The following is a 72,089-nucleotide window of genomic DNA, read 5'->3' as shown; positions in this document are numbered from 1 at the left end:
ACAGGTATTAATTGATTTACCTATCTTCTTTCAGCCATATTCTTAATGAATTATTTTTAGATGTTTTATTCTGGTTCATGGAGGTGGCTTTGAAGCATGGTGCTGGTACAAAACTATGAAATTTTTAAAAGAAGTTGGATATTTTCTTCAACCAAACATTTGCTAAGGAATACATCATAGTACTTGTACAAACTGCTAAAGAATCTGTTATGTTTTCGGTTTTCCTGAATTCAAAACTCAAAGACACTTAATACTATTTTTGTGTTTGCTTTCAAGTTCAAAACTAAATGTTCTTTAATCAATTTTGCAGCCATTATTATGTTGTCAAAGGAAATTCTTTATTGAACTATTATCTAATACCTTTACTCTCATTAAAGAAATTTAGTATTTTTTGTGTGTTTGCTTGCTTGATTTTAGCCAATAGAAGAAGAAGACGATGGAAGAATAAGCAACAGAATGCAGTCCCCCACCCAAGCTTCATGTAACTCTTATACAGTAAAAAGAGTATCTTGGAATTAGTTTGGAATTAGTTTCTGTTGATTGGTTTTTATCACAGTTTGTTGCCACAGATTAATCGGTTGCTACTGCTTTGGGCAGAGAATTTGTATGCATATCCTTGGGTGGCGTCAAGGATGAGGCTGATATAATAGGGAACAGGAGGACATATGTTGGAAGCATGCCAGGCCATCTTATTGATGGAATAAAGGTGAAAAATGGTTATTGCCTGGTTTTGATTTCTTCATTGATTGTTTCTTAGTCTTTTTTGGAATATGCAATTTATTATAGTATCACATGTATGTGCTGGTTGGGGAGTAAGGACAAATGTACTTACTTTCCATCGCACAAGATGTTCCTCGACCACATTATGCCAAATATAAAGCATGCTAATGAAATTATTAATTAGAATATTTTTTGAATCAGATCCAATAGGATATGTCAATGGGAAAAGAGAAATTTATTTCAATACTGTAACTAAAATTAGTTCTCAGCTGTGTTATATAAAAATGTCATCACCATTACTTGTCAAAATCCATATGTATATCTATTTTCATTTTATTTTTATAGCCTTCTCATTAGGGGAAAAGTTAATATAACTCTTTTATCATAGAGGAGGTGTCTCCAATCCAGTCATGCTGCTAGACCAGATTGACAAAATAGGTTCTGATGTTCGGGCTTGATCCTGAACAGACCAAGACCTTCAATGACCAGTATCCTTTCATTTACTTATTTGAATTACTTTTCATAATTATCCTGATAATTATGCAACACTAGCCTTCCATTTCTAGTGTTTTGAGTGTTCTTTTTAAATTTTGATGTGATTTCAAGTTGGCCTTTAGATATGTATTGCATTTTAAATTACTTTTATATTGCTTGTCACATTTCTCTTTTTCGGTACATTCTGAGGAGGATGAATATTGAACTCCAATCCCAAATCCAGAAAAAAGAAAAAAAATGTCAAATATTGTCAATGTGATTTTGAGTTCAGTTTATGTCAAAAGTTCAGTTAATGCATACATATATAGGAAAAGATTGTTTAATTGGTGCCAATAATTTATCATATCAATATATCATGCATGCTTCTTTGTCTTGATTCTTTAATTTAAAATATAGCTACCTAAATACACCATTTGACCTTTCAAAGGTCACATTTGTGGAAACTGCAAATAAGATTCGACCATTCCCCCTGCACTCTTGGACAGAATGGAAGTCATTGAATTGCCTGGGTACACACCTGAAGAAAAGCTGAAAATAGTCATGCTGCACTTAATTCCAAGAGTTCTTGATCAGAATGGTTTAAGTTCTGATTTGCTTCAAATTCCTGAGGTACTACAGTCATTACTTGTTATCAATCATCATAGTATCAGAATTGTAAAATGTTTGCACATTGCTTCCACAAGTATCAAGTGGTCAATTACTCAATTTTTAGTTTTTATTATGTTGAGCTTGTTGTTTACTTGTACGGATGTCGCGGAAAGCCAAACACTTTCACATACAGAGAATATGTAAATTAATCATAGCAGTTACATGTATGAGGTTATAATGAGTAATATGGGGATTTTAGAGGTGGTTGGAACAATTTCTTACCAGAGAATTGAAATGATTTTTTTTTTTGTTTTTACTTAGATAACTTTCCGACCACCAAGTTATCCCCATACAGGTTCGGTATGTTCCGACCACCCGGCGGTCGGAAACTACGAAAATGTTTTTTTCTCCCTGACCAAACTTTTTCCAACCGCTTACAATTGTGGCCGCTATTTCCGACCACTTCATGTGGTGGTCGGAATTACCGACGGGGGTTTTTCCGAACCCCCAAAGTGGTTGGAAAAGTGATCGGAACAAGGGTTTTTGACCAAATTTTGACTATTTCCGACCACTTTTTGGTGGTCGGAAAAATGGCGATTTCCAACAATGTATATATCCACGGTGAATGAATGAAGTAAAAATCCACAATGAATGAACTAAATATCCACAATGAATGAACTAAATATCCATAAATTCATAACTATATATCCATAAATTCTTAACTATATATCCACAGTGAATGAATGAAGTAAATATCTACAATGAATGAACTAAATATCCATAAATTCATAACAATATATCCACAAATTTATAACTATATATCCAGAAATTCATAACTATATATCCACAATAATGCTATTGCCGAGAATCGAACCCCGATTTTTTTTTTTTAAGTGGGACGCGCATTTTTAGTCAAAACAACGTCCTTTTGCATCGTATGCACCATGCGCATGGTACATTCGGTTGCACAGCATAACTACAGCATAACTATTGAACTTAAGAAGAACCATTATCTGGGCCCAATTAGCATTACATCAAAATCCCTTATTCATGCAAAGGCCCAATTATTATGGGCCGCTAGTTTCATATATTTGGATTGAGCCCAAATCATGGAACGTTATGTTGTGAGTACGTGCCCACCTTGCAAGGTGGGTACGATTATATATCCATAATTTCTATATTGTAGATACATACTTTTTATACTGTAGATTCATAAAATTTATACTTTAGATTCATAATTTCTAAACCGAAGATTCATAATTAAAATACAGTAGCATAATTTCTATATTGCAAATTCATAATATCTGTACTGTAGATTCATAATTTCTGTACTGTAAATTCATAATTTCTAAACTGTATAGTTATCAAATAATGAACATATAGTTCTCTGATTTGTGAAAACAAAGTTCAACAATTGGAATCTAAAGTATAAATTTTATGAATCTACAGTATATAAATTATGAATCTACAGTATAGAAATTATGAATCTATAATATAGAAATTATGGATATAGAACCGTGTCCACCTTGCAAGGTGGGCACGTGCTCACAGCATAATTTGTGGCTCACCCTCAAGTGGCAAATTATGCTGTGGAAACGTGTCCACCATGCATGGTGGACATGTTTCTAAAATGGTGTAATTTAAAAAATATATATATTTTTTGAAGAGCCGTGAACGACGTTATTCGTGATTTGGCAGACTGTTTCATTCGCGATTTGGCAGTTTTCCTTCACAAGTTTCTTCTCAGTTGCAATCATATATCTTCGCAAGTTTAATCTCTCCTTTCCTTTCATTTTTTGTTGTGTGTCGTTGTTCTGATTTGCATTATTGAATTCGTCGATGGAGGAGGCAACAGATCGGGGAGATTTATCGGTGATGATTTGTCTACAATTTTAGGTTTTTTTTTTGCATTCGATTTTTACGATTTTTGCGATTTTTGCATTTGATTTATTTGATTTTTCTGGTATTTGAGATTTATGAGCTTAAAATTTGAATTTGAATTTGAATTTATATTTGTATTTATTATTGCGAGAATTTGGTGTTAGCATTACGATTTATTCATGTGTGTGTTTAGAATTTGTGATTTTGGTTTGTTTTTACTGGTGATTATTTCAGAATTTGGAGTTTTTACTTTGTTCACAATCTTGGCAGTTTGCATGTTCATAATGTCGCAACTGTAAATTCATAATTTTTGAGTTCTACATTCAGAATTTGTGAACTGTATATTCACAATGTTATTGGTACTCTGTATCTGCTTGTAAAATCAATATCCACATATTGCAAGTTATATGTTCATAATTTGTGAACTCTATATTTAGAAAAATTCAATGCTCTGCTCCTCTGTTTCTATATTTCAATGAATGAAGATTTGGTGGGTGATTCAATAAGTGCTGATCAAGCGATTTAAACATTGATGGCTCTTCTTCGATTCTAGGTTTTTTTTTTTTTTTTTTTCTAGTTTTTACTGTGAATTAACAAATCATGTTCATTATGGTTTTGGTTTTATTTTTTGTGTTCTCAATGATGGGGTTACTGGTAGAATTATGTATTTATTTGTGTGATGTGTTTTGAAACCATTGAATGTGTGATTCATAATATTTCAACTTTATATTCATAATATTTGAACTACATATTCATAATAGTTGAACTGTACATTCATATTGTGCAACCCTGTTATGTTTTATATTTTTAGATGGAAATTTTATTCTTTTGTAGAGCATGGCTTGATTTATTCGGCATTCCCCATTCCCCCTCTACTTAGGAACTATATTTCCATCAAACATTAATAGTTGTTATACTTGAGGTTATATTCTCTAATTGCAATTCATGAAGATTTGGTCGGTGTTGTAGTAAGTAATGGTGATGAAGCTTATGAGCTGTATAAAAATATGCGTATAGAGTTGGTTTTAGTGTGAGGAAGGGTCAACAACGTTACAAGGCGTCTACTAAGACAATTCAACTGAAGAAGTTTTTCTGTTATAAGGCTGGTTATAAGGTTAAGGCAAACAATGGTGTCAATGCGTATTCAAAAATTGATATAAAGACGGGTTGTGGTGCATTTGCTCAGTTTGATGAAGGTGGGGATGTGTTGTGGATAGTTACAAAACATGTGAAAGTGCACAATCATGAGTTATGTGCTTTAGACAAGAGTCATCTACTTCGTTCACATAGAAGAGTGGGAAATAATCAGCTTTTATATTTAAAAGATAAAAGATTTGAAGAAGAATGGGGTTGCATTGGTGGATGGTATAAGGTTTTTGAAACATCAATCAGGGTGGTCTCCATTTGTTGGTTTAACCAATCGAGATGCTTTGAATTCGTTAGCTTGTGATACATTGAAGTGTTTGGATGAAAATGATTCCAATTCTTTAATTAAAATATTTAGGAAGAGGTAGTCTAATGAGTCAGATTTTTTTTTTTTATTATTGTGAAGTTGATTCGGATGTAAGATTGTGTAGTTTTTTTTTTTTAGGGATAGTCAAATGAGACATGATTATGAGTTGTTTGGGGATTTTTTAGTGCATGATACAACAAATCGCACTAACAAATATGATATGATTTGTGGTCCTTTTGTATGGATGAACCATCATCGCATGAATGTAATGTTTGGATGTAGTTTTTTGATGAACGAGAGGATAGAATCCTTTGTGTGGTTGTTTAGAGAAATTTTAAGATCCATGAATGGAAAGTGTCCACTGTCTATCATGACGGATCAATGTGCGGCTATGACTGTTGCTATTTCTATAGTCTTCCCAACATCACGTCACCGTCTTTGCTTATGGCATGTTGGCGAGAATTCGAAAAATCATATCAAGACGTTAAGGAATAAACTTAGTGAATGTGTCTTGTAACTTTCAAGATGGTGACTGAGTATAAGTGCCATAAGAATACTTGGCTAGAAAAGCTTTATGATTATAGGGTGAATTGGTGTCCAGTATTTAACAAAGATTATTTTTCTGAGGGCATTTTATCTTTCCAAAGGAGTGAAACTGCAAATTATTCAATTTCTATAAGGCTATCTAAGACTGCCGGTCTTTGTGATTTCAATTCATATTTTGTTAGTGTTATTTCTAAATGGAGAAGTAAAGAAAACGGTGAATATTTTCGGTGTGCTCAAGGAGTATCTGCTATGATGATGGAGCATGTGAAACTTCTTTCACATGCTAGAGAGGTATACACTATTGAGATCTACTTTTTGTTTGAGGAACAATTTATGAAAGGCAGTTCTTGTCATCAAGAAATCATTTTGAATGATGGTTGTCATTACAAGTATCACGTGTGGCGACTAGATATAAACATTATAAGGCATGAAGTAAGTTTTAAGCCAATCAATTTCGACATTTCTTGCAATTTGTTGACTCAAAGTATTTTGTCAAAGTTATGTGCAAAAAGAATTCCAGTTATATAAAGGAATACCAGTCCTAAGAAAAATAGTTATTGAAGAATACTAGTTCTAAGGGGATTTGTTGTTGAAGATTTTCTAGTTCTATTTTGATTAGGAATAGCTTTGTTTTTTCACAAATTTGTTAGGAGTAGCTACTATAAATAGGGGTTGTCCTTTATTGCAGAGCTTGGGCATTCGACATTAATCTTGTGAGGTCTGAGAGTCTTTGAGAATAGGATACTAAATTCTCCTAGAAAGTAGTACATGTGTTTAAGTTTCAATAGTTTGGTAGGAAATTAAAGATCATTCTATTGTGTAATCTCAGGTTCCAAACAGTGTACTTTAAATATTGAGCTTTTGGTGGATTTAGGCAAATTTTCAAATTGAGAAGTACCTCGTAGATAAGGGTTGTTTTCCCGAACTGCGTTACAGATTGTTTGTGTTACAACTTCAGTTTCGACATCACTGTGTGCTGCGCTTTACAAATTTCACAGTTGCAAATTGTTTTCTGAATTGGGAATACTTTGCTGCCATTGTTATGTATACTTCATGTACATTGTGTTTCTAGTATTCCTGATAAATACATTCTGAAAAGATGGACTAAAAAGGTTGTTGATGGTAGAAATGTAGACATTGCTTCTTTGATTTATAACGTCGTGTTCCCCTTCAATTTGGGTTGTTGAGAGATTAGTAGGAAATTCCAAAGATTGATTGTTTCTAGTCAAGACAACAGTGTTGCTAGACAGTTTTGTGACGAAGCTGTCGAGAATGCAAAGAAAAATATTGAAGCTAAGATTGAGGATGTGAATATTGAAGAGTGTGGTGTTTCATCATCAAGTGGTATTGTACAAAATCCTTCAAGCAGGAGGTTGAAAGGTGAGAGTAATAAAAGGAGGAGTATTTGAGAAGAAATACATTATAGCAAGGGGGAGAAAAAGTGTTGCAAATAAGGTTACTTCAATTACAAAAGGCGTTGTTCAATCTTTGGTTTTGGAAAATATATCGGAGATTGCTCGGAATGGATATCTTATACATCCAAGTTCTGGGGATTCACAGTTTGTTCATTTTAATAAGAGTTTAGATGACAATGTAGTTATAGATTGAGATTGTGTTAATAGAACTGGTTAGCTTTAAGCAGTGATGTGATGAACACAATGCAAACTATTCTTTCACCTTTTAGATTTGAATTCTATGTTCATGATTTCAAAAAAAAAAAAAAAAAAAAAAAAAAAGAATTCTATCTTCATAATTTTTGATATATACATTCACAAGTTTTGCACTCTATGTTCATAATATTTGTACTTTAGTTGGTCATACTTGTAGAGCTATATGTTCATAATTTCAAAGTTCTATGTTCAAAATTGTAGACCTCTATATTCATAATTACATAACTGTAAATTCATAATTTCATAATTGTTAATTCATAGTCAGAGCTATATGTTCATAATTTCATAACTGTAAATTCATAATTTTATAACTGTAAATTTATAATTTCACAACTGTAAATACATAATTATAGAGGTCTATGTTCAGAATTTTAGAGTTCTTTGTTCAAAAATTCATAACTGTAAATTCATAATTTTATAACTACATATTCATAATTTCATAACTGTAAATTAATAATTCCAGAGCTCCGTTCACAATTTTATTATTATATATTAATAAATCCATAACTGTACATTTATAATTTCACAATTGTATCTTTGTTCAAAGCTACAGAATTACATATTAACAATTTCACAGCACTTTTATCCATAATTATAGAGTTATATGTTCATAATTTCTGAACTCTATATTCATAATATCTGAACCCTGTATTCATAATAATAGATATATATTTACAAGCACAGAAATATATGTTCACATTACGTAATGCCAGATTCACAAATTTAGTTATCTACATTCATAATTTCATAATTAAACATTCACAATTTCAAGGTTTCATGTTCACAATGTTTTCAGACCTCAACAACACTCTACATTCATTTCTTCTTGGACAACTCATTTGCTACCTTCATAACTTGGTGTTTTACGGTCTTGACACTTCATGTGATAATGTTAGCTGCATATTTAGCTCTCAGCTCACAAATGAAGTCAGGCTTCAAAAAAAAAAAGAAAAAAAAAGAACATTAAATAATCAGTTTAATGAAATGTCAAAAAAAAAAAAAAAAATGTAATTTGAAACTAATATATTTTCTACTCTTACATTTACACGGATGTTTCACCTGAATCCAAGGGTCCATTTTTTTAGAATTCCTTTATAGGTCTCTAGATGTCGCATGACATATATTCCACAGTCAGTGGCATTATCTAGCTCTTTCCAGTGCATGTCTAGCAACTCCACAGCAATGTTTTCTAATTTCCAAAACATGGGTGAATTTTCTGTTGTAAGGTATTCATTGAATGCAGTCATCTTGACAAAAAATATGTCAGTGTTCATAATGTTTTATAGTAAATATATAACAAATGATAAGAAGCTCAAGTTTTTTATTAAGTTATCAGTAAATGTGAGCAATCTTGATATTTGTCTATTTCTGAAACATTAGAGGGCAGGGATTTGTTGTCTATCATTTGAACTCTATTTGTAATGGTATGATGCAGACAATGAAATAATGTCCGTGTCGAAGCACGGGGAAAAATATCTAATTTCAAAAAAAAAATAGAAGAAAGAAATAAAGTGGTTTTAGTCTTTTTGGATGTGATAAATAAAAATTGAATGTGGGTAATAGAAATTACTAAATTTGCATCATAGGTGTCAAGATTGCCAAATTTTGTTATTTCATAACGCAACCTCTCATTGAAATTTTGCTTCTTTTTGTCAAGTGGAAGATCCTTCGTCCACTAATCAGCTGGGTAGAGTTGCAACTAAGGGAAAAAACATGTATTAATAGTGAGGTTTTGGATAATGTAGATTCACAAAATTCAGAAATGAGTATTCAAAAGTCGAGAACTCTATATTCAAAATTCTTAAACTATACATCCAGAATTATAGAGTTCTACATTCTTAATTTCATAACTATATAATCATAGAAGTCTTAATATAAATTCAAATTTAAAAAATAGTCGGATGCAAGTCATAAGACACTTACATGTACTGATGTGCTGAAGAAGATGCACTTTGGTTGTCCCACTGCTCGTCGTGTGTTGATCAGTGTAAGCCGCAACAACCGTACATCAAGGAAATTGCTGTCATTTTCACTCTTGCTCATTGTGTGTAAGTGACCTCTTGTAAACAAGAAGTCATCAAAGCTGCACAGTATCTCTCTACAACACACACACACACACACACACACACAAAATACATGTTAAATATTCAAGTAATTAAAAAGTGTACTAAATATTTAGATTCAAATACTCTGTTGCATAATCAGTAGAAACATCCATGAATGCATAGTTGGATATGACTTTTTATTTAATAGTTGTATTGTGGACAAATTGTGCATTCTGAGTCCAGTAAGGTGACCTTAGATGCAGCGGCATGTTCTTGAATTTCCTCGCTGGCCTCCTTCGGACAGTGACGTCTTCAACGTCAGATTCACTGTCTTACAATGCAATGTGTTTACACAAAATACAGGTAGTTAGTTAATAATAACATAATAGAATACTTACAATTTATTAATTATATATTCATAATTTCATAACTATATAATCATAATTTCATAACTGTAAATTCATAATTTTAGAGCTCTATGTTTAGAATTTTAGAGCTCTATGTTTAGAATTTTAGAGCTCCATGTTCATAATTTCATAACTGTAAATTCATAATTTCATAAATATATATTCATAATTTCATAATTGTAAATTCATAATGTTAGAGCTCTATGTTCATAATTTCATAACTGTAAATTCATAATTTCACAACTGAGTTAATTTTACTTTTGGTTCTATGACTATTGGGGTGTTATCAATTAGAGTCCACAACTTTCAAAACTAACAATTTAGTAACCTAACTATTCAATTTTTATCAATTTTAGTCAGTCCGGTCAAATTGGCAGTCAATTGTCGCCGCAATCTTTTCATTCTGTGTTAAAAATGAAAGCTAATTTGTGAATCATTGTTTGAATTAATATAGAGCCAGGTGGGATGTGGATAAAAATTGGCGACAATTGACAGAAAATTGACCGATAATTTAGCCGTACTGACTAAACTTGATAAAAATTGAATAGTTAAGGTACTAAATTGTTAGTTTTGAAAATTGTGGACTGAAATTGACAACACCCCAATAATTATAGGACCAAAAGTGAAATTAACTCTTTCACAACTACATATTCATAATTTTACAACTGCAAATTCATAATCACAGAGCTCTTTGTTCACAATCTTAGCAGTGTATATTAATAGTGCACGGAACACCATATTCACAATCTCTAGCCTATATATTCATAAATTTTGAACTATATGTTCATAATTTTAGGTGTCCATATGTGTTTTGTTCATAATTTTAGAATATCAAGTTCACAGTTATAGATATCTATGTTCATAAGGTTCTATCTTCACATTCTCAGTTAAAAAATTCACAAGGTATATGCTACAAAACTCAAAACATTGAGATGTTTGCAATACATAATATTTTTCTTGGCATTCAAAAGATATTGTTTTCAGTTTCAGAGTATCTTAGAACTGAGTCCAAACATCATGAACTTAAACATACATAATTGCATTAGTATACCTATCAACATCATCAAGTGTAGTAGCAGGGGCAACAACATCAGTAGGTTTGGTGAATGGCACCCTAATCAAAGGAGTTCTTTCTGGGTCTCCAGAGGTTGAAACAGCAGCAGCAACCCCTCCAATGTTCTCAACCAGGGCATCCAATTGTTGTTCCTCTAATGTGCTCTGCCCGGCTGGTTGCTGACTCAATGGTGTCGGGGTTAGAGACATCCCGAGATCAAAGGAGGGAGGTTCTATCTCCATTTGCTTGTTTGTCTTCTGAAAGGCCTCCACCAAAGCATCAACTACTGCTGTGAAAGTCTCTTGGCCAAAGAAAATATCATCAAGTTGAGAGGAGGTTGGGGTTGAAGATGTTTCCATTGTGCTAGCCCCACTAAACATGTTAGAAATCCAGAAAAGGCCGTCTTCATGACCTCAACAGGTGCCCCTTGCTTCCTGACTTCAACCATTGCCTCTCCAAATTCTAGGACATCGGCAGTAAGCTTTTGTAGCAATTGTGTCACTCTATCAACACTTGATGGTGGCACAGAAATTGTTGGAACTCTTTGCTCAGCAGTAGGGGTAGTGGGCTAACTTGAAGTAGCAACAGCATCGTGAGTAGTGTGAACAGCAATAGGGACAGCATCAGGCTTCTCCATCCGTGGGATAACTTTTCCCTTTCCAAACCCACCAGCCTTCTTTTATGCAGAAACTCTCTTCCTTAAAAGCTTAGATGTCCATGCAATAAGGCTGGGGTATGTTCTATTGACCTTCATCCCCTTGAATTGTACCTGATCGAAGTAGAATAGCTACAATTTTTTAAAAAACAAGGGGAAAAAATTTTCAGAACTGGATATTCAAAATCTTGGAACTATAATCATAATTTCATAACTGTAAATTGATAGTTTCATAACTATATATATTCATGATATCATAATTGTAAATTCATAATGTTAGAGCTCTATGTTCATAATCTTAGAGCACTATATTCATAATTTGATAAATGTAAATTCATAATTTCATAACTACATATTCATAATCTCATAACTGTAAATTATAATTTTAGAGCTCCATGTTCACAATTTTATAACTATATATTCATAAATCCATATATGTACATTCATAATTTAATAACTGTATATTCATAATCTCAGAGCTTTATTGCCACAACTACAGAACTATATATTAACAACTTCACACAACACTTTTGTCCATAAGTTAATAACTCTATATTCACAATTTCATAATTATATATGCATAATATCATAACCTTGTATTCAAAGTCAGATCATCACTAAACACAATGAATTCAGTAAAGACATTTTATGTATAACAAGAATTTACCAGTATGAATGTCATTGGTCCAGTAAACATACGCACAGGCTTCTTGATCTGTGCCTCAATGGATTTAATAAGAGACTTGTATTTGTAGCTACATCAATTGTACTCCTTGATCTCCCCAATGTTAATCAAGGAGTTGATGGCTCTGTGGTTGCAATTCTGTGTCTGGAATCCTCGCATCATGCAAGAAACAGTCAATACCATAAAGTCTCTTTTGAATTCATCACCATAATCTCCATGTTCACAATCACATCTCCCATTTTAGTTGTGATTGGTGAACTAATCGTAATCCCCCCACCTTCTCCTCTAAGCACTTAAAACAGCTCTGTACTCAGGTGTTCCATTATTTCCAATTTTGGGGCCTCTTCAACCTCCTTTTGGCCTAGTGGGATGCCTAACGTGCACTCTATATCTTCTTCAACATGGAGCTTATCATCCTCCAATATGAATTCACACTTGAAAACCTCAAAGTTCACAATCAAATACTTCACCAACTGTGACTCATTTGTGCACAGCTGAAGATTCATGAGGGATCCAAACCCAATATCAGTGACAACTTGTTTTTGCTGTGGCGTTAGTCCATGTACAAGTTGAAACATGATTTTTTGTCTCATTCGTGTGCTAAAGTAAGGAGTATTACCATGCTCCACATCACCACCTTCTTCTTCTTTCTCCTCTTATTGTATTTGATCTGGTACCTGGGTTGTATGCCTTCTTTTCCTATCATTTTTCTTTTTGGATCTTTGATCTCTGATTACATCCTCACTAATTTGTTACTCAGGTTGTGGTTGTGATGGTTCAGCAACTTGTGTGTTCAAGATAGCTCACGTTGTTTTTCTTCGTTTCCTTTTTTGTTCAACTTGCACCGCAGTGCTTTGCTGCTAAGGACGTGGTTGTGATGGCTCAGCAGCTTGTGAATTCAAGACAGCTCGTATTGTTCTTCCCCGCGTCCTTCTTGGTTGAACTTCCATTTGCATTTCCCTTATTGTAGGATCATATTCCATTGCTGACATTGAAAACGTTAGAAAGGAATGACTTTATCTATAACAAAATATAATAAAGAACAAAATTAAAATGAGTTTGATGGAAATATAATCTTTAAGTAGAGGTAGGGGTGAGCAAAAAAATCGAACCGACCGAAAAAATCGATGACCGATAATCGAACCGACCGAAAATTTCGGTTATCAGTTTTGGGCCAAAAATAAAATAACCGACCGAAAAACTGAGGAAGAAGCCCATTAGTAAGCTTGTTTTATATTAGCCCAATACTTATTTAAAGTATAAAATATTAAAATAATAGCTAGTGTACGTGTTAGTAGTGTGTAGTGTGTAGTGTGTACAACTGTAAAGCAGTAAAGGAGATAACCCTAAATCCCTTATTCATTTTCAGACTTCACCCTAACACTCTTCAGTCTTCACTTCTCACCTTTACTTGCGACGCAGCTACCTGCGACTGCGAAGCTGTGAGGCTGCGACGCTGCCGTTCATTTCTCGCCTTCACCTGCTGCCGGACTACATCGGGCTTGTACGCGACCTGCTGTCCTGCTATACCTACGAACTACAATCTCTAATTCTCTGGTTGGCGATGAGACCCATTAAAAAGAAGCTCCGCCTTCAGTCTGGTCGCTCTGCGGCGAGTCGGTCGAGTCCTGCTCCTTCAAATAATAATGTAAGTTTTCTCAATCTCTATAGGTCATAGCCCATAGCTACTTAGTGTCTCAGGTAGTGTTCTGGTTGACTGATTCTACTGTTCTAGGGTTATGAAATCATTTTATCAGAATGTATTTAACTATTTGGGTATGAAATCATATGTATGCAGTAATTGAATGAAATCATTAATATATATGTTAATATAATAATATGTATGCAATAATTTTATATTTGTGTTTATTTTATGCAGTATGCATGTATCTAGTAAATTTTTATATTTGTGTTTATTTTATGCAGTATGCATGTATCTAGTAGTAATTTACAGATTCATTTAAATAAATTTACATCTAGTAATCTAGTATGAAGTATGAACCAAGTGGAATATCAAATATGTGTTCAAAATTTACAGATTTGAACAACAGATTTTATTTTTATTTTTCTTTTACTAGGTATCAGCATAATCAACAGATTCGGACTCAATTGTGAAAAGAAAAGGGACAAGGGCAAAAGCACAAGCTGCTAGTACAACTGGTGGAACAACTACAAGTACTGGGGTTGAAAAGAGTAAACCGAAAGCTAAACGGCCAAGGTCAGAGGTATGGGATCACTTCCATAAGTTCATTAATGAGAGTAGTGATAAGAAAGCTAGGTGCAATTATTGTGAAAGATAGCTTTTTGCAGACACTAAAATGAATGGGACTAGTTCATTGAAAGCTCATGTAAAAACTTGTTATAAATTCCCACGTAGTAGTTCTGATCCCGCACAAATTGAATTAATTTTCCAAGTAAATGAAGGGGAGAGTTCAATAAGTTTTGGGAAATATAGTGCAGAAACTCTTGGGAGTGCTATAGCTGAAATGATTATTGAAGATGAATTTCCCTTTAAGTTTGTGGAAGCAAAGGGATTTAGAAAATGTATGCTTATTGCTTGTCCTAGATTTAAAATGCCCTCTCGTTGGATTATTGCTGGGGATTGCTATGATATTTACTTGGATGAGAAGAAAAATTTGAATACTTTGTTGCATTCTCATTCTTTTAGAGTGTCACTCACCACGGATACTTGGACATCATTGCAAAGGGTAAATTGCATGTATCTTACATGTCATTTCATTGATAATAATTGGAAATTGCATAAAAGGATAATTAACTTTTGTCCAATTAAAAGTTATAAGGGTGAGGATGTGGGTAAAGCAATTGAAAAGTGTTTGCTTGGTTGGAGCATTGATAATGTTTTCACCATTACGGTTGATAATGCTAGTTCTAATGATGTTGTCGTAGGATACTTAAGAATAAAGTTGAATAATTTGGGTACTAGTATCCTACAAGGAAAATATCTTCATATGAGATGCATTGCACATATCATTAACATTATTGTTAGTGATGGGATGAAGGATATGAATGATTCAATTGCTAAAGTTAGGGGAGCTGTAAGGTATGTGAGGCAATCACCATCTAGATTGCATAAATTTAAAGAATGTGTTGAGATGGAAAAGATCCAATCTAAAGCTTTGTTGAGATTATATGCGAGCACTAGATGGAATTCCACTTACCTTATGTTAGATTCAGTTCAAAAGTTTGAGAGGGCATTTGAAAGATTTGAAGAAGTTGACCCTAATTATAGACATGACCTCTTATTTGGTGATGGTGTTCCAAATAGTGAAGATTGAAAAAGTGTTAGAAGATTAAGCATGTTCTTGCAACATTTCTATGATCTTACTGTCAAGATTTCTTGTTCTTTGTATATCGCTGCCAATGTTTATCTTGATGAAGTTTGTGATGTTTACTCTACTTTACGTGATTGATGAAAAATTCAGATTCTGAGTTTAGTGCAATGGCTAAAAGAATGGTTGAAAAGTATGACAAGTATTGGGGGAATGTGGAGAAAATGAATATGTTGCTTTACATTGCATGTGTATTTGATCCTAGATACAAATATACTTTTATTGATTTTTGTTTTAAAAAGATGTATCATGTTGATCAATTGAAAGATCAAGCTTCTGTGTTGTCTGCCAAAGTTAGAAATGCAATGGTTGAGTTATTTGAAGAATACTGAAAAATGCATCAACCTCAATGTTCTCAATCTATACAAAGAGAGAGTATAGGGCATAGTCATTCTTCATCTTTAAGTGATGATATCTCTCAAAGGAAGGGGAAAGAAAAGAAGAATAAGAATGATTTTAAGAAGTATAAGGTTGATCCTCCATTGATCGGCCGTCGCCTCCTCTCGTTCTGTGGAGGCGGCGCCGGCCTCCTCTCGTTTCTTCCCCTACTCCGACCGTCTCGCTTGTCCTTCGACCTCTCCTCCGCTGCTGGCACCTCTTCCCGACTCTCTTCCACCGCCACCATCTCATCCGGCCCCTCACCTACGGTTCTTCCTCCTTCACCACCGTCCCTCGCCATCTCAAACTCCAGATCCAAACTTCTTTACCAATTTTCAGCGGTTCTATATATATATATATATATATTAGTTAGTGGTTTGGTGTTTAGGATTTGTTTTGGTTTTTTTAAATTGATTTTCATCTGTTGTTTTGTTAAAGTTATTCCCTCTCGTTTCGTTTGCGAGTTATTTCCTCTCGTGTCTTTAGCGATTTTTCCTCTCGTTTATTTGGCGAGTTCTTTTTTCATAAGGTGAAACAATAAATCTGATAATGGAGTATGTTTGCTTCATCCCGAGCACCAAAGAAGATATGAACCTTGATATGCAGTTCAGGTTAATGGAGATATTGTCTATGGATAGAAGAGCCGCAATAGAGTCAGACTTGGGTAGCAAGATCATTAACAATATCAAAGAAGTATAAAGTTGCAATGGGTTGTGGAGAGCAAAAGTCTGAATTGGATAGGTACCTTATTGAAGAACTTGATAATGATGAAGATAATGATGGTTTTGATATTCTTGCTTGGTGGAAGAAGAATGGCCATCGGTTTCCCATCTTGTCTGCTATGGCTCGTGATATATTAGTTATGCCCATATCAATCATTGCTTCTGAATAAGCTTTTAGTACAGGTGGACGTATTCTTGATGCTTATAGGAGTTCTTTAACTCCTAAAATAGTGCAAGCACTCATTTGTACTCAATATTAGATAAGACAAGGAACACGTGAGGCCCGTGAGGATGATATGGAGAATGAAATTGTTGAAATGGATAAGTTTGACCTCAGTATGTTTTACTTTATATTTGTATTTATTTTATAGTTCATATTTCATAAATCATAATATTCTATGTTTTATGATTTAACCTTATTGTAATTTGTGATGTGTTTTTAGATTTGACAAAGCCTAGTTTGGATGCTGTGATCGACTCATAAGAATTAAGAAGTCCAAATCAATTGAAGAAATAGGTAAAATATAATTTTATTAGTGTTTTAAATTTTGCTTTGTTTACATATTGACACTTTGACAGTGAGCAATTGAGCAGTGAGCACTATAGAATTTTGCTTTGTTTAGATTTTGCTACATTTTATTAGTTATTAATGTTTGAAATTATGCACTTTGGCAGTGAGCAGTGAGCACTATGGTCTATGGAAGTCTGAAACTTGGCACATTGAAAAGGGATTTGGTAGTTGGCAGTGAGGCAGTGAGCTATTTGGAGGAATTCGAGCATTACTTAATGTACTTTTATTTTGGCATTGAGATCATTTGGAGACTTGGGTTGTAATTTTAATTGCTTATTGAGTATTATCTTCTAATTTGTACTTTTAAGTTTTAATATTGTGCTTGGACTTTGGAGTGTGGACTGTGGACAACTGGACATTGCAACTTTAGACATTTGATTTTGAAATTTTCATGTGATGGATTGTTTTAACTAGTAATTTATTTTTAGTTAAATTTTTGAGTTTAGACTAAATTTTTAAAGAAATTTCAGCCCATTAGGTAATTAATCTGTGTTAAAAATAACCGATCATAACCGACCGAAATTTTCTATTTTTGGTCGATTCGGTTATGAGATGTCTATCCATTATTTCGGTCGGTTATGCGAAGAGTGCAGAATTTTCGGTTATTAACCGATAACCGACCGATGCTCACCCCTAAGTAGAGGGGGTATAGGGAATGCCGAATAAATCTAGCCATGCTCTATCAAAAGAATAACATGTCTATCAAAATACAGAGTGATGTATTCATAATTATGAACATATAGTTATAACATTTTGAACACTATGTTCACAATTATAAATCTACATATTCACAATGTGCAAATTACAGAGTTCTATATTCATAATGTTTGAACTATATGTTCATAATGGTATAACTCTATATGATTATATCCATAATCTTATAACTCCGTATTCACATTGTTCAAATTACAGAGTTCGATATTCATAATGTTTGTACTATATGTTCATAATGGTATAAATCTATATCCATAATCTTACAACTTTGTATTCACATTGTTCAAGTTACAGAGTTCCATATTCATAATGTTTGAACTAGACCTTCATAATGTTATAACTCTACATTCATAATGTTATAACTCTACATTCATAATCTTATAACCCTATTGTTGGTTTTATGACTTTTGGGTGCCGGTCGGCGGGTCAACACTACCGTAAAATACTATAAACGAGAGTTTATGATGAAAAAAAGGGAGTAAAGAAATGGAGAGAATAATGCGATATTATTCCTCTAAGGCTTCGGCCGCTTAAGTGCCAAAAGAACCCAAAAGTAATCGATTTTCCAGCCCCTTACATGGTGATCCCAGGGGGATACTTATACAAGAATACAAAATCCGTATAAGGAAAGTAGGGTTGGCGTAGAGCCAAAATCTACAAAGAAAGTAGGGCTGACGCGTAGGGGCGAATCAGCTATAGAAACTGGCCGCTATTGCGCCATAATTGCCTAAATTAATAAAGGAAGCTACTTGCATTAAATGCGGAAAGTAAATCTCCGTGGGACATGTCTGTAACCGCCTCTGGGGAGTACTCGGTCAGGAAGTATCCTGGTTGCTGAGGAGATGTCTCCGAGGAGTCGCCATTCCTAGGCGAAGATGTCTCAACCGCATAGCCTGGTGGCCCGACTGACTTCCTGAATGGTTCCCGGCCTGGGACGCACTGTCTATGGAGCCTGGTCACCCGCCCGAATTCTTTAAGGCGTTCGGTCGGGGACACACCGGCTGTCGCATCTGCCCGCCTTGCTCAAGCCGATTGACCTTCATCTGGGCTGGCAGTCGTACTTCCTGGTGATCGATTGTTGAGAGCCAGCTGGCTACGATCTCCCAGTACTCTTCCTGGAATCGTGGGTGTTGTCCTTTTGCTAAGTGTTGTATCACGTTCACACCTAACCGTCTAGCTTTATCTTCCCAGCCGGGTGTCCGTTTTAGGGGTATCTATCACCTATATTCACAAAATTCACAGTACAAAGTTCCATATTCATAATGTTTGAACTATACGTTCACAATGTTATAACTCTACATTCATAATATTATAACGTTATACTCACAAAATTCAAATTGCAGAGTTCCATATTCATAATGTTCGAACTATATGTTCATAATGTTATAACCCTACATTTATAATCTTATAACTATATATTCACAAAATTTATGAACATTCACACAATTTTTGAATCTATATTTACAATTTTTGAACTCTATCACAACATTTTGAACTCTATGTTCGTAATCTCTGAAGTCTATATTTACAACATTCGAGTATGTACAGAATATTACGATTTCAAAAACATATTTCAAAATCATAAATGTATACAGAACGTACATGTTCATGTTCTATAAACCCTAGCTTAAGAATGTCAGATACATAATAATTGTATGGTGATGAAGTAGAGTAGCTTAGATGATAGCGATAAAGGGAGTGTGATAATGGGCGATGTAGAAAATGGCGAGAATGGTGCTGAAACTTTTGACTATGAGAATGAGTGATGGAAACTGTGTTGATGAGAACTGAGAGAATTGTGAAAATGGGTGACGAGAACAGAGAGAATGAGCGATGAAGAAGCTTGTGTATGAAGCTTGATCGTCTGTAAACCCGCGAAAATGAAAATGGCGACTTGTAGTCGCGTTGTGAATTAAAAAAAATGATTGGTGGAGGATAACGATGCCACTTATGGCACCGTTACTCCACTAAATTAAAATGGCGTCGTTTGAAATCGTGTCCACCATCCATGGTGAACACGGTTCCATAGAATAATGATTGGCAAATTACATCGTGCACAACGCATTATGCGCCTTAAGAGTTTATGTATATTATGTTATGAGTTTATGTATATTATGTTAAGAATTTATGCGTATTATGTTAGGAAATGATGTGTATTCTACTATACAATTATGTACATACGAAACAGGAGATTTTTAAGACGCACAATGCATTATGCGCCTTGGTGCATAATATAACAATTGCTCTCAAGTAGCACTTGCTCAAATTTTATGCAAGACTCCCAACGAAACTCATAACCCGACCCAAATATTAACGGGTTAGCTGAAATAAAAATAAGAAAATGCAACTCAATTAGAAAGACAATCTAGTCCGAAAGATTGAAAAAATTAGGGTCTGTTTACTAACAGAAAATTATTTTCTGTTTTCTATTTTCTAATTTTTCAGTTTTCATTCTCTGTTTTTTCATTCTCTGTTTTCTGTTTAGAAAGCTTATTTACTAACAGAAAACTGTTTTATGTTTTCTGTACTGTTTTCTAATTTTTCTGTTTTCACCAAAAATTTAGTTTAGATATATTAATATTTTTTGAGCTAATATTTAAAATATTTTTTTTGGATATATTAATTTGAATGACATGCAATGTTGAAAAAATCGCTAGGCGCCTAGGGACCGCCTAGGGCGCCTAGGCGGGCGCATAGGGCGCCTAGGAGGCCGACCGCCTAGGAGCGATTTTTGCAACATTGATGACATGTATATGAATATATAACTTTTACTTTGAATTCTAATATATGTGTGATTTCAATATCCGATATCTGGACCGAACTTGTATTATGATGTAACATAATTAAAAATATTCGAACTAATAATCTATTGAGTTCAATCAAAATCTAAAACATTATATAGAGTTTAATTCTTAATTTCGATAACGTAAATAATGTATAACTTTAAAGTGTAAGCAAATAAATTATGCTTAAATAAGTAAAGTAAGTAGAAAAGATAGAAGATAGTGATAAGTAAAATAAGATGATAATGAATGTAATCATAGTAATGTGGTTATAGTGACATATAACTAAATAGATGATAGATGCTTTTGTTTTTCATTTTGAAAACAGTTTTTAAGTGTGTTCCAGTTTTCTAGAAATTTTCAGAAATTATTTTCAGTTTTCAAAATGGAAAACTGTGTTATTAAACATGTTTTCTGTTTTCTATTTTCCAGTTTCTAGAAATTTTCAATTATTAAACGGCCCCCCTTAGTGTGGCAATTTATATCCTGCACCACGGCGCGTGTTGCATTGTGCGCCCAGATGCAAAACGACGTCGTTTCAATTTTTATTTTTATTTTTTTTTTGAAATTTCGCTACCCAGTGTTTGGCAGTTAATTTTCCTTAAAAAAATCTCATGTTCAAAAATGTACATAATGTTATACTAGAATACACATAATTGTATACATGAATGTACATAATTATATAACAAAATACACATACTCTTTTTTAAAAGATAATACACATACTCTTTTTTAAAAGATAATACACATAATCTAACATAATACATAATAAACATAAACTTTTAACATAATACACATCAACTCTTAACATAATACACAAAAATTTTCTGATTCGAATGTACATAATTGTATAAAAAAAAATATACATAATTGTATAAACAAATATACATAATCATGTTAAATTCTTACCGCGCCTCCCAAAACGACGTCATTTTGGGAGGCGCGGGGCGCACAGTGCACTGTGCACCGTGGTGCACGGTATAAGGATTGGTTTTTGTGTCAAAAATTTAAACTTGATAAGAAAACCAATTTAATTAGTTCGATCTAATAAGTTTGATGGTCCAAATTGATCTGTCCAAAATCTAATTGAACTACTCTAATTGACATCCTTAGACAGAACACAATTTAAAAATGAATCAAAGAATTACTAGAATTTCAGTCCACCTCAAGTCTCGACTAGTATTTAAAAATGCGGGCCTAATTAGAAGTATAAATGAGTCAAACTATTCGTAAGCTACTTCGACTAGATTCAATTACTATTCAAATTCAATTTGATTAATTTAATTTTCAAGCTAAGCTCGAGTTCGAATAATTCAAATAACGGATCGAGTTAAGTTTGAGCTTTTTAGTACTTGGCTCGAACACCTTGCAAACATATTTGGACATTTTTTTTTAATATTTCAGTTATATGATATAAATATAATATAACAAGTCTATCTATCGTTCGTATCTAGGTGTTACTTTAGACTCATGTTCACAGTTGTTTCGTTCTTTTCATTATTGCTCCATTAATTTTGTACGCAGAGATGCCAATTTGGTAGCTCATGCCTTAGCAAAACATGTTAGTGCGACTGACACTCATTCGGTCTGGAGGGATTATCTTCCTCCCTTTGTCTCGTTTACAGTTTAATGCAATCTGGTTTCCTTGGCTTTAAAAAAAAAAAAAAATATATATATATATATATATATATATATATATATATATATATATATATAACAAGTTCATTCTTTCCCTCTTCATATTTCATAAATATAAGTTCTCAAAAAAAAATTTCATAAATATAACAAGTTTAACTAATACATTCATGTGTTATATGTAATAACTTATAACTGCGTTATAAGCTTATAATATGAATTTTGTTATGATATTTGATTGTAAAATATTTATTATTATAAAAAAAATCTTTATTAAACGTATTTGAGCTATTTTCAAATAGCTCAAACTCAAGAAATTAAAGTTTGGATAAACTCGAGTTTTAATTTTTTTGAATTAAACCAAACTTTGAGCTCTGATTATTCTGTATCGATTCGATTATACCCCTAGGCCTTATAGCATGGGCCAGTCCTGTAGTGATATATCTGGGCCTTGACAAGCAGTTCAGCCCACTCCATATATCTACAACAATTATACTGTGGACCATGGTCCAAAACGACATACACTATAGTGTATCTAAACTAACACTGTCTCACGTATTATTTTTATTATATTATCAAATGAAACTGCAGTGTATACAAAATGAAACTAAATAATAATTTCACATATTTAAGTGTATATTATCCACTGAAATTATAGTTATATCAAAATGATACTGTAATTGTGTTAGAAATGAAACTGCAGTGATTTACCATATATCTAGCGGCAATCCATTCCATACAGCTGGGCGCGGAGAAAAGACCGAACAAGAAAGTGTAAAAGCATTCTCGGATTCCTCTGATTTCATAACGTAATTTCAGCGATTACGAAAGTGGGAGGGGACAAATACTCATTGTTAAGTCTTACTTTTTAGGTTAATATGGTTGAATTGAATTGATTGTACTATGTGTAAGCTGTACACAATAATTCCAGGGTTCAAAATATTGACCAATATTGTAATGCTGGTGGGTGGCAGGGTACGGTGCCACAAACATTACGTAGAAACCCTCAAATGATGATTGATGAGAAGGTCTGTACTTAGAAAATATTTTAATGCTTTGACTCCCCTATTCTTATCATTACCCTCACTGTTTCACTGTCTTATCAACACATGTAATGCTGTGGTGGGGGTAAAAAGGGGCGATTTCCTCATCATTTAATCCCCAGTACTCCATAACTATAACACAAGGAATTCAATGTGGTGTTTGATGGGATAGAATTGTAATTTTATTTCTACTAAATTTTATCCATGTTAAAAAAAAAAAATTGTAATTTCACAAAATTCTAACCATAAAATTTTAATTCCTAAGGTCCAAGACCGTCTCTGGGCATGTCTGCCCAGGGACCTTGCACAGGGCCCCCAAAATTTGGAGGTCCCAATTACAAAACATATATACGTATACTATACAGCAGGCAGTGCTGCCTGCTGTATAGTATGTATATATATATAATTTTTTTTTTTTTTTTTTTACAATTGGCCCCCAAATTTGGGGGCACAATTGTAAAAAAAAATAAAATTACTTATATACATATATTATATGAGTTATATATATAATTTTTTTTCCAATTGGGAGCACAATTGTAAAAAAAAAAAAATATTAAAATTATATACTTATATACATGATTGAAAAGGTAGTCGGGAGAGCCTAGCATCTAGGGCAGCTCAGCGTTCATGTATTTTTTATTTTATTTTTAAAAATTTGTTTAAAATTTTTAAATTTTTTAAAACTTGATTATTATAAACTATTTAATACTTTAATAATTAATACTAAAATATTAAATATTAACTTTAAAAAGATGAGTTTGAACAATTTAGGGTTATTCCGCTCAAAATGATGTCGTTTTGAGTGAAATAATTTATTTAAAAAGAATGAAACAATAGCTAATTGACCGATTAGGCGGTTTTGTCGGCGCCTAGGAGGCCGAGGTGGCACTTAGGCGGCCGTTAGGCCGCCTACCCTGCCAGCCGCCTAGACCACCGATTATGGTGATATTGTAAATAGTTGTGGCAAAGCAAGAGATTCGATCCTTTAGAGTAGTGCAACGTATTTATACAATTGAACAACTATTTATTATTTATATATATGAAATAGTTGAAAAGGGGCCCAAATTACGATGTCGCACAGGACCCTCATTTTTATTGGAACGGCCCTGCTAAGGTCCCTCTAAGATCAACTCCAACGTAACGCTAAATCTGCATTTTTCAACGCCAAACCACCATCCCTGCAAAATTAGCTGCTCCAATGTATGCTTGCAAAACGGCATAACCCCAATTGTTTTGGCGTTAATGAACAGTGCCGCGCCATATATGGCGTGGCACGGTTCATCCACGGCAAATGTAGAATAGGAAAGTAATAGACCATTTTGCCTTTGCTTCTTTTTATAATTTCAAATGTATCATTTATTTGTTTATATGTAATTTTTTATTTTGTTAAATACTTATATTTAAAGTTTGTATTATTAAATATAAATTATATCATTTTAAATATCACATTGAGGCTATCAGAACAAGACTAATATTGAATATATATTAATTAAAATTTCAAATACATCAAACATATAGTAATTCCAATAATTAAATGTACTAGATGTTTTATGCTATATTATTATTTTGAAATGAATTAAATTTTTAAAAATATTGTTAAATTCGATTTTTTGAAATAATTATGGTATAAAAATTAATGTTAATAAAAAATTATTATTTACATCACAAGTTATATTTTATATTAAATTAATTAAGTTCGAACTAAATTATATGAAACTAATTAAATTCAAACTAATAATTGAGAAATCAAATTATTTTAGTGTAGAAATTTGGTGTTTTGGTGTTTTCGTGTAAATGGGTTGGAGATGAATAAAATTTGGTGTGAGAATATGCTGGGAATATTCCTTTTGATATGACATTTGGTGAAAAAAATTGGTGTTTTGGTGTGAATTGGGTTGGAGATGCTCTAAGAATACTAATTTTGAAGTTTGTGGAATTGTAATTCAACAATGAATTACTATTTTGCCCTTATTATTATTATTATTATTATTATTATTATTATTATTATTATTATTATTATTATTATTATTATTATTACTAGTATTTGCGCCCGTGCGATGCACGGAATGGATTTGTTATAATATATTAAGAATATTTGGATCGATATATAATTATTTAAATTAGAACATCAAATATTATATAGTGCAATTGAAGGTATGGTTTGGATCGTTTATGTGTTTTTATGTTATCAATGCTTGAATTTGAGCAAATAATTGCTCAAATTAATAGCTAATGTGTAGATGTACGTATGCAGTGTTGTAACTTTGGAGATTTTATTTATCATTGTTCAGTATTTTTATAAATTAGGCAAATGTGCCCGTTCTCTAGCAACTCAGTTATAGGAATGAATTGATATCATAATTCATTTGTATGGAAAATATATTTTTTGTCTAGATATATAGCAATTTTTCCATTAAAAAACATAATATCACCGGTTATATTTACACATTATTGAAACCTATTTGTAGACGACATTTGTATATATAAAATGAAAACTGGACATTTCACATATTTGAGTGTATATTGTACAATGAAGCTGTAATTATATTGAAATGATCATGTAGTTGTGTTTTAATGAAACTATAGCGTCTATAAAATAAAATTAAATAACATTTTCACATAGTTGAGTGTTTAAATATTGAATGAAACTGTAGTTATATCAAAACGAAACTGTAGTTTTGTTGAACTGAAACTGCAGTGTATACAAAAATGAAACTGAAGAACAGAGTCATTTTTTGCGAAGATTCTGTTTCTTTTCATTAAATAAAACGACGTCGTTTTGATGCGCGGTGCATAATCGATTATGCACCCGGTGCATGATATAATTTGCATCTGAGAAATCAATGAGCTCGGATTCATATGTATCCCATATAATACCTATATTATAGTTAATTGGTTTCCTATTCGAAATAGTTAATCGGTGATCATTTTTAATTTTTAATTTTTAATCTATTATTATTATTATTTATTTCCCCTTTCAAAAAAATTATTATTTATTTCCTTTTTTAATTGGCCTAATTTTCGTATCAAATGTTTATCTCAATCAATTATTTTTTTGTTACTACATATCAATTAGTTAATTATTAATAACAGATTATTTTTTTAATATTTTCAGTCATCAATTATTAATAACGGATATCTTTTTCAATTTATCTATACTATTGTTTGAGTGGTCTGGGACTCTGGGTATTTCTTTTTCCATGGGAGGAACAACTTTCCACCACCTTCTCCTGAATATTCCGATCCCTCATGCTTCCCTCTCTATATGTTTACATATAGAGAGAATCCGTCACTCTCCAAATTTTTTCGATTTGATGAGCAAAGAACTCTACTGTTTCCCGGTCGATCTTTCTAGATCCGTATCTTTTCCACAAATAAACAAAAAAAAAAATTGTTTTTTCTTATGAACAACTTTTCTTGTTTAAAAATCAGAAAATGCACAAAAAAACACACAAAACCCAAAACGGAAAATAAAAGACTAAAATAATAAAAACCCCACCCATGCAAATTGCGTATCAACCTTTGTCTCTCCCCATACAACTCTGTCATCTGCTGCAACGCTAAAAGCAAGATGAATTAAATGCATAAAAACTATGGCGCAGAAAGAACGACGTCGCACAAGATATACACGAAATGATAGTAGAAGAAATCTAAGGGAAAAAACACACAAAACCCACAAAGAACAAAAAAACTAAGATAATGAAAAACTCACCCGTGAAAATCACATATCAACCTTTGTTTCTCTCCTTACAACTCGTCATCTGCTGCAATGTTAAAAGCAAGATGAAATAAAGCCAGAAAAACTATGGCCCAGAAGGAACGACGTCTCATAAGACATACACAAAATGATAATAGAATTAGAAATCTACGGCGTCCGCTAGTGGTTGATGTACAACAGACGTAAGCGCTTGAGCTTTGCGCATAGGATAGAGTGGAGGTAGGAGAAGAGAATTATGGAATATATAATATGTAATAATAATTGATTGCTAATTTTACGAAAATATATATGGTTAATTAATAAAATAAATTATTTTTACTAAAATAACTTCTAATAAATACTACACCTATTACTCTGCTTAATATATCATCCTAACAACTTTTCTACCTATATATTTTATATATACACGGTAATACCCATATATATGCTAACTACCTGTTATTGGAGTAATTGGATTAAATATATAATGACCATAATTTTGTGTATTACCATAATAATATTATTCTAATTAATTATTCTATATTATGGTAGCTTATGCAATATTCCGGTTTTTGCCATATTATTCAATGATTAATGATTAATTCTATTACCATAATTAATATAATGAGTTTGAGCGGGAAAATGTTAGAAGGAAGATTTTATTTATATATATATATATATAGATAGATGGTAGCTTATGCAATATTCCGGTTTTTGTCATATTATTCAATGATTAATGATTAATTCTATTACCATAATTAATATAATGAGTTTGAGCGGGAAAATGTTAGAAGGAGGATTTTATTTATATATATATATATATATATAGATATAGATATAGATAAAATAACTTCTAATAAATACTACACCTATTACTCTGCTTAATATACCATCCTAACAACTTTTCTACCTATATATTTTATATATACACGGTAATACCCATATATATGCTTAATATACCATCCTAACAACTTTTCTACCTATATATTTTATATATACACGGTAATACCCATATATATGCTAACTACCTGTTATTGGAGTAATTGGATTAAATATATAATGACCATAATTTTGTGTATTACCATAATAATATTATTGTAATTAATTATTCTATATTATGGTAGCTTATGCAATATTCCGGTTTTTGCCATATTATTCAATGATTAATGATTAATTCTATTACCATAATTAATATAATGAGTTTGAGCGGGAAAATGTTAGAAGGAGGATTTTATTTTTATATATATATAGATATAGATATAGATTATTATTATTATTATTATTATATAAGGACATTTTAGTCTTTATTTACTTTTTTCGCTTTCAATTTCTTTCATTCTATTCCTGCCTACCAAATAATGTAATTTGAATTCTCACATTATTCTTTTCTCACGAATTACAATTCATTTATTCTCTAATTCCCTCTTTCCAACCAATCTGTAACATGTTATGGTTTAGATTTCTCAGAGTAGAGTAGTCCGGTGAAAGTCCAGATTTCTAGCTAGTAGTACTACCAGATTGGTTGAGTTAGTAAGAATTTTTGTTTTTGTAAGTTTGGTTTTACGGTATAAGTGGAAGTTCTTTTTGCAATTGATGACATATATTGACTCATAGATTATTGATAGGTTATATACCCCGGGTCCGTGTCCTCGCTTACAGTCGGGTAGGGATCTAGCAGTTCGGGTCTTGACCTATGGGTCGGGGTCAAAGGTGACAGGTCAAATCCACAACCTCGATAGCCCTATAAAAGGACTTCTAGCCCACTAGTTTAGGGAATCCCTCTGATAGTTATGCTGTGGGCTCGTGCCCAGCGTGCTTCATGGGCACGGATAACGGTGCCGTCAGGCACCGTTATCTTCCCTCTTTTTTTTTTTTTTTTTTTTAATTTAATTTCAGACCGCTTCGTTATAGGAGCATATATTCACAACTTTGTGTTCATAATTTCATAACTGTACATTCATAATTCCATAACTGTACATTCATAATTCTATAACTGTACATTCATAATTCCGTAACTGTACATTCATAATTCAATAACTGTAAATTCATAATTTTCGAAGCTCTATGTTCATAATTGTAAGTTCATAATGTCAGAGTTCTATGTTCATAATTTCATAACTGTACATTCATAATTCCATAACTGTACATTCATAATTCCATAACTGTACATTCATAATTCCATACTGTATATTCATAATTCCATACCGAACATTCATAATTTTCGAAGCTCTATGTTCATAATTATAAGTTCATAATTCCATAACTATACATTCATAATTCTATAACTGTACATTCATAATGTCATAACTGTATATTCATAATTTCATAACGAATATGCCGTTAACGCCGTTAACGGCATTTCGAACAAATTTTTTTTTTATAGTTAAAACAGCGTCGTTTTCACGAAAAACGACGCCGTTTTAACGCCGTGCGCACCTTGCAAGGTGCGCACGTGCGCATAGCATAATTTGCCTTGGACTCCATTGATTCTCTCGGCACTCTTTCTCTCTAAGATATATCTTCCCATTTCTCTCTAATGGAGAGGAAGAACACAACATGAATAAAATACCCCTTTTTCCATATCTTCTTGTCTACTACTATATTGTTCATACATTCATACATCACATATATACATCTAGTACATGCAACCGACATCCGGAAATTAATACTATCAATTATCATGGACTAGGTTTAATGAAACGTGAATGAAGGTTTGTAACATGGATAGTGTAACAAAGATGAGATTAAGAGAAATTTCAATTTTTGTCCTTGACTATTGGGGTCCTGTTAATTGTAACTCACGATTTTTAAAAGTGTTAATTTAGTACTTTGACTATGCAATTTTTATCAATTTTGGTCATTTTAACAAAATTGTCAGTCAAATTTTGCCGAAAAAACTTAATTAACCAATTAGCGTTTAATCTAAGGGGTAAATTCGTCTTTTTAATTATGGTCTGAATTAAGCAAAGATAATTTTTTTCCGGTGAAATATTGGCCAGTAATTTGATCGAAGTGACCAAAATTGATTAAAAAAAATTGCATAGTTAAGGTACTAAATTAACACTTTTGAAAGTCGTGAATTGCAATTAACATAATCCCAATAATCACAGGACCAAAATTGAAATTTTTTCATGAGATTAATTTTAAAGTTGATAGGTAGCCTTAGAGCCCATTACCTTTTTGGTTTGTAAATTATTTCCCTTCTCCCACCCAAATCTTTCCTATCTTGGAGGTTTTTACCCCTCGTCCTTGATTAGTTGAACATGTGGGTTATACTACATTGTAATAGAGTCAATTGTATTTTTTTTAAAAAAAAAAAATAGTAAAGTAGTTATAGATCATCTATACGAAGAGCTAAACTTATCTTCCTTCCTTTGACAAATCAGTCTCTTTCTCATCGTGATAAATTATCTTTAAAAAGAGTTAGATCAGTCTCAACTATTTCATCTATCAATCATGTTTTCGCTCGTTCAATATTCTCATAGTTGACCAATTGAATTCATTGGCAATACTATCCTCATCCATCTTTGATGGTAGATGCAAAACTTTCAAGTTTAGGTAGGTGTTGATTATTGAAAATGAACTATTAATGGTGGAATGTTTTTGCTATATATATCAAAGAAAAAATTGGTCTAACATTATTTAAAATATTAATAGTTGACCTAATATTAATCGAGTTTGTCTACTTAGTGGCAATGTCTCGTAAGCGAATTTGTTTCAACCAAAATAAAATTTAAAATTGTATTAAATAAAACCCTAAATTCTTGTTATATGTCTGCCTTTTTTCCCATTACCATCATCTTGCATGCTTCATGAATCATGATATATTACAATATGATTCTCAGTCCCTACATTCCCCACATTTGTGTCTTATCCTTTCTGTAAATAAATTCATATAATTGAAGTGATAGAGAAGCATATCATATTATTTTATATTTTTACTCAAAAGTACCCAAAAAATTTTCTTTACAAATTACCTTTACAGCTTTGCCCTTTAGTGGGTGGTGTCCTACACCCATCAATCTATTGTTTTATTTCCCATAAAATTTTCAAAACTTAGGAGACATCAAAAAAGGCAAAAATGTTTTTAACTCTCATCCTTTTTTTTCCTTTCCAACATCAACTCAATCCTGCTTTTCCCCCATTTAAAAAATAATAATAATAATAATAATAATAATAATACGTAGCCCCTACCCGATAGTATACACTGAAAAAATTCATATATTTAATACCTCACAAATTACAAAAGTCTGCAAATTAAGGAGAGATAACAGGAAACGAAATGATGTTGACCAGAATCAAACTCGTAACTTTCTAATATAAGAATACTGCTCAACCCACTAGACGATTACCGTTTTCGGGCAATTTTTTTTTTCCTTTTCCCAATAATTCAATCCTGCTTTTCCCCTTTTTCATTTCTATAACATGCAATAACACTGTGTAATTAGGCACAAGAAAGTGACAGTCCTATGCTACTACCAAGGAACAAATATCTATAAATGAGATTATTATGTGGGTGTTAGGATAAGAACAAAAACAGTGGTGAACAAAAAAGTTGAGATAATGCAAATAGATTGTAAAGGCTAAGGAGTTGTTGGGCTGTCAATTGAAAAGGGAATATTATTAGGGGACCACCCAAACAAATGGAAAGTCCTTTTGCACAAAAGATTTTGTGACCCTATGCATGGTTTTGTATTTGTATTTGTATGTTTCTTTTTCATCCATATCTTGGTATATACTTGGTGGGAAAATTCTTTCAATGTATTAACATGTTTTTACTTTTAAATTTATTAAACATCATATGCTTTTGAATCACGTGTCACAAGTTTGAATCTTTTTGAAGTTAATTGTACCATTTTAATGAATATTCTTCATTGAGAAATTCTCTTGTGTTTACAAAGAGTTTGGATGATAAATTGATAGAAGGGTATATTGTAAATTCCATGAGCTGCAAATATGATTGAATGGAGCCTCTATATGATGAATGAATGAAAGGTATATATGTCACCATAAAAAAAGATGGATGTGCAAGATCAATATCAATGTTCAATGAATCTTTAATGTTGTTGTCGTTTATTGTTTGATGATGTTGAAGCTTATGTGACTACAAAATTCGCAAGCAGAAGGACTAGGTGTCAATCAGATTGTCCTCCATTATTGTGTTCACTTCTATATCATTCTCTCTCTCTCTCTAAACTCAGCATTTTGATTTCTCTAAATTATATTCAAATCTTATGAACCCGACCAAAGTCGTTTATGAGAAGGTACATCAAGTTAATTTACCCAACTCAAATTCTCAAAGTTGATTGTAAAAATCGACGTATCCTACTATTGAAAGTAAATTTTAAGTGAGACTTCTCATCCACTAAACCAATGTCTCGATAGTTTTTCTATCATTCTCAAACTCCTCAAGTAAAGACATTATCTGTAGAAAGATCCCCAACCTTTACAATCCTTTTTTTTAATAACTCAAGATTATTAGTTTCGTTAAAGAGTTAATTTTATTTTTTGTCCTAGATTTATAAGTGGTAGTCCATATTTTTTTTAATCAAAAAATCTTTATTTGATCCTAGTATTATTGTGTCATGATCATTTTTTGTCATTCGTCAACAAAATTGTTGAAATATCGTTAAATACAAGGACATTTTGATCTTTTTTTATACAAATTAAAGTAGATTGACTCGCTAATTTTTTATGTTTATTTTTATGAAAAAATAAATAATTGAAGATCGAAATACTTTTATATTTAATGACATTTAAATTATTTTATTGATAGAAAATAAAAAATGGTCATGCCATAATAATACTAGGACCAAAAATGAATGTTTTGAATAAAAGGACTAAAAGTGAACTGTCACCTATAAATTTAAGACAAAAAATGAAATTAACTCTTTCGTTAAATTATATCCTAAATTAAGTGAGACTTCTCATCTCATCATTATTTATTAGAAGATATAGCCATGTTTGGTAAAATAGTTAGCTTATCAGCTAATTTTAACTTATTTAACCACTATTAGCTCTTTCATTTGATTAAACCATCAACATGAGTGTTTGATTAATTAACTTTTTATAACAATCTTTTGCTCTAAAAAGCTAAAATTTAAAGGAGTAGCTTTTCCAATTAGCTTTTTGAGAAATTCATTTGTATGTAATTAGCTAACAACTAATTTACCAAACACTTTTAACAAACAACTAATGCTATCAATTAGTTATATCACTAATCTAAATCAACTAACAGTCATTTACCAAACAGGCAAACACTCCATACTAATTCGTTGGTAATCAAATCACAGGCATATTTATATTTGATATATTATATGTTCAACACTGAAAAAGCGTTTCATCGAGACTCTTTTAAGAGTAGTCCCATACTAATTTGTTTAGCATTTAGCTTATTATTATGTTGTATCTTCCTTCCATTATAGGTTTTAAAACAAGGAGAGGATGGTGATTGAGGGGCCAGGGATGGAAATAAGATGGGGTGAACAATCATATCAATCAGCATGGAATGTAGCTACGAAAATGCAAAATCCAACGGCAGATGGCTTGTCCTGATTTAAGCACCGTACCATATCATATTATCATCACCGACGATCGCATTATTTGTTTTCTCAGATATCCGCCATTCAGTTCAGCATCACCAAACACGAACGTTTAGTTGGGAGGAAAAAATTAGAGGAGAAAAGAATTGTAATTTAATGATAAAGAATAAAGTGAAAATAAAATATGAATTCATATTACATTGTTTGGCAGATAGAAGCTCAGAAAATTAACCCCAATTCTAAGGGCCCGACTAAACATGAACCATAGAGGTTGTGCTCACTGCGCCCAAGGAGCCCCTCTCATTTTGTGAGGTTGTTCTCACATTGCCGCTGGTGAGACTCAATCCCTGGTTATTCTTCCAAAGTTTCACCTCTATAACCAGTTGAGCTACCCATGCAGACAAAAAAACATTTTAATTCATGTCTACCAAACACATTGCTAGCGCAACACCTGAACATCGTACAGCGTTATGCAGACATCTCCGTAATTTCCTCCGTCTTACGAAATACGGGAAATGGGAACGCCATTAATGTTTGTTGGCCCCACGGAGGAGAAGAGACAAGTATCTGATTCGATTTATATCTTTCTGCTGCAAAATTAAATGCAACTAAGATGATGATGATGAGGAAGAGGATCCCTGACTGTTTTTCTTCAACTCCTTGGCGCCAACTGAATTCAATTTTATTCACCGCCCTCGGAAACTGGAACACCACTCTGCTCCAACTTCAAGGCGGCAACCGCTCTACTTCATTTATACCCAATTACACTACTATAAATCATACACCAAACACCCATATTTGCTACAACCCCTCAGTCACCTTATTGAGGTGATAAATTGTTAACCATAAGATTACAATTTCAACTCTTACTAAAAGTGATTTTACCATCTTAATTTGAATCGATCAGTTATAAACAACTTAAACTGCTTTATCTATCTCCTTTAGAGTCTTTTTCCCATTATGATCAAAAGGTGAGGTGACAGTAAAATACATTTCTGATTTCTGAACAGGAAAAGAGGAGATTCTTACTACTACCAATTTTACAACTCCAATCCAACTGTACATATTACACAAAAAGCAAAGCTTGGAACAGTGAGCACCTTGAAGTTAGATAGTTAAGCAAACCCTTCCCCCAATAACAACTACTAATAAAAATAAAATAAAATAAAAAAGGAAAACAAAAATAGAAGCAGCAAACTGATAGGGTAACTAGAGATAAGTGAACATAGGGTTCCATACTCGGATTTTAGATGCTGAGAAGATCAGGTGGTGGTGACTGAGGTGGTGCCTGCATTTGGTCTTTCAGGTCCCTTGGAGTTGTGCTGGGGGACTCCAGTACAGAGGCTGATGGTGGAGGGGACTCTGTGACTGTTGAGTCATCCTGTTTGTTGTTTGGTGGTTTGGGCAGCTCTGTTAGCATTTGCACCACCTCGCGCATCTTTGGGCGCTCCACCGCCTGTTCTTCCACACACAACATTGCTACATAGAACACGTGCATTGCCTCGTGAAGGGGGACAGTCGAGAGCCTCGGATCGAGAATCTTGAGCACTGCTTCCTTTTTCCCATCTGTGATTTTTCTAACCCATTGGACTATGTCGACACCATCACCAAACTCCCCAACTGGCTTCTTTCCGCTTATCAGTTCTAGCAGCACCACCCCAAAGCTGTAAACATCGCTCTTCTCATCTACCTTCAGTGTATAGGCATACTCTACAAAAGAGCAAAAATATTATGCTTGAATCATTGGTGGGATCACAAAACACAGTAGATTAATAATTACCCTTCATTAACTAACTTCCTGAAACAAGTAATTGTCAAGTACAAACTAATTCTTTATTTTGATTTGTTTGCAGGGGAGAGTTCATCTTGAATTGCTGTCAAGGCAACTAGAGCGCTTTAATACTCATTAATACCAACCCACCAAACAATATCAAGGTAGTTAGTAGCCTTATTTATTCCACATTTCTATCCTAAACAGACAAAGGGCGGTGTAGAGCTGTAGATGACTTTGTTGTGGCGTTCACCTATCATTTAAATGCCAGAAAAAATGAAAGTGACTTCACATTCCAATTGCCCGATTTACTATCTAGGAAAGACAAGCCCCGGCATTTAATATGTATAGAAAAGTTTGGCCCACCAATATAAGATATCACAAATAAATGAAGTTTCATTGAAACCTATGACTAGAAGTTTCAGAGAGTAGCAAACAATTTTAGCACCAAGGAGCAAAATGAATTAAAGCACATCTAATCTAATATATAAAATAAAGCATCATTTCTGTAGATTACCTGGTGCAATGTATCCATAAGAACCTGCAATAGCAGACATGCATTCTGATGTTCCAGAATCCTGCAAGAACTTGGCAAGTCCGAAATCAGCAACATGAGCTTCATAGTTCGAGTCCAGAAGAATGTTGTTTGATTTCACATCACGGTGGAGGATCAAAGGTGAACAATCGTGATGCAGATAGCAAAGGCCCTTTGCAGCCTCCACAGCTATCTTATACCTTGTATCCCAATGTAAATGACCGCCTTTCTTTCCGTGAAGCATTTCACCCAAGCTCCCATTGGGCATATACTCATAAACCAAAAGATTTGTTTCATGGTTTGAGCAAAAGCCTAATAATCTGACAATATGCCTGTGCCGGATCCTCCCAAGAGTCTGTATTTCTGCGTTAAACCCATGATCATGTGAAGATCCACGGCTCATGGCTGGCAACCTTTTCACAGCAACTTGTTCCCCATTAGGCATCGCTCCCTTGTAAACTATTCCTGCACCTCCTTTTCCAATAATGTTGTCCTCCTTCAAGCAATCAAGAACATCATCACAAGTGAAATCTAGGCGCTGAAATGCAGTAAGCTTCCATGCACGAGCCTCGCTAGCCTTCTTTAATGAGCGGGCCTTTATAATTGCTGCAACAGCAAACACAATTGAGCAGACAAGCAACCCGATAACAAGCAAGAGCTTCAAAGAAGATGAGAATCCCCCTTTTGCACGAGGCTGACGAGACCCATCAACAATACCATCTTTGCAAGGTCCCAAATAAGGGCCACAGAGATCAGGGTTGCCCAAAAATGAAGTGTAATTGAAATAACTGAACTGGCCAGTCCCCGGAACCAATCCAGACAGATTGTTATATGAAAAGTCCACTGAAGTTAAACTCTGCATAGAGGCAATTGGCGCCGGAATGCTCCCAACTAAGTGATTCCTAGACAGGTTCAAGTAGTTTAATATCCTCATTCCTGTAATCTCAGTAGGAATTTCACCAGAAAGTTGATTCCGGCTGAGATCAACAAATGTCAGCAACTTGCAATGACTTATCTCTGGTGCAATGGCACCGGACAAATCGTTGTGGCTGAGATCCATCTTTGATAACTGCTGCAATTTCCCAATTTCTGCAGGAATGTGGCCGGAAAATTTATTTCCATCTAGAAGCAGCTTCTGCACACCTGCAAAATTTCCAATGCTCGGAGGCAATGGCCCAGCCAAATGATTGTTCGAAAGGCTGATCTGTCCAAGACTGGAAGAGACGGAATGAGTCTCTGGAAAAGTGCCGGTGAGGAGATTGTCCTGGAGTTCAACTTGTGAGAGCTCCGGCAAGCTCAGAAGGCCTTTAGGAATGGAACCATTTAGATAGTTCTCCCCCATCCTGATTCGATTTAGTGACCGACACTGCCCAAGAGATTCCGGAATCGGACCAAATAAGAAGTTTCCGAGAGTTATTAGGGTCTGCAGGTTGTTTCCGGTGCACAAATTTGTGGGCAAATTTCCGGTCAATTTGTTGGAACTGAGATCCAGAAGCTGAAGCTGACCATTTTTCCCCAATTCCTGTGGAATGCTACCGGTGAAGTTGTTTTCCCATAGCTGCAGCACCTCCAGCTTCGGCAAATCGCCGATAAAGTCCGGTATTGATCCGTGAAGTTTGTTCCGGAAGAGGTTTAGAAGTGTGAGATTCTTAAGCTCCGCGAATGTGGACGGTATTTCGCCGGAGAACATGTTGTTCGACAGATCCATGGACTTCAAGCTCTTCAGAAACCCTAGCTCCGCAGTTAACGACCCGGTGAGACCGTTCACTTGCAGGAACAGCGTGTCCAGGTTCTGCAACATCCCTATTTCTGGGGGAATCTCGCCGTTGAGTCCACAGTTAGCGGCATCGAGGCGAATGAGATGAGATAAGTTCCCCATTTCCGGCGGTATTCCACCGGAGAAGGAGTTGTAGTAGCCAATATAGAGCTGTTGAAGCTTAGTGAGGTTTCCGATCTCCGGCGGTATCACACCGACGAGCTCGTTGCCAGAAACCGCCAGATACTCCAGATTCTGGAACCTTCCATACTCCGGCGGAATGGCACCACCGAAGTAGTTGCCTCCGAGATGGAGGTGCCGGAGGTTCTGCAATTGGTAGACTTCAACCGGCAGGTCACCGGTCATATTGTTATTGTAGAGGTCGAGAACCAGGAGGTTCCGCAGGCGGGCGAGCTGCGGAGGGAATGTCTCGTTGAAGATATTGTTGGAGAGGTTGAGGTAACGGAGGGTAGAAACGGCCGAGATTCCCGGAGGAATGGGGCCGGAAAGTTGGTTGGCAGCTACGGAGAGGTTGCGAAGGAAGCGGAGGTGGCCGACGTCAGGAGATAGGACGCCGGAGAGGTTAAGACCGGAGATATCAAGAGCTGTAACGCGACGGGAAGAGTCGCACGTGACACCTAGCCATGTGCAGTGAGAGGTGGAGACATTCCATAAGGCCAGTGCGGACTGAGACTCGTCAGCAAACGCCGCCTTCACGGCCAGCAAAGCACGGTACTCCGGTATCCGCCACCCTTTTCCGGCGGCGGCGCAGTGGCGGAAATGTAAGTGAAGGATGACAAACAGAATGAGAAGGAACCGCATTTTCTCCGCTCGATCGATTCACCTCTCTCGCAATCTCTTTCTATATTGCCCACAGAGTGTTCGATAAAAAGCCCCTTAAGAAATTATGAGAGAAAGAAAGAAAGAGAGGGCGTCAGGCGGAGGAAGTGGTGGTTGTTGTTTTGGGGTAGGCGGAGGAGTAGAGTGGAGTTCAGTGAGCAGAGCGGGCGAGGATTGCGTTCATTTCATATTTTTGTAATGCCGGGTTTTTGTTTGATTTCTAGTAAATATAGGGTCTTATAAGCAAAACTTTGTAGTGTTACCCCTAGTCAGACCTGAAGCCCCTCAACTTTTTTCCCAACTTTGGAATAACCCCTCTTTTTTTGAGAAAGTTTCAAACATTTTGGACATCCTTTTCATGACTAAATGTTCAAAATATATGGAAAACAGACAACCTTAGTGCTCTTTACTTATACTTTTTTGTTTTGCTTTTTATGTAAAAGAGCTGTATTGAGTTAAAGTAATAATTTAAAAGTTAAATTCAAATTAACTTGTCTTTTTAAATTGAGTATACACTAGCTTCACCCTAATCTTATGTGACATACTCAACTGAAAAAATCTTGACAAAAATTAAATAGATTCATGATTTTTTAATACGAGAATTATGTTTCACCGGTTTATAACTTGTTTTCGGCTATCATTATTGTTCTTATTTACTGCATATCATTTTCCCAAAAGACTAGCTATTATATGAGCAATAGAATTAATGAACTATATTCTAAATTGCCAACTCAAATTAGTTTCTTCTTGTTTAGGCAATTTGTTATCTTCTATATCTCTATTGCATCATCTTCTTCTCTTTTTGGAGTGTTGACAAGAAGAATGAGTTGTTAAGTATCATATGCTGTCACGGATGGCATATTCATGTGTATAACTTTTTTTTTCCTCATCATCAATAATTTTTTTTAGAAATATATTCATTAGATTACTTATAATTTAAATAGAGCGAGTGTGTTATCTCTTAAGAAAAGTTTTTAGTTCAAGAGTTGTAAATGAAATAGTATAGATTTGAAAATTTTACATCCCAAATTCGCCACATAACTAAATAAATAACATAGAAAATAATAGACATGGAAGAAATTAAATATAAGAATAGTTGCCAAAGGCCTTGTGGTCAAGCGGCATAGTTGTGACCCCTCAAATGAGAGGTCTTAGGTTTGAGCTTGGGGCTTTAAGTAGTACTCCTAATAGAGTCAATAGTATTCAATATATACATACATACATACATACATATATATATATATATATATATATATATATATATAGTTTGATCATAATATAATATTGTTATATTCAAGATTTAACATACTAATTCTCAAAAAAAAAAAAAAAAAATCATAACCCCTTTCAACGTGATTATATAAATCAATAAAAATTGATGTGCACTACCTACCCATCACAACCAATAACATGTTAAAAATTGATGTGCACTACTTACTCATCACAACCAATAACATGTTCTTCCGTTTGCGATATCATGAAACATGCATGAGTATCCCATGTTGTTCTCTCGACACGATCACGTTTAGGCTAACTGCACGTATCAGTTGCGCACACTACACGTCACCCCAAGATGACATTCAATTAGCCCAATGCCCCCATCAAGTTATCAACAATAAAATACACTAATTTTCCTTAAACCGAGTTCAATTAAACAATATTTCAATCAATTTCAAATTAGTTAGAATTCAATATCATATCCTAATATTAAAAATCATTGTTAAAAAAACAATATAATTAACTTCACAAACAGGGCTATTAGGACATGTTTTGATCTTTTGAAGTGGGACAACTAATCAAGCAAGTTTGGTGATTGGAATAATGACGGATCAAATAAAAAAGTGAAGGCCAACAGATAGTAAAGCGAAACCACAGGGGCTAATTTGCAATAATGAAAATTTCAAGCTCACAATGAGATAAATCAAGTCAATAGTCAATACACTTCATTCAAATGAATATATCAAAAAATATTTAAAATATTAACTTAAAAAATATTAATATCAAAACTAAATTTTAAGTGAACTTAATATTTTATTTGTTTAGATATATTCTTAGTTATATTATATACATATATAAATTTGTATATCAAATGTAAAAATCTTACATATATTATACTTAAAAATAAATAAATATATATATATATATATATATATATATATATATATATATATATATATATATTCCATTTAAACCAATCATCATATCCTAAAATATTTTAAATATAAAGTTTAAAATTAATTCAAAATTAAACGTGCGCTAATTTTATAATGTTAATCTAAAAAAATAAATAAATATTAATCAAAAAAATCTCTAAACAAAAAAATAAATAATGAAAAACTGAAAAATAAAAAAATAAATAAAAAAAAAAACTGAGAACAATTTTATATAATGTAAGGAACGAGAATCATCACATGCTTAACGCATTTTATTTTATTTTTTTTAAATAATTTTTTTTTCTAAATTATAAAAATGATATTTTCTTTTGTGACGAGAGAATCTTGTAATCACTGTTTTAAAGTATGTAATAATTTTTTTTATAGATAATAGTTCATAAACTATGCCATAGTGATAATTGTAAATTGGTAAAGAAGTGATGAATTTACATTATTCAGAAGAGATATTTATACTACAAAGGTGAAACTGAAACTACTAAACTCAAGGTAACCACAACAATAAATACGAAACAAACTTAACAAACTAACCACAACCAAGCACTATATTATCTCTTATCATGCCCCCACAAGATGGACAGCCGTCCGGCGAGGCCAATCTTGGACACCAGAAGCTGAAAGCGGCGCCGTGGTAGAGGCTTCGTAAGAGCATCAGCCAGCTGATCATCACTTGCAATATTAGAAACACGAAGTGCACCACTCTGGACACGCTCACGAATAAAGTGAAAGTCAAGAGCAACATGCTTCATACGAGAATGAAAAACTGGGTTTGCACAGAGACTGGTTGCGCCAAGATTATCGCAATAAATAATTGGTTTCTCCGGGAGAGAAAAACCAAGCTCACTCAGGAGAGATGAAATCCAAGCAAGTTCCGCAGCAGTACCAGCAACAGTGCGATATTCGGCCTCCGTAGAGGAACGGGCAACAATTCGCTGTTTCTTAGAACTCCACGAGATAGGATTACGTCCTAAGTAAACAATATAAGCTCCTGTAGAGCGGTAATCATGCTTGTCACCAGCCCAATCAGCATCAGAGTAAGCATGAAGTTGCACCGGTGAATCAGCAGAAAGGAAAATACCATGATCCAAAGTTTCGCATAAATATCGAAACAAACGTTTCAGTGCCGCCCAATGGTCTACGGTTGGTGCTGCCAGAAATTGAGAAAGTTTATTAACAACGAATGCTACATCTGGTCTGGTCAACGACAAATACTGCAAGCTCCCAACTAGTGCCCGAAACTCAGACGGGTTCGAAAGAGTGTGTCCGGTTGTAAGACGTAGTGGAGGAGAAATAGCCATAGGTGTGGCCACAGGTTTAGCATCCGCCATCCCCGCACGACAAAGTATGTAATAAATGTACTTCCTTTGGTTGAGAAAGAGGCCGTGAGAGCAAGGAGACACTTCAACACCAAGAAAGAAGGAAAGAGAACCAAGATCCTTTAAAGAAAACCTGCGAGCCAGACAAGAAATAAAGGAGCAAACAGATTTTTCATGTTTGCCGGTTACAATTATATCATCAACATACACAAGGACATAGACAGAGTCCGAGTGATGAGTATAGTAAAACAATGGAGTATCTGCCTTCGAATTTTTAAAACCAATCTGCAGAAGGTAATTACGCAGCTCAGTGTACCAAGCCCGAGGGGCTTGTTTTAGACCATACAACGACTTTCGTAACCGACACACATGCTGAGGTAGTGTACGATCAATAAAACCGGGAGGCTGAGTCATGAACACATCTTCATTCAAAGTTCCATTCAAAAATGCGTTGTTAATGTCCAACTGACGAGTTACCCACCCATGAGTAATAGCTAGACTTAAGACCAGCCGAACAGTCGATGGTTTAACAACCGGACTGAAAGTCTCAGTATAATCAAGCCCTTGTCGCTGATGAAAGCCTTTGGCAACCAGTCTAGCTTTGTACCGAGCAATGGACCCATCTGGATGATACTTGAGGCGGAAGACCCATTTGCAACCCACCAGATTGTGAGATGGATCGGGGGGGGGGGGGGGACAAGATCCCAAGTCTCATTATGAGCTAACACTGCAAACTCATCCTTCATGGCTGCCAACCAGTTTGGATCCTGCATAGCTTGCTTAACAGAAATAGGTTCAATAGGAACAACTTGAGCTGATAAATTGAGTTTTCGAATGGGTTTTAAAATGTTGTTTTTCGACCGAGTGATAACGACACGTGGGGCAGGAACTGGTACAGAAGCTGGTTGGTCAGGAGGAGAAGTAGCAGGAGATGAAACTTGACTCGTTTGTGAGCAACTAGAGGGAGAAGAGTGGGATGTAGAACCAGGCAGAGATGGTGATGGAGACGACTGAGTATTTTGAGTAGGAGGTGAGGGGAGTATAGGTGATAGAGGGGAAGTTATAGGGGAATTTGGAGGAAGATTATGTAGGGGTGGCGGTGTGATGTTTTGGTAATGTGGTTGCGCCGGTGAATGGGCGATCGAAAGAGAGATAGAACACCACTCACCTGCGCTGGAGGACGAAGGGCGGGAGAGGTCTTTAGCAATATGTGCAAATGGGAACCACGCTTCAACAAACCGTACATGTCGAGACACATATATACGATTTGTAGTTGGTTCTAAACAATAAAAAACATGTTGAGATGCCCCGTACTCGACAAAAAACACAAGGTAATGAACGAGACTGAAGCTTGTGGGCAGTATATGGTTTGAGCCATGGATAACACAGACATCCAAAGCTGCGAAGACTAGAGTATTTTGGTTCACTACCAAAGAGTTTAGAGTAAGGGGAGTGATGGTTAAGAGTTGGTGTGGGAAGGCAATTAATGAGGTAGACTGCAGTGGAAAAGGCAAGAGTCCAGTAACTAAGTGGTATGGAGGCTTGGGTAAGAAGAGCAAGACCCGTCTCAACGATGTGACGGTGTCGGCGCTCCGAATACCCATTATGCTCGGGAGTGTGTGGTGGAGAGGTGAGATGAGAGATGCCACTTAGTGTTAAGAAAGATGACAAGGCTTTGTACTCACCACCATTGTCAGAGTACAAGGTTCGAAGTGTTTTATTAAAAAATTTCTCAACAATAAACTTAAAGCGTACAAACACATCATATGTGTCAGACTTCCGCTTGAGTGGATACAACCATACATATTTTGTATAGTGATCTACAAAAATAATATAGTATTTGTAATTATCAAAGGAATGTAGTGGAGAAGTCCAAACATCACTGAACACAACCTCAAGCGGTTCTGATGTAGTAAGAGTGGAGTTTTTAAAGGGAAGTTTATGACTTTTATTGCTAAGACATGCATTACAATGTGACTGAGCAAAAGAATTAGAAATGCCTAAACGAACCAAGAGTTGGTCGAGGATGGGAGCGGAGGGATGACCTAAGCGGTGATGCCAATTATTGTCACAAACCATTGTGGTGAAGACATGAGTAGACACACTAGGAGACGTCGGCCACTCATAAACTCCGTTTTTAGATGGTCCGGTTAGGAGGGGTGCCCTCGTCTGAATGTCCTTAACACAAAAGGTAGTGGGTGAGAACTCAATAAGGGAATTATTATCACGACAAAATTGTGAAATAGAGATAACATTTCGACACATGGTGGGAACACACAAAACATTAGAAAGGGAAAATGACTTAGATGTAGAAGGGAGAGAAACAAAACCAGTATGTGAGATGGGAAGACCAGAACCGTTCCCTATCATAACTTCATCTGTACCATCATATGGTGTATGAAGAGCAAGATTTGAAAGATCTGTGGTAACATGATGGGAGGCACCACTGTCTAGCAACCAGGAGGGTGCAACTGGTGAGGTGGCAGCAACATGAGCCTGTGGTTTTACCTCTTGTTTGCGTGTAGGACGAGGGGGAAACTGAATATTTGGGTACTGTCCACGAAAGATAGAACAATGAAAAAGAACATGACCTTGAACATTACACCACTGGCAGCGACCAAGAAAGGGTTTTGGAGCAGGCCGGGATGAATTGTTTGTGAAGCGGGGATATGAGGGTTGCCGAGTCTGAAAATTGCTTACTGGTCGAGTTTGAGTGGGATGAGCTGTAGCTGGAAACGTGGTAGGAGGAGTTGCACGGTGTAGAGCAAGTTCTTTGTTAATTAACTTTTCATGCAACTCTTCAAACGAGATGATGGAGTCACGTCCATTAACAGCATCAATAACAGATTGGTAATCAGAATCCAGACCATCAAGAATTTTGTCTGTGATATCTTCATGTTCCATGGGTTTGCCTAAAATGGCAAGTTCATCAACAACTCTCTTGATTTGGTGTATGTACTCGGTAATTGTGGAGCCGTCTTTGATGATATTCTTGAGTTGATCCTTGAGTTGCTTTATGTGACCACGGGTGGGGCGAGCATAAGTATTTGCTAGGATATTCCATGCCTCGTGAGAAGTTTGGGCACTCGAAATGAGAGGCCCGACAGCTGAGGACAAAGTACCAGCTATAGCGCCAAAAATGAGCTTATCTTGGCGTATCCAAGTGGAATAAGCAGGATTTGGAAGTACGCGATCTTGCACAATGATAGTAGCAGTTGGGATGAGTTTACTGCCATCAATAAAATGTTTAAGATCATAGCCAATAAGAATGGCTTCAAGCTGAATTTTCCATGTGAGATAGTTAGAGGAAGTGAGTTTTTGAATGTTATGAAATGTAACCACAATTAGTGGTTGGCTAGGTTCAAGATGATTAGGAATGGTATTAGCACCTTCAACATTAAGTACCGTATTAACTGGAGTGGGGGAGACAGTAGGTTGAGTATTTGCATCATTAGCAGCCATGGAAAATAGAACTTAAGGTGAAGGGAAAAAAAATATAGTTTAGATCGAATAGCTCTTGATACCATGTAAATTGGTAAAGAAGTGATGAATTTACATTATTCAGAAGAGATATTTATACTACAAAGGTGAAACTGAAACTACTAAACTCAAGGTAACCACATCAATAAATACGAAACAAACTTAACAAACTAACCACAACCAAGCACTATATTATCTCTTATCATCGCATCAAGAAGACCTTGTGCGTAGACTTGAATAATATATGATAATCGGGTTTTACCCATGAGACAATATTTTGTTGTCTTTTAATTAAATATAGTCCCTTTTTATCATTCAATTATTTATAAATTAGTGTTTTTACTTTCTCAAATATTTACAACATATTTTAACATAGTTAGAATAAACCAAACTAATAGAAGAAGCCACTTTGGTCTTTGGATAAATTTAATAAACAAAAAAGTGTTATTTTTCTTATAATTTAAAGACAAAAAAATGTTTTTTCACTTCATTTTTTTTAACAAAGGGATATTTGTATTTGTATTTTTTTTTAAATCAAAGACAAATTTCAATTAAACTGAACTAAAGAGAAGTGAATGAATACACTCAGGAAGGGTGGAATCCCAAAAACCAGAGTCAGGTTGAGATTGAGAGCATGTTGGCCTTGCTAATGTATGGCCATCAAGTTCAGTGATCTCTTAATCCAACTAAAACTAATATGATCAAAACTAGCCATGTTGTTATAACATTGATTTACAACAACTCTTGGGTAAGAAAGGTCTTTGTTCCTTTGAATTAGAGTTGCAATAGGACTGACACAATCAGACTCCAATCTGATTGTAGTGAAATTACGATTCTTAGATCATCCGCATCAGTTGGGGAGATTTGGGGGATAATGGAAGAGTGATTAGGAAAGAGAATGTAGGAGAGGAGAGAAAAAAAAAATAACAAAAACTGAAATTGAAAAAAAAATAATAATAATAATAATAAACTGTATAGCGTCAAGCGCGCCCGTGTAGCCATGGGCTGTGCGCAAACGCGCACAGCCAGTGCTAGCTTTATTTTTTTATTTTTTCTGACATTATCTTGATATTTGTAGGACAAATATTTTTTAAAATAACCCCACCCCACATTTGTTATTAATCCCACTCAAAATAATTCATCTGACAATAACTCTATAATAACCACAGATGTGGATGCTCTTAAGCCAAGAAGGGCTTCTTGCAGGCCATAACTTCAGCCATGAAGGGATCAAGGGATATTTGTATAAAAATATAAAATATTGAATAATATAACACAACATTTTGAAATTAAATGTTCTAAAAATTTCATAATTTCCATTTTGAAGAATATTCAAATAGAAAATGTAAAAATAGTGGTTAGCGCCCTAGAGGCTTAGAGCATGTGTTTTAATTATTTATTTATTTATTTATTATTATTATTTTTTTTTTTTTTTGTAACACATGATAGGGAATTTTGTTGTATCACGTTTACCTCTTGAACTTCAAATATTTTATTATCTAAATATAATAATATTTGAAAATTATTATAATTTTTGTTTGGGAATAATGGTCAAATATATCACTCAACTGCACACCAAAATACAATTAGGCTATCAAACTAAAAAACAATGCAATTAAGTCCCTAAACAGTACAAAATCATACAATTAGACTCAAAATGACCTGTTTACCTGAAAGTATGCTGACATGGCGGTTATTAATTTTAAAAATAATATTTTATTTATTTTTAAATAAAATAATTAATAAAAAAACTAAAATAGACCGATTGAAGTCGAATCGTCTCCATGACCATGGAGACAAAGGTCTTCATCTCCGGCCATAGAGACGAAGTTCGCTGGAGACGATTCGTCTCTGGCCAGTATGTTTTAGTTTATTATTTTTTAAAATTTTAATTAATTATTTTATTTAAAATTATTTTAAAATATTATTATTTTTAAAAATAACAAAAAATTGGTCATCGAACTGCACACGATAATGTAATTATGCCACTGAACCTAGAAAATCAACAATTGGGTCTCTAAACTAACCAATTTCAAACAATTTCTTCTAAATTGAATGTTTCCAATAGGTTAACAGGTCATCCTCTCAAATTAATTATTTTTTAAAAAATAATTTTTAAAACTAATTATTTAATTTTTTTTAAAAAAAAAGGACTCCGGCCAGAGTCCCTTTTTTTTTTAATTTAAATAATTAATTTTTTAAATTTATTTTTTTAAATAATTAATTTGGGAGGATGACCTATTGAAAACTTTCAAATTGGAAGAATTTTTTGAAATTGGTTAGTTTAGGGATCTAATTATTGAGTTTTTAGGTTCAGTGGCCGAATTGCACTATCATGTGCAGTTCGATGGCCTATTTTATCCTGTCTACTGAACCATTGAGTCACCGTGATTTACATCCTCTCACATGCTCTGTCGGGTCGGAGTGTGTGAGGTCCTTAGGGTTGGGAATAACAATTTTTGGGACAAGGTAAACGAGTCATTTCATGTCTAATTGCATGAGTTTTGTTGTTCAATGTCTCAATTGTATTATTTTGCATTCGATAATCTAATTATATTTTGATGTGCAGTTCAGTGGCGTATTCGACAGTTATTTTTTTTTCTTCTTAAAAAAAAAAGAAAAAAGAAAAATTGAAGGGGGGATTACATAGTAGGTAATTATTAAAAGAAGCAGTAATAATTTAGGTGCAGAGGAAGCTAGAAAGAAAGAGAAAGTTGGTCAAATTAATAAGGTTGACTGACGATTGTGAAACACGACAATTGTTGGGTTTTCGTGATACCATCCATCTGCTTGTCGTCCCACCACAATTAACTATACATATCATGGATTGCTTAAACCTTCGCTTCAAATTATTATTATTATTATTATTATTATTATTAATCCCAATATTTAAACTACCCAGAAAAAATAGAGTTAATTTTATTTTTAGTCATAAATTTATATGTGATAATTAATTTTTAGTTTTTTTTTATTAGAATATTTTCATTTGGTTTAGTATTATCGTGGTATGATCAATTTTATTATTCCATCACCAAAATTGTTGAAATGTTATTAAATACAAAGACATTTCATATTTATATACAAAGTAAATTGAACCGCTATATTTTTTTATGTTTATTTTTTTTAAAAAAAAAAATCATAATTGAAAACTGAGATGTCATCGTATTTAATGATATTTAAACTATTCTGTTGATAAAAGACAAAAAATGATCATGTCACAATAATGCTATGACTAAAAGTGAATGTTCTGATAAAATAAAGTTTAAAGTATACTGCCACCTATAAATCTATGACAAAAAAAGAGGATTAACTCAAAAAATATATATAATCTCTTAGGGGGCGTTTGGTTCACGGAATCTTGGATTACCCCAGGTAATAGGATTACCTCCAAGAAGGTAATGTGAGATGTAGGGAATGTAAGATTACCTTGTGTGTTTGGTTTGGATGGTGTAATATAATATTACCTTGTTTGGTTCAAGGTTATATTTTAGATTATATGGATCAATTTACAATAATGTCCTCAATAATATATATATATATATATATATATATATATATATATATATATATATATATAATGTGTGTATTTATTTATATGTATGAATGTATATCAATGCTTAAATATTAAAAAAACTAAATATATAAATATACATATGTATATTTGATTATATAAACATATATTAATTTCATTATTATTATTATTATTATTGTTATTATTATTATTATTATTATTATTATTATTATTATTATATAAGGATTAGTTAACAAGGGCAAAGTTGGAATAATTCAAGGTAATCTAAGATTACCTAAAAAAATGGGGGTAATCACATTACCTTGAAACATTACCGCCACATCAGCTTTCAGGTAATGTAACATTACCAGGTAATCTTATAACTTGAACCAAACAAGGTAATATAACATTACCAAACTCAGATTACCTAGGTAATCTAAGATGACCTGAACCAAACGCCCCCTAATAGTAATGTTGGTATTAATCTCAACACTATAATCCCAACATATAATTTTAAGTGACAAATCTAAAAACATAATATATGCCAATACAAGTTATGTCCTTGATTTTTGTCCCTTTTTTATATGCTAGTAAATATATAAATTTTGCTTTAATTGTTGTACATTACATTTGTATTGGACAAAATCGCCCTTACATCGTTATAACACCGTTAGTATTTAATATATCAACCAATCTTACCATACACCTACATCTATCATATCTTTTTCTTATTTTTAATTATCATTTTATTAAAATTATCATATAACAATTAATTTAATTATAAATTATATTTTATTAAATATTTATATGAATGTTAAATTATATATATATATATATATATATATATATATGTGTGTGTGTGTGTGTGTGTGTGTGTGTGTGTGTGTGTGTGTGTGTGTGTGTGTGTGTGTGTGTGTGTGTCAATATATCATATATGTGGGTGTTAGCTTAATATTATTTGTAAATTATTATTATATAAAAATATATATTTTTTTTGTTTTGTTTTGATCACTATATTATTCAAATATATGATAATTCAAAAGTATCAATGTATCATCACTTATAATTTTAACTAATTTTTTAAATTTTGTTACTTAACAATATTTTAATATTGGGCATAGGTTTTCGCGCATCGCGTATACAAAATGCTAGTAGTTATTATATTTGCGAATATAAGTCATAAATAACCACATATATCATCATATTGACTGTTGTGTCAATAAGCGGGTATAATTGAACTTCTAGCTTGGCTGATCGACCTTCTTAACTTGAAAGTTGAGATAACAATTTGTCCCGTCTCCGACGGTGATTCTCGATTTCGGTCCTGACGGGGTTGGGGATAAGAAAATTTTGGTGAACAATGACATAGACGGAGAATGTATGTAATTTTTTATTGGGTACGGAAATACCCTTACCGCCCCGCCCTGTCTCCGAATAATTTTATATATATATATATATATATATATATATATATACTAGCATTTTGTACGCGCGATACGCGAAAACTTATGCCCAATATTAAAATATTTGTAAGTAACAAAATTTAAAAAATTAGTTAAAATTATGTTTTGCAATTTCTTAAACTGATGATACTTTTGAATTATCATATATTTGAATAATATAGTGATCAAAACAAAAAAAAATAAATTATACTTTTATATAATAATAATTTACAAATAATACTAAGCTAACACTCACATATATGATATATTGATATAGATACACAAATAATATACATACACATACATATTATATATATATATATATATATATATATATATATATATATATATATATATATGGTACACATATATAATTTAACATTCATATAATATTTAATTAAAATATAATTTATAATTAAATTAATTGTTATTTGATAATTTTAATAAAATGATAATTAAAAATAGGAAAAAGATATGATAGATGTAGGTGTATGGTAAGATTGGTAGATATATTAAAAACTAACGGTGTTATAACGGTATAATGGTGATTTTGTCCAATGCAAATGAATGTACAACAATTAAAGCACAATGTATACATTTATTAGCATATAAAAAAGGGACAAAAATCAAGGACATAACTTGTATTGACACTTATTATGTTTATATATATATATATATATATATATATATATATATATATATATATAGTATTTGTTGCACTTTTACTACATTTTACTTGCACTTAGGTGCACTATATGAAACTGGTACTTGCACTTTTAACACAATTTACTTGCAATTCAATGCTCATTTATTTACAAAAATGTCAATGTGTTTTTTTTTTTTAAAAAAAATCAGTATTTTTGATCCGTTAGATCTGGACATGTGGATAGCTGTGATTGGTTCTTAGTCTCTCATGGACAACCCATTCTCACCTGAATAGCCACACACACACACACACACACACACACACACACACACACACACACATATATATATATATATATATATATATAGAAAGAGAGACTTATATTTTTAGTTTATACTAATTTAAGATTTTGAATAAGAGTTGACCGAGGACGGGGAATCTCCGTCCCGCTTAATTCTCCACGGGAACAAGAATGTGAACTATTTTCAATTCCCTGCTGGGACAGAGACGAGGTCGGAGAGTATACTCCCTGCCCTCGCACCACCCCGCCGTGTTGCCATCCCTACGAGAAAGGAATATGTTTTCAAATTTTATGACTGAGGTAGATTGGCTTTCGAACTTTAAGAGTCGATATTATTAAGAGGTAGATATTAAACTAATGCATGATTCACTATAAGTGTTTTTTTTTGGGTTGGTTTGATTGCAATAGTAATCCGTACTATACACAACACTTAGTCCATAAGTGTATTGCGCCTCTGCATTATTGGAGCAGTGGCTAAACATGTACGTTGAAGCAGACGCTACGATTTACGAATATGTTATGTCTCGCCCCTACTAACCTCTAACCCCGCACCCAAATCCACAAAACGACAACCAACTCTTGGGACCATTCTTGGATATATATACATATATAAAATCCTTATGACCTGTCTGGAAAACTGAAACTAATAATTATAATAATATCGTGAAAGCTGTAGTGGCCATTATGCAATTTACCATTTGTGCCCCTTCGGCCGGAGGGCGACCAATGTGAGTGAAGTAGATCAATTCTTATTTACAAAGATGAAATTATTTCATTTTCCAGAGCCTACACCCTGATATGACAAAAAAAAAAATTTAAAAAAAATTACACTAACTCAACAACTTATTAAGTTAGTCTAGTCTGAATAGCTTAGTTAGTTATCAAAGTAAAATTTGAAAACAATAATCAATGATTGAATCTTATCAACAGGAGTATGAAAACAATAAAAAAATTGAGTAAATACTTAAAATGGTCCCTCGACTATAGCTAAATTAACAAATTAGTCCTTGACTTTCAATTTCAACCAATTAAGTCCTTAACTTTGTAATTTTAACACAATTTGGTCCTCTGTCTATTTGACAGTTTATTGACTGTGATTTTTGAGGATATATATGTAATTTCATGGTCCATCGTCGGTTTTTTAAGGTTTTGGTTGCATTTCCAAACCACACTGTTACATTTTAATGCACTGTCGAAAGCAATCTACCAAATCTGGTCGCCTTTCTTCATCCTCCCTTTAGATTCAATGTAGTTGAGTTCGTACCAGAGCGAAGAAGATGGTGTGTTTCCGAACCAGTGCAACGTCATCCTGGAGTCCTCCACGTGCTCTGACGAGAGCTGAAGGTTCTTCTGGAAATCGTCGATCACGGTCAACAAACGGTCAAATAGATGGAGGACCAAATCGCGTCAAAATTACAAAATTAAGGACTTAATTGGTTGAAATTGAAAATCAAGGACTAATTATGAATTTAGCTATAGTCAAAGAACCATTTTGAGTATTTACTCAAAAAAATTAATATTTAGTGCTCATAAAAAGTCATCATATTACATTTAACTCTAACCGTTGTTAGGGCAGAGGAGATCAATTATTTTTTTTTTTTTTGAGTACATTAGGGCAGAGGAGATCAATTATGGGGTTTCTCAAAACTAAACCTTGGGCTCCATTAAGGCTCCCCATAGCCCGATGCTTTTCCACACCACAAAACACGTTCTATCAACATAAATCTATTCTCTTTTCCCAACCAGTACTGTATTTTATTTAGGCTTTGGATGTTGTGCCGCTTTGTCTCTTCCACTTTCCAAATTCCAATTATTATCCTATATACAGACTGACGACAACGCTAATACGTTAAATTTTGCTTGTCATTACAAATTAGCAGAGTATTATTCGTGTAAGTACGTACGTATTATGTTGTGTTTTTTAGTTCTGCACTTTTACAAATTGTGCGTGCAGCTCTTACATATCTCATATTCAAAGGAATTATATTGTAATCGTCTTATCCAACTGCCACATAGCATGCCAATATCTAGAAGATCAATTATGGGGCATGAGACTAAGGTGCAAACCTTTCAGCAATGACAGTATGAAAATTATGTTTAAAGTGTGCAGATCCTTTGTGCGTATCGACATTTGACTCTACTTATTGAGTCATTGAGTCATCGAAATTTACATCTTCCTAAATATTTTGTCGGATTGGTGGATGCTTTTGGAGTTGGGTATTCAACCTTTTGTGAGAAAAAAATGTATTGAATTATGATTATATGGGATTTGAATCAAGAGGGCCATGATGTACTTCATCACGGGTTACAACAGCCAAGGGAGATTTTAAAATATTCAGCTTCTGGTATGGTGGTCCTCTTAGTAGTGGTTGAAACTTGCCTCAACTTCCATGACAAACTTTTTCTATTGCACTACTTAATTAAACAACTGTGAATTCTAATGATTCCTTACATCCACACTATTGAATTCGGGTTGTAATCCGCTTACCAACTATCCCAAACTCTTGAGGGATTCTTTTTGAAGCCTTATGTTGAATGGGGAGTACACTAGATTGCACTTTTATTCATTTAAGTTAAGTGGGCATGGGCTTGAGTTAGGCCACACACGAATCTTTGGGGAGGGCCCAATTTAAATTGGACTTATTGTAAGGTTCAAAAGTATTTCTGGTTAAGTACAGAACGCATTGTCTGTGTCTGTACTGGAGCAGTCTTGTATGGCAGTGATCAATTCTCTTTGCGTTTTCTCTATATTCATCATTGCACAAATCATGCAGAGCTACTAGACAAACAACAGGACAATGAATCCATCTGGTTTATGTTTTTCCCACTCATCTCATGTCATTTTCAAACTTTGTCTCGTTTCAGTGCTCACTCATAGCAAAGCACAGTTCTTTTTGAAAAAAAAAAAAAAGAAGCATCAAATGGATGATTAGAAGTCCAGGGAAAGAAGAATGTTGGTTACTAGGAATTAATCTAAGTGTTGGGAATGCGAAGCGGCTAGGAAGATGGAACCAGCACCTGAACCGCCATGCGAGTTTTCTAGTATGACGTTGTCTGAGAGCTCGTTCCCCAGCATCTCCCACACGCTGCTGTTGAGATAGCTTCTGAAGACGCGATAGTTGTCATATAGTCCACCGTCTACTGTGATTATACTTATTCTGTTTGTGAGTCTTTCAAGCTTGTTTACGATCGCTATAATTCCAGCTCCAATCAGTCGAGCTGCACGCTGTGCAACAATGTCACAGATGTCTGCAACAATTTCCCTTTGGATTTGAGTGGAATCTGTAATCTGAAATATTCACCACACTGCTTGTCTTAAGAAGCAGGAATTGGAGACTTATTATGCAACCATACTAAGATGAAAAAAGATTAAATTACCTCAAAAATCTCTTTTAGTTTTTCATTGATTACTTCATAGTCCTCTGACATGTCCTGATGCATTGCAGCCATATCTCGTGACCTGGAAGAAACCGGATTTGGTATTCATACAATCATACAATATAGGACAGACATATTAGTATTTATTATCTATAAAAGAAAACATGTTTTACCTTAACACGTATGGAGTTGCAAGTTTAGGTAGCACAGAGTCTCCAAATAAACCTGTTTCTTGAGCTATCTTAAGCAAGACTCTTCTAACAATCTCTCCTAAATACACACCTGAAATCAGCTTCTCAAATCTCTGAAACCAAAACGTTTAGCAATGAATGCCATGAGGGTATCTGAATGGGAAACAGGAAAAAGCATTTAAAGATTATCACCCTGTAGCCAGGAATTGTACTTTCAGTGTCTAAAGAAACATCGAACTCTGTTACTGGAAGATGACTGGAATAGAAGTCTCCCCATTGCATATCAATAACCTGCAAACACCAACACAGTTATGACTATGGATCTATTTTCTTTCCAAGAAATTCTAAAACACAGAATTTGTGATTGCCAGGCACTCTCACAAATTCGCTGGATTGTGGAAGCTTGCCAGGCCATTTTTGTACGGCTTGAGCTGAATCTACATATACAACATTTGTGCCCATTCCTAGAGTGACAGCGGCCACACTTTCTCTACTGTAGTATCTTCCTCCAGCCAAAACTCCAACCGTGTCATCAACCTGTACAATTAGCCTCCCTAAACATACATTGAAAGAGTTCTTCTGCCAAAAATTGCATGGAGTTGGCTAAATGTGAATTAGGAAGCTTATACTTAGCATCTTACCAATCCAAGCACTCGCAAATCCACACCATGCTTTTCCAAACAATTATTGATTTCCTTTACATACACATCCTTCTCCTGATATTTTTCATAGAAATATAGTCAGCCAAGTCCTAGCTTCAAACAGATTCAATATAATGCAATCAACTTAGTTTATAAGCTCCTATTCAATTATACATCTGCATTCAACTTAGTTTAGGAACTTTGATGTCTGAAACAATGCAAGACACTTGAGAACAAACTGAGTAGTAAATAAATGCAATTAAAGATATTTAACTAGTTAAGATATAGTATTAATTCTTGGATCTGATAAAAAGGGATGCAACACTCAACTGTGTCTTCAATTGTTGAACCCTTCAAATTGATGATGGCTGCGTCCATGGAGGCTGTAGCTTCCACCACAGGAAGCGGCTGTGATATGGTGAATCCAAGTTTACTATGTCCCTGCATATCTTTAGTGCTCTCACCATGCGTTGAAATAAATTTCGCTAGCTCCAAAGCAATCAAATCAAATAAATCCTGAAAACCACAGAAATTAAAAGAGATTCAAAACAAAACTTGAAGAATGCACATTTTAAAATTGAGTGTTCTGAGAATACCTTGTAAGTGCCCTTGATCACTTCTGGAGGAATTACAATTTCCTGTTTGGACAATTCTGTAACTGGTTCTCTCTTCCCTCCAAGCCTGGCTCGCAGAACTAAGAAATTATCTCCACGAAGATTTATCCCATAATGTAATCCTACCTCCTCCCTGCAACCACGTACAAATCGCAATTTAGCTAGTAACACAAACATTTTACCTAATGCATATACATCTGTAGATGTACGTATATCGAAATTCTATAATTTAGACCAATTCAAATTACTGCATCGAATTTGGGGACATAAACATATTACATACTCCCTAAATAATTACGGAGAAGCTAAGAGAGAGAGAGAGAGAGTAGAGAGTACCCAGTGGGAAGTGAAGCGACGTCGCCGGGAAGAATTTGGAGGCTACTGCATTTCTGAATGGAAGAGAGGGCGTCCCGCATGTCAGAAACGATATCGTCGGCGATATTGCGAAGTTTGTGGACGGGGGTGGCGCAGTCCCTGGCGAATTTCCGGAGAATGCGGTGTGCATGGATCCACCGCCGTTCGCTCCGTCGCTTCCAGCTCCTCACTAGGAGTGTTGCCGCTACAACCGTGGAAACCGTCGTCAATGCAGCCAAAACCACCACTTCCTTCCTCATCTCCATTCTCTGATCCCTTTTTTTCCTTCGTCTTTAATTTCTTAGCATTGAATTAATGTAATTGTTCCAAATTATCTTGTCTGCTCGCTCACCTTCTTCTCAGCGTCCGCTGATCTCGATCGCAACTCTCCAGTAACAGAAGAACGACATTCCTGCACCGATGAACGGGTTTCATGGTGTTTGCGAACGTGCTTCAAATCCTTCAATCCATCTCATTAGTTGGGCGGGCTCGAAACTTTATTGGGATTAATTGCCCAATTCGCCCTTTTAGCCCATATGTTATGGGCTTAACCATGGTGACATACAGATAGTTATGCTGTGCGTCCGTATGCACCATGCATGACAAATTATGCTATGCGCACGTGCGCACCTTGCAAGGTGCGCACGACGCTAAAATGGCGTCGTTTTCCGTGAAAACGACGCTATTTTAATTAAAAAAAAAAATTTGTTCGAAACGTCGTTAACGGCGTTAACGGCATATTCATTATGAAATTATGAATATACAGTTATGACATTATGAATGTACAGTTATAGAATTATGAATGTATAGTTATGGAATTATGAACTTACAATTATGAACATAGAGCTTCGAAAATTATGAATGTTCGGTATGGAATTATGAATATACAATATGGAATTATGAATGTACAGTTATGAAATTATGAACATAGAACTCTGACATTATGAACTTACAATTATGAACATAGAGCTTCGAAAATTATGAATTTACAGTTATTGAATTATGAATGTACAGTTACGGAATTATGAATGTACAGTTACGGAATTATGAATGTATAGTTATGGAATTATGAATGTACAGTTATGAAATTATGAACACAAAGCTGTGAATATATGCTCCTATAACGAAGCGGTCTGAAATTAAATTAAAAAAAAAAAAAAAAAAAGAAAAAAAGAAAAAGAAGATAACGGTGCTTGACGGCACCGTTATCCGTGCACATGAAGCACGCTGGGCACGAGCCCACAGCATAACTATCCACCATGCATGGTGCATACAGATGTAAAAACGACGTCGTTTTATTAAAAACGCGCGTCTCCCCTTAAAAAAAAAATTCAGGTTCGATTCCCAGCAACAGCATTATGTTGTTCATTTATTTTGAAATTTTAGTTCATAGATTATAGAATTTTAGTTCATTGATTCTGGAATTATAGTTCATTGAGTAGTTCATCGATTCTGAAATTTTAGTTCATAGATTCTGGAATTTTAGTTCATTCATTCTGGAATTTTTAGTTCATAGATTAGATTCTGGAATTTTAGTTTATAGATTCTGGAATTATAGTTCATCGATTCTGGAATTATAGTTCATCGATTCTGGAATTATAGTTCATCGATTCTGGAATTTTAGTTCATATGTTGTTGGTGAGAATCGAACCTGAATTTTTCTTTTTAAGGGGAGACACGCGTTTTTAATAAAATGACGTCGTTTTTGCATCCATATGCACCATGCATGGTGCATACGGATGCACAACATAATTTGCCGTGACATACTGGCATTGAGCAATAGTTATGCTGTGCAACCGAATGCACCATGCGCATGGTGCATACGATGCAAAACGATATCGTGTTGACTAAAAACGCGCGTCCCACTTAAAAAAAAAAAATCCAGGTTCGATTCTCGGCAATAGCATTATTGTGGATATATAGTTATGAATTTATTGGTATTTAGTTCATTCATTGTGGATATTTAGTTCATTCATTGTAGATATTTACTTCATTCATTCACTGTGGATATATAGTTATGAATTTATGGATATATAGTTATGAATTTATGGATATTTAGTTCATTCATTGTAGATATTTAGTTCAATCATTGTGGATATTTAATTCATTCATTGTGGATATTTAGTTCATTCATTGTGGATTTTTACTTCATTCATTCACTGTGGATATATAGTTATGAATTTGTGGATATATAGTTATGAATTTATGGATATATTGTTACGAATTTATGGATATATAAAAATGCTATTGTCGGGAATTGAACCTGATTTCTTTTTTAAGTGGGACGCGCGTTTTTTAACCAAAACGACGTCGTTTTGCATCGTATGCACCATGCGCATGGTGCATTCGGTTGCACAGCATAATTTGCGGGCATTGAGTTGGAAGATGTTAAAGGGTAGGACTGAGAATCGATTATTAAACAATTGACCATGGCCAAAACGATACTGTTTTTTAATATAAAGAAATGACAGCAATTATGTCCATTACATTTTGAGGTGATTTTAAAAAAAAAAATTATAGTGTTTATAAAATGAAACTGAATAACATTTCTTATATATTGAGTGTAAATTTTCAAAAGGAACTGTAGTTAAATAATAATGTTACTTTAGTGGTGCTATATTGAAACTACATTTTATCTAAAATGCAATTGAATAGTGAGTCTTACATATTAAGTGTATATTATCAATGAAACTGTAATTGAATTAAAATGATACTGTAGTAATGCTGTAATGAAACTAACCTATACAATGTGTATAAAATAAAAATTGAAAAATGAGAAAGGTTAATACATGAACTATAACGAAATTTGCCGTTTATTCTTATTATTAATGAAAAAAAACTTCAAACGATGTTTTTATTTTTTTACATGGCCTACAATAAAATTTTCCAATGGGAATGAAAGATTTTTTACTTTATGGAATAGACCAGAAGTGTTACCTTCTGGATCGGGTATTAAGGATTAAGTAATGGCAACAATAGTTATCAATCGTTATGCTATGGACTCGTGTCTAGCATGGTAACGGTGTCGTTAATGACACCGTTCTCTTTCATTTTTTGTTTTTTTCTAAAATTTCAGATCACTTTGTTATATGAGTATATGTTCATAATTTTATCACTATATGTTCATAATTGTAAGTTCATAATGTCAGAGCTCTGTGTTCATAATTGTATAACTGTACATTCATAATTATATAACTGTACATTCATAATTCAATAACTGTAAATTCATAATTTTCGAAACTCTATGTTCATAATTTTATCACTGTATGTTCATATTGTAAGTTCATAATGTCAGAGCTCTGTGTTCATAATTCCATAACTGTACATTCATGATTCCATAACTGTACATTCATAATTGCATAACTGTACTTTCATAATTGCATAACTGTACATTCATAATTTCGTAACTGTACATTCATAATTCAATAACTGTAAATTCATAATTTTCGAAGCTCCATGTTCACAATTTAAGAGCTCTATGTTCATAATTTTATCACTATATGTTCATAATTGTAAATTCATAATGTCAGAGCTCTGTGTTCATAATTTTATAACTTACATTCATAATTCCATAACTGTACATTCATAATCCCATAACTGTACATTCATAATGGCACAAACGAATAACGGCTTTAATGGCGAGACAAAATCAATTTTTTTTTTTAAATTGGAATGACGCGTTTTCCCTAAAAATGATGTCGTTTTGGACTCGTGTCCACAATGCATTGTGGACACGGGTCCAGGGCATAATTTGCGAATAGTTATTGCGTGGACCACGGTCTAAAAATGATATCGTTTCATTTACTCTTTCTGTCCCATTTTATCTGTCTTACTTTCTTTTTTTAGTTTGTCCCAAAATATTGACATCTTTCTAAAATTGAACATCACCATCATTCTATTTTTTTCAAATTACCCTTATGACTTTTGCTTTCTTTATTGCTTTTATTTCCAAAAGTTTAAAAGCGAGGGCATAATTGGAAAATACGTAGCATTTACTTTAATTCATTAAAATGCATGCAAAAAGCAAATAAGACAATTAATTCGGGACGGAAGGAGTACTTTTTTTTTTTTTTTTTTTTTAACACAATCCACTGCAACATACATTTTTAGAGTTAATACCCAAAATCGTCCTCGACTATAGTGGTTTTTCTCAATTTCATCCTAAACGACTTTGGTGATTTAATATCGTCCCAGACTTTTGTGTTTCGCTCAATTTAGTCCCAGACTTTTGTGTTTTTGCTCAATTTAGTCCCTCATTTGTTATTCTGTCCATTTGGTGTTAAATAAATAGACAATTCAGTAATTTTAATATTGGCATCTCTTTACTCATAGACATGTGAACTGCGAAATCTTTTTTTTTTTTATTTTTATTTTATTTACGAATTACTCCCAGAATTACTCCTAAAATTGTGAATATAAAATTTGATTTGCAGGTCCGGGAGTAATTCTGGGTGTAATTCGTACAAGAAAGAGGAATTTCGCACTTCACAAGTTGAAAGTAAAGAGAGATCAGTATTGACATTACTGAATTGTCCCTTTATTTAACACCAATTTGACGGAATAACAAATGGAGGATTAAATTGAGCGAAACACAAAAGTCTGGGACGATATTAGGTCACCAAAGTCGTTTAGGACGAAATTGAGAAAAATCACTATAGTCGAGGACGATTTTGGGTATTAACTCTACATTTTTATAACTCATAATGTACATTATTTTAACTTATAAAGTATATTATCTTATCTTAGAAGTTTCATTATTCTAACACATAGAATACATTATTCTAATTCATAAAATTCAATAACATCGTTTGGACCGTAGTCCATACAACTATGTGGACTCGTAAATTACCGTAATGGCAATATTTGTATAAAATACTTGGTAAATAAATATATATAACATATTTTGTATTATAACTTTGATACTTAATTACAAGATAATGTAAAAAGAAGAAAATGAACAATGTAGTGAATATAATAAATTAATAAATTTGAAGGTAATGAATCTTTGAATTGTAGAAAATAAAGATAATATAACTAATGAAATTATATCTCTTTTTAATTTTTTTATAATGAATATTTTTTTTTAAAAAAAATAAAGGCATTATAGACATCTAATTCTAAATTAATTAAATGCATATGTATTATTTTTTTGTTGTAGCTACTAATTTATTTAATTTAATAAGACTATAAGAGTAATATAGTGATGTACATACTTTTTATCAACAATAATGAAATCATTAATTTTTTTTTTAATTTACATTCGTTGTTGAGACAAATTGTTTTGAGAGTTTGTAAATGACAATTGTTACAATTTCTGTCAATAGATCAGTTGATGGTAATAAATAATTCAAAATATATAATTACAATAGATATTGTTATAATGATATAGTAAAAATTAATTTACAAATTTCTTTAGAAGTTTTCATGCATTAATAAAATTCTGATGTGTAAACTTGTTCAATTGGAGCCAGTGGGATGTCAACATTGTCAATTCTTTGAAAAATGACCCTACCGTTTTAGAGTCCAAGTGTAATTGTATTTATGATCAACAACTTTGTAGTTAGGTCGCGTAGGCCTGACAATGATGTAAGAACAATTTTGTCCAATAAAAAAATAATAGTTTAATATTTATAAAGTAATGTACAATTGTACCATTATAAAAATACATACAAAAAATATTAATACCAATCATACCAATAATGCAAAAGTATAATTGAAATATTAAGTTTTGTTCTGATCTAAATAATCAAAAGAAGATTAATTAAATGAAAAAAAAAATTAACCTAAATTTGTTTTTTTTTAAATGCATAAAAATCAAATGATTTTTAAAGTTCCTTATTTATAATCTTTGATGTTTAACTTTGAATGTTATGCATTTAGTTGGACTAATTATTTGATCCAAGTTTATGTTAAATTTTATATATATATATATATATATATATATATATATATATATATATATATATATAATACATTTTAACATATTCGTAGTATATATTTAACAATTATCTCAACTTAATTGGGATGAGGTTCGAACCTAAGACCTTTATTATAAAAATTAATGAGTAAGTTAAAAATAATAAATAGTTAACGGAATATTCGGTTACTAAAGTTTATAATAACAGAATTTAAGTTATTTAAGGGAAGAAAATAATATAGGGTAAATAAGAAAAAATCATTAAAAAAAAATTATTAAAATCAAAATAATATGAATCATCCATTTTAAGAAACAATACTGTTGACATTTTTTTTTGTTTCAGTTAAGGGTCTAACATTATTAGCTCTTATTAAAATTGTAGATGCGGACAAAAAAAACCAAAGCAAGTCATAATATTGTAACAGAGCAAATTACACTTTTGGTCCTGTGACTATAGGGGGTGTGTTAATTTGGGTACGTGACTTTTAAAACTAACAATTTAGTCCTTTAACTATCATTTTTTAGCAGATTTGGTCCTCCCGGCCAAATTGCCGGTGGAATTTGGCCGGAAAGATGTTCGACTTTTTAAATCAAATATTGGTGGGGGTAATTCGGTTCAACAATTAAAAATACCGAATTACCCCCACCAATATTTGATTTAAAAAGTCGAACGTCTTTCCGGCCAAATTCCACCGGCAATTTGGCCGGGAGGACCAAATCTGCTAAAAAAAAATGATAGTTAAGGGGTCGTTTGGTTCACGGAATCTTTGATTACCCCAGGTAATCCTATTACCTGGGGGTAAGTAATGTGAGATTTTGGGAATGTAAGATTACCTGATGTGTTTGGTTAAAGTTGCAGGAATGTAACATTAACTTTTTGGTTGAAGGGTATATTTTAGGGTATATTACATCAATTACTTAAATGCCCTCATATAAATTGAAAGGTGTAAATTGCAAGTCTTTTTTTTCATAATTCAAAATTTAACAAGATGCTTATAATAATAATAATAATAATAATAATAATAATAATAATAATAATAATAATAATAATGATGATGGAATGCTACTGGAAAGATGCAATTCAATAATAATAATAATAATGATGGAATGCTACTAGAAAGATGCAATTCAATAATAATAATAATAATAATAATAATAATAATAATAATAATAATAAAAAAAAAGATCAAGCGTCTCTCGTCTGATGGAGTCTAATGAATCTTGTGAATAAAAGAAGAATAAACAAGGGCAATTTTAAAATATTGAAAAGTAATCTCACATTACCTAATAAAAATTCTGTAATCAGATTACCTCCAACATTACCATATTTTTGACGTGGCAGTAATGTTGCATTACCTTCCCTCGCAGATGACCTCAACCAAACATGGTAATATAAGATTAACTTTCTCAGATTACCAGGGTAATTCAAGATTCCGTGAACCAAACGCCCCCTAAAAGTCATGTACCCAAATTAACACACCCTCTATAGTCACAGGACCAAAAGTGTAATTTGCTCTATTGTAACAATTATCAATGATGTTATGTGGACCCAAGGATGATTCATCCACTTGACAAATAAGATTACTTGGACCAGAAATCGCATTAAGTTTTGAAATGTTCTTTTAATAACAGCTTGAGTGTCAAAACAATTCAATAGAATTTTATAATTGAAGTATATGCTCCATCTCAACTAAAATTTCTCCAGTTAGATTGCACATCAATGATTATATGCTCAACACATATCACAGGTGATCTTTAGTACATAAATCAGAAGGGGAAAACAAAATGAAAGAAAATATCATTTACATAATTGATATTTTTCAGTATATTGGTGGCTTTGTGGATTTAGAAATGTGCATATACATACATACACTAAACATAAAAGAAAAAAAAAGACGGGACAACATACAATCTGACCACAACCTCCTACCTACGACTACAAAAACCTCTGAACAAAAATTAACCTACATGTTATCTTCCAAAACAATCCCAAAACTCCAAGCACAAATCCAATAATTATATGTTTTTGGAGATGTAGACACCAAAGTTGTCAGGTAAAGTTATCCAAAATGGATGCAAGCCATGAAAGGTGTTGAACTCAAACCACAACCGTTTCACCGGTTAGCCCATCCTGAAGCTGCACAGACCCATCCTTCATCAGATTAAGGCTGAGGCTCTTGAACCTTTCTCTCGAGTATTGCCGAGATGCCTTTCTCCAGTCAGTCCCAGTTTTCATCATTGCAACAAACTCCTCGTAACTAATTTGCCCGTCCTGAAAAATGGACGATTACCCAATGCACAAACCAAAACTAGTTTTTGAAACCATTTATCCATTCAAAAACATGGAAGTTAAGCGTTCAGTCTAACCTTATCTGAATCAACTTCTCGCATAATCTCATTCAGTACACTGATGTCACATTCACCCGATTCATCAGCCAAAGCTTCTCTTAGCTCATCAAGATCAATGTACCCGTTTCCATCTTTGTCAAAAAACAAGAACACTCTGTGAAAATGCTCGTCATTCTCCATTCTCTGTAGGTGAATTATAACTGCTACAAACTCCCCATAGTCCAGGAGACCATTCCCGTCAACATCAGCCTAATCAATATTCAAATCCACCATAAGAGAGACGATTGAAACTAAACGACAATCAATAAATGTGAGAGTCCCAAAAAAAAAAAAGCTTGAAATCTAATAACTGATAGAGTAGAGGTTTCTATTGGGCGGAGGCCAGTAAAAAAGGTCGAAAATGTAATGAAGGTCTATAAGGAAATAAAGTAACGCCTTCGCTATCAGCTATAGCTTTTGGCGTAGTGGTAAACGCTTGATCCCAAGTTTCCAAGAGCTGAAGCAACCTTATTAACCTCATAGTGTAAGAGAATGAAGATAGAAATAACGAGATTACTTCAACATGTTAAGGGAAACAGAGATAGTTACCACATCCATCAGTAACTTTATCTCGGGCTCTGACAACTTGGAGCCAACTTTCTGGAGTCCAGCTTTAAGTTCTTCATACGTTACTTTCCCATCACCATCCGTGTCCACCATCGTGAACATTTCTCTGATTACTTCTACCTCATCAATGGTTAAGTGTTCTGCAATTACCTATTACACCATTTGAAAAGGAGTTTTGGATTAAGTACATTGAAATTTTTCGAAGAAACAACCAAGTAAAATCATAATATGGCGAGGATTGCTTAGATAATGCATAAACTACATGAGAAATGTTATCATCTTTTCAGCTAGTAAAAGTTTTCCAGGATGTCCTTTATTGAATGTCACAGTCCAGATGAACACTTAATCAATTGTGAATTTCCACTAACACAAACACGTTAGCAGCTTACCCGCAGTGCTTTCTTTTTGAATTTATTCATAAGAGAAAACTGCTTCAGACGTGTCCTGACTATATCGCCCAAAGGAGCATTTGGAGCTTTCTTAGCGTTTTGAATCCAGGGGTGATCTGTAATAAAGATATAAGTTCTCAAGGAAACTTTCCAGATTCAAAGTAAGTATGCATGGTAGTCCTTACCAAGTACTTGTTGGGCAGTTAAGCGCTTTTTAGGGTCTGGTTCGAGCATCTGCATAACTAGACTTCTCGCACTTTCAGAAACTTGAGGCCACGGTTCTCTCTTAAAATCAATCACTCCCCTCAAAATCGCGAGAGCAACCCCTTGTTCAGTTTCTGCACCAGAAATATTCGAGAGTTAAACATATGAGACGGGGAATGGCAGGCATCTCGCATCATGCACAGTGGCAAAAATGAATACCAGCCCAGAATGGAGGAACCCCACATATCAAAATGTAAAGGATAACCCCAGCACTCCAAATATCAACCTCTGCTCCATAATTCCTCTTCAAAACCTCAGGTGCCATGTAGTATGGACTCCCCACAATCTCAGAAAATTTCTCACCTGAAATCATCAAGATTTTAACTTTCAATATTCACTCAATTCTTGAGGATGACACAAGCTCAAAAACAAGTTGATAAGGTTAACACACAAATGCTTCATAACCATTCACCACAATTACATTAACCACCTAAAATCAAACAATTTGACCCCAAAACAGAATCTTTGAAAAAGCTACTTCAAGAAAATATGCTTTAAGGTTGGGAATTCATACAGAACTCAAAGATTAAGACTAATGTATACATTATATACAAATAGAGAAATGAACATCAAATTATGACTGCAACCCAAAGTAATTTCAAAAGCGGGCAACCCGAGTCAAGTTTATCATGTTGTTAGCTTGATAAGCCCAAAGTTACAAATTTGACTCCCGGGTAAGTGCAACCTATTGGTCTTCTTGATTTGGGTAATGGTCAATCTATCGGATAATGATTGGGTGTTTCCATACTAATTAAACAAAAAGCAGAAATTTTTAAAGATAATAGTAATACAAAAGAGAAACTATCAGTCTATCACCCAAAATCATCCCACCTCTTTGAGTCTCCCAGTGAATATGTATACTCCATGGAACTTTAAATGAAAAAAGAGGATAGAAAAATCATAAAATCCTTTGTAATATACTGAAAAGTAAAGAGAAAATCTGCTAAAGCATACCAGGCTTGAAAAATACAGACAACCCAAAATCAATAGCTTTAAGCATAGAGTTCTCTTTCTTATTGGCAAACAAGAAGTTCTCAGGCTTCAAGTCTCGATGCATGACTCCATTGGCGTGACACATACGCACCACCTCCGCTATGGTCTTGGCCACGGCGGCGGCGGCTCTTTCACTGTAATGACCTCGGGCGACGATTCTGTCGAAAAGCTCACCCCCTTCGCAAAGCTCCATCACCAAGTGGACGGCCTCCTCGTCCTCGTAGGTGGCCCGGAGCTTGACGATGTTGGGGTGGTCGGGGAGGCTCGACATTATGGCCACCTCGCGGCGGACGTCCTCGATATCCACGGCGGTGCGGAGGCGCGGAGCTTCTTCTTGGAGATGGACTTGCAGGCCAGGGCTTCCCGGGTCTCCCGGTCGGTGCACAGGTAGGTGATGCCGAACTCGCCTCGACCCAGTTCCCGGCCGAGGATATACTTGTCGGAAATTCGAGTATTGGGGATGAAATCTTTCAACACCCGAATCGGAGCCGGGGAATCTGCGTACGGGTTGGGCCGCCGTTCTCTGCTCTTCTTCTTCTTCCCGCGGTCGGCTGCCTTGTTGTTGCCTTTCGCCGCGGCTTCTTCTGGTCTTATACACGCGTTGCAGTTCCCCATGGCCGCCGCTGCTAGTTACGGTGGACGGCGGTGGTTGTCCCGGGAAAAGGGAGGAGGAGTTGAGAACTGAGACTTCGCGGGGATAGCTGTTTTTCAATAAACCCATTTGTGTTTACAAATTTCTAACTCATTTATTATTTCATTTATAATTTACAATAACTTAAAAAAAAAAAAACTCACAGTGGGTATTGATATTGCTGATAGTGTGTATTACAAAAACTTTATTTTTATTTAATAATTTATAAATTACATAAAGGGGTATAATTTTTTTTTTTTTTTTTTTTTTTAGAACCAGCTTAATTGTTGTGCACTCTTATTTTTAAAGAGGATTAGAAGTTCAAAATCCTTTACAGCATGTTTGGTTCACCGAATGAATTTTGAGGTAATAGGAATGTTATTCCATAAGGAATGGAATAGGCCAGGAATAGAATAGGAATTGTATTCTATTGTTTGGTTCGCGGAAGGAATAGACTTTAGGAATTATATTACAGTGTTTGTTTGATTTAAGGAATAGAAATGAAATATGTTTTAAAAGACATAAATACCCTTATAAAAATATGTGATGGTGGCGATGGTGGTGGTAGCGGTGGCGGTGGTGGTGGTGGTGGTGGCGATGGTGGTGGCGGTGGTGGTGATGGTGGTGGTGGTGGTGCTGGGGTGGTGGTAGTGCTGGGGTGGTGGTGGCGGTGGTGCTGCTGGGTGGTGGTTCTGGTGGCGGCGGCGGCGGCGACGGTGGTGCTCGGGTGGTAGTGGTGGTCGTTACGGTGGTGGTGGCAGTGGTGGGAGCGACGGTGGTGACGGTGACGGTGACGGTTGTGGCAGTGGTGGTGGGGGCGGCGACGGTTGTGGCGGTGGTGGTGGTGGTGCTGCTGGGTGGTGGTTCTGGTGGCGGCGGCGGCGGTGGTGCTCGGGTGGTAGTGGTGGTCGTGATGGTGGCGGTGGCAGTGGTGGGGCGGCGACGGTTGTGGTGGTGGTGGCAGTGGTGTTGCTGGGTGGTGGTTCTGGTGGCGGCGGCGACGGTGGTGGTGGCAGTGGTGGAGGCGGCGGCGGTAGCGATGGCAGTGGTGGTGGTGGTGGCGGCGATGGTGGTGGTGGTGGTAGCGGCGATAGTGGTGGTGGTGGTGGCGGCGGTGGTGGCAACGACGGTGGTGGTGGTGGTAGCGGTAGCGGCGATGGTGGTGGTGGTGGTGGCGGCGGCGACGGCGGTGGTGGCAGCGACGGTGGTGAAATAGGATAAATTTATATATAAGATAAAAAATTAGGTTAAAGAAATGGGTAAAAAAGGAAATAGATTCTAAAATCTATTCCTGAGCGTTCAGTAATAGGCTAGGCTATTACCAGTAGGGCTGTGCATTTCGGTTCGGTTTATCCGAACCGAACCGGTTGGGTTCGGTTCGGCCTCAAACCGAAGAACCAATCGGTTCATCCGAACCGAACCGGAAAACCGATCAGTTTTCTGGTTTTTTTTTTTTTTTTTTTTTTTTTTTTTTTTTTTTTTTTTTTTTTTTAATAATAATAGATATATATTATATTAAATGTTTAAAAGGTGAGGTTTTAACCCTTACTCATTTGGTTATAAACTAAGAGCCTTAGCCACTAAGCTATAGCCACATTCATGTTTATATTCACATTTGTATGATAATGAAGGTATACATTTTTCATTAAATGTTGCACACTTCAAATATAATGAATAAAATTGTCCGTACTACATTTTTGTTAGACTAAAATAGCATTATACCGTTATTACACCGTTGCTATTTAATTCTAAAAATTTCATAATTTATCATTATTATCATACACCTATATATATATATATATAAAATTAACTATGATATCTTTTTCCTATTCTTTAATTATCATTTTATTAAAATCATTATATAATTAATTTAATTGTTGATTATATTTTAATTAAATTTCTATGAATAGTAAATCATATATGTGTGTATATATATAAAGATACACACACGTACCAATATATGTGACCAGGTACTAGATTAGAATTATAGATATATTATTTAATTATTGTAAAAAAATATAAATTACATCAAAATTGTTTATATTATTAATAAAAAATATAAATTTTGTTCATCTCTATAATTTTCAAATACGATGATTAAAATTTACTACTTTAAGGAATTGTGAAATATAATTTGAACTATAATTTGTAATTATTTGCATTTATCAATTTTGTAATGTTAGACATAAATTTTCGTGCATCACGCGTACAAAATGCTGGTATTATATATAAATATTATAATAATTAATAATTTTAACTCCTCAAGTCTTCAAATCTCAACTCCAAGTTGTAAGTCCCAACATTTGGTATTTTAATAATTTTTATTTTTCAAATATTAACTATAGATGAATGATTTTTCATCTTGTCATCAACAAAACACTTCAAGTGGCACTCCAAGTGAGCCAACTGAACAATCAGTTAGGCAAAAAAAGAAACGTTCAAATAGTAGACTTTCACCAAAACCGAAACGAAACCGAACCGAACCGAACTTTTCAAACCGAAACCGAATTCTATTTTAAACCGAATGGTTTAATTTTTTCAAAACCGAAAAACCGAAACCGAAACCGAAAAAAAACCGAACCGAAACCCGAAGTGCCCAGCCCTAATTACCAGGAATATTATTCCTGGTAATAGAAATGATTACCAAACAAAGGAATATGCATATTACTAGGAATGCTATGACATCTCAGCCTATTCCGTAAACCAAACTGGCCATTATAGTATGAAAAAATCAATATGACTAACATGTTACCCTTTAATTAGGTTGATCCGGTGCAAGACACTTTATGATCTAACAAAAAAATTTTGAGTGACAAAAAAACAAGCAGCTCGGGATACACCATGAGTAAAATTTTAAGTTATTTTTTATGTCATTAGTAATTTACAGTAGTTTATTTTTGTTTGTTGGATGAAAGATTTTTTTTTTTTGTTCATTTTTTTTATAAATATGTTGTATTTTTTAATAGATAAAAAAGAATATATATATATATATATATATATATATATATATATATATATATATATATATATATATATGCGAGTTCAGGTGCGGCGGTGCGACGTCACTAATAGTAAAGCAAATATACACCATTAACGTTAAGAAATGCACCACAAAAATACACACAAATTAGGTTTGTATCACCAAAAACACACCACTAGGTGTGAGTAAAAGCACCCTATAGTGTTCGAAAATACACCATTAGGGGTGGTGAGTTCTATGGTGTATTTCTTTTTGTGTGTTGTGTATTTTTTTTGTGTGTATTTTTGCATTTCATTGTGGTATGTTTCCCTTACACTGTTGATGCCTTTTGTTAACACTGTTGGTGTATTCTGAAACTCCGCCGCACCGCTGCATGGAATATCCCGCCGCATTTGAACTTTCTTCCACACACACACACACCATATATAATTAAGTTCCAGTGCGGGTAAATGTTTCCCGTGCGGTTGTGTAGTTTTAAAGTGCGTGAGTTTTGTACTTCAGGTGCGTGAGTCTTGTGCTTAAGGTGCGTGAGTTTTGTGCTTAAGTGCATGAGTTTTGTGTTTAAGGTGCGTGAGTTTTGTGCTTAACATGCGTGAGTTTTGTGCTTAACGTGCATGAGTTTGTGCTTAATGTGAGTAGTTGTTGAAACTTAAAAGGTGCGTGTTTTTTTTGCTTACGGTGCGTGAGTCTTGTTCTTAAGTTGCGTGAGGCTTGTGCTTAACATGCGTGAGTTTGTGCTTAACGTGCGTGGGTTTGTGTTCTTAAGATGTTTTGTTTGTGTGCTTAATGTGCGTGTGTTTTGTACTTTAAGTGCGTCAGATTAATGCTTAATGTGCGTCCACCGCACAATCGCACGGGAAGCCCTCCCCGCACCTGATCCCTTCCGTGTATATATATATATATATATATATATATATATATATATATATATATATATATATATATATATATATATATATATATATATATCATACTTTCTATTTTGTTCGAAATAGCATATTCCTCTCATTTTAAATGAAATATTAGAAAAAACCACAAAAATTGCTGAACATGACAATATAGGAGGTAAGTATCGCATATTTTGTACTCCGTATTAGTATAGATGAATTATTTATTTATTTGTGTGGATGCCAATAGGATGTTATGGTCTACCTAGGAGAAACCAATGACCTTCAATTCTTAGCTATATATTGACTTAGTCAACATCGGAGAATTCTCACTTGTTTATTTCTTTCTAATGGCTGTTTGGGTTAGATTACTTAGATATATAAAATCCAATTAGCCAAGAAACTTTTTTAGAAACTTCTTAAATCTTAATTATATATTGATGTGAAATTCTAGAGTGTCAATTCATATTAAGAATAATATGTGAGACAGTC

The 72,089-nt window shown here is 34.0% G+C and overlaps 2 protein-coding genes, 1 long non-coding RNA gene and 1 pseudogene across 3 annotated transcripts in view; 1 reads left to right on the top strand and 3 right to left on the bottom strand.

Moving 5' to 3' along the window:
- The window catches only part of LOC109168464, a 2,970-nt gene extending 901 nt beyond the window's left edge, over positions 1–2,069 (top strand). The window contains exons 2-6 of the long non-coding RNA XR_002052084.1: positions 1–4; positions 418–481; positions 598–706; positions 1,109–1,208; positions 1,612–2,069. The exon at positions 1–4 is cut by the window's left edge and continues 60 nt beyond it. This is a non-coding gene — a long non-coding RNA (uncharacterized LOC109168464). The remainder of the gene's footprint in view (positions 5–417; positions 482–597; positions 707–1,108; positions 1,209–1,611) is intronic.
- Positions 2,070–34,611: 32,542 nt separating this feature from the next.
- On the bottom strand, positions 34,612–38,894 carry LOC109168520 (leucine-rich repeat receptor-like serine/threonine-protein kinase BAM1). Its single transcript, XM_019317565.1, has 2 exons — positions 35,923–38,894; positions 34,612–35,344 (listed from the first exon to the last, which is right to left on the bottom strand). The coding sequence occupies exons 1-2, from the start codon at positions 38,516–38,518 to the stop codon at positions 34,881–34,883; spliced, it is 3,060 nt and encodes a 1,019-aa protein (XP_019173110.1). The 5' UTR covers positions 38,519–38,894; the 3' UTR covers positions 34,612–34,880.
- A 15,330-nt stretch (positions 38,895–54,224) lies between these two features.
- On the bottom strand, positions 54,225–56,933 carry LOC109168472 (probable hexokinase-like 2 protein). Its single transcript, XM_019317496.1, has 9 exons — positions 56,564–56,933; positions 56,210–56,360; positions 55,944–56,129; positions 55,614–55,688; positions 55,354–55,509; positions 55,165–55,263; positions 54,955–55,085; positions 54,782–54,863; positions 54,225–54,692 (listed from the first exon to the last, which is right to left on the bottom strand). Exons 1-9 carry the CDS (start codon positions 56,845–56,847, stop codon positions 54,372–54,374), a joined length of 1,485 nt encoding a protein of 494 aa, XP_019173041.1. The 5' UTR covers positions 56,848–56,933; the 3' UTR covers positions 54,225–54,371.
- A 7,514-nt stretch (positions 56,934–64,447) lies between these two features.
- LOC109168403 lies at positions 64,448–67,776 on the bottom strand (annotated as a pseudogene).
- Positions 67,777–72,089: the final 4,313 nt, after the last annotated feature.

This window comes from Ipomoea nil, unplaced genomic scaffold (genome assembly GCF_001879475.1).
Source record: "Ipomoea nil cultivar Tokyo-kokei standard unplaced genomic scaffold, Asagao_1.1 scaffold3199, whole genome shotgun sequence".
Lineage (NCBI taxonomy): Eukaryota > Viridiplantae > Streptophyta > Magnoliopsida > Solanales > Convolvulaceae > Ipomoea > Ipomoea nil.
This window is presented reverse-complemented; position numbering and strand designations above follow the sequence as displayed.

What these genes read in the sequence shown, in the direction of transcription:
- LOC109168520 (XM_019317565.1), bottom strand. Translation starts at nt 38,518, where the DNA reads ATGCGGTTCCTTCTCATTCTGTTTGTCATCCTTCACTTACATTTCCGC. An exon ending in TTATGGATACATTGCACCAG is followed by an intron (nt 35,345 to 35,922) that starts GTAATCTACAGA and finishes GCTCTTTTGTAG; the next exon opens with AGTATGCCTATACACTGAAG.
- LOC109168472 (XM_019317496.1), bottom strand. Translation starts at nt 56,847, where the DNA reads ATGGAGATGAGGAAGGAAGTGGTGGTTTTGGCTGCATTGACGACGGTT. An exon ending in TGATCAAGGGCACTTACAAG is followed by an intron (nt 56,130 to 56,209) that starts GTATTCTCAGAA and finishes TGTGGTTTTCAG; the next exon opens with GATTTATTTGATTTGATTGC. An exon ending in ATTTGCGAGTGCTTGGATTG is followed by an intron (nt 55,510 to 55,613) that starts GTAAGATGCTAA and finishes CTAATTGTACAG; the next exon opens with GTTGATGACACGGTTGGAGT.